Source organism: Onychomys torridus, chromosome 19 (genome assembly GCF_903995425.1).
Source record: "Onychomys torridus chromosome 19, mOncTor1.1, whole genome shotgun sequence".
Classification (NCBI taxonomy): domain Eukaryota; kingdom Metazoa; phylum Chordata; class Mammalia; order Rodentia; family Cricetidae; genus Onychomys; species Onychomys torridus.
This window is the reverse complement of record NC_050461.1, coordinates 62,988,526-63,056,721: the sequence shown is the minus strand read 5'-3', so window position 1 is coordinate 63,056,721 and position 68,196 is coordinate 62,988,526. Positions and strand designations below refer to the sequence as shown.

Below are 68,196 nucleotides of genomic sequence, written 5' to 3'. Positions count from 1 at the left end.
TTAATTAAAATCTATAAAATAAATTTTAAATAAAAATTTGGCTTGAGGAATAGCATAGCAATTAAGAGTACTGATTATTGCCACAAGCAATGGTTGCTAACCATCTCCTCTAACTCCAGTTCCAAGGGATCTGATTCCCTCACCTGGTCTCTGCAGGCACTGCACAGAGACACATGCAAGAAAATACCCATAGACATAAAATAAAACTTAAAAACTGAAGTACTGTACAGTAATATCTCAGACTTAAGATAGACAGCAGACAGGGCTGGTTAAAACAAACTCTTTCTGGTCCTTCATAGAAGCATTTGTGGCAGTCCTCTGAGCCAGCTTGGTTGGAGGCAAAAGAAACCTTGTTGTGGGGTTAGAATAGCTGTTTATTTAAGAAATTTAGACGGGGGATATGTGTTCTATGTCTTTTGTATATGTGAGGACTGTGGCATTGATACATCTTTTAAATGTATCTTTTAGACCATACATTATGATCTATTTATCATTTAAATTATGCATTATGATATATTTAGATTGTAATGCATGATCAAAAACACAAAAACAACCCCTACAAACCTAACAACCACTGAAACCATAAGCCCACCCTGCACCAACTGGGAACAACTGCTCCCTGAGACAGAACCCACTAACATTGATTGAACTAAGCTGCTCCCAAAGAAACAGAGCCCAACAGCACTGATTTAACCAAGAACTCCTAGTGGACCAAGACTAACAATTAGAACAAGAGAGGCACCTTCAGACACAGACACCACCTGCACCAAGCAGAGGAAGAAATGAACAGACACCAGTGCAAAAATACAGGCAACAACATAAAGATGTATATGACAACAGAAGAACCTAGCAATTCTACACCTGTGAGACCTGAACATACCAAGGCAGAAGAAGCAGAAGAAATCAATCCTAAAAATGACTTTAAGAAGATGATAGAGACGCTTAAAGAGGAGATGAAAAGCTCCATTAAAGAGGGAATGGAAAACTCCATTAAAGAGGAAATAAAAAATCCCCTTAAAGAAATGGAAGAAAAACAAACAAAAAATTGGAAGAAATCAAAGAAAGCCAAGAAAAAATAATTAAACAGATGAAGGAAACAATTCAAGATTTGAAAATTGAAACTGAGACAATAAAGAAAACACAAACTGAGGGAATGCTGGAAACAGAAATCCTGATTAAATGAACAGGAACTACAGAAGCAAGCATAACCAACTGAAGGCGAGAGATAGAACAGAGAATCTCTGACACCGAAGACACAATAGAGAAAATACATGTATCAGTCAAAGAAAACACTAAAGTAAAAAATGTCATAACACAAAACGTCCTAGAAATTTGGGACACCATGAAAAGACCAAACCTAAGAATAATAGGGATAGAAGGAGAAGAATACCAACTCAAAGGCACAGAAAATATATTCAACAAAATCATAGAAGAAAGCTTTCCTAACCTAAAGAAAGAAATGCCTATGAAGATACAAGAAGCTTACAGAACACTGAATAGGCTGGATAAAAAAAAAAAAAGTCCCCTCACCACATAATAATCAAAACACTAAACATACAGTACAAAGAAAAAATATTAAGAGCTGCAAAGGAAAAAGACCAAGTAACATATAAAGGCAGACCCATCAGAATAACACCAGACTTCTCAATAGAAACTATGAAAGCTGGAAGGTCCTGGACAAATGTAATGCAGACACAAGAGACCACAGAGGCCAACCCAGACTATTTTACCCAGCAAAACTCTCAATCACCATAGATGGAGTAAACAAAATATTCCATGATAAAACCAGATTTAAACAATACCTGTCTACAAACCCAGCCCTACAGAAAGCACTAGAAGGAAAAATCCAACCTAAAGAAGCTAAACATACCTATGAAAACTCAGGCAATAGATAATCCCACACCAAAAAACACCAAAGAAGGACAACACAACATGACCACAAGAATAACAGGAACCAACAATCAATGGTCATTAATATCCACCAATATCAATGGTCTCAACTCACCTATAAAAAGACACAGACTAACAGAATGGATAAGAAAACAAGATCCATCCTTCTGCTGCATACAAGAAACACACCTTAACTTCAAAGACAGACACTACCTCAGAGTAAAGGGCTGGGAAAAGGCTTTCCAAGCAAATGGACCTAAGAAACAAGCTGGTATAGCTATCCTAATAACCAATAAAATAGACTTCAAACTAAAATCAAACAGAGAAGATCAGGATGGACATCACATATTTATCACAGGAAAAGTCCACCAAGATGAAATCTCGATTCTGAACATTCATGCCCCAAATACAAAGGCACCCACATTCATAAAAGAAACATTACTAAAGCTTAAATCATACATCAAACCCCACACAGTAGTAGTGGGAGATTTCAACACACCACTCTCACCAAAAGACAGATCAATCAGACTGAAAATTGACAAAGAAATAAAGGACCTAACAGATGCTATGACTCAAATGGACTTAATAGATATCTATATAACATTCCATCCTAACACAAAAGAATATACCTTCTTCTCAGCACCCCATGGAACCTTCTCAAAAATTGATCGCATGCTTGGTCACAAAGCATCTCAACAGATACAAAAACATTGGAATAACCTCCTGTATCTTATCAGACCACCATACCTTAAAGTTAGATTTCAAAAACAAAAAATAGAGAAAGCCTACAATATCATGGAAACTGAATAATGCCCACCTGAAACACGAATGGGTCAAGGAAGAAATAAAGAAAGAAATTAAAGATTTCTTAGAATTCAATGAAAATGAAATTACAATATACCCAAACTTATGGGACACCATGAAAGCAGTGCTAAAAGGGAAATTCATAGCTCTAAATGCCCACATAAAGAAGCCGGAGAAATCTCACACTAGTGACAACAGCACAACTGAAAGCTCTAGAACAAGAAGAAGCAAACTCACCCAGGAGAAATAGACATCAGGAAATAATCAAATTGAGAGCTGAAATCAATGAAATAGAAACCAAGAGAACAATACAAAAAAAAAAAATCAATGAAAAAAAGAATTAGTTCTTTGAAAAAATCAGCAAGCTAGACAAACCCCTAGCCAAATTAACCAAAAGGCAAAGAGAGAGCATCCAAATTAACAAAATCAGAAATGAAAAGGGGGACATAACAACAGACAACAAGGAAATCGAGAGAATCATCAGGTCATACTTCAAAAACCTATACTGCACAAAATTGGAAAATCTGGAAGAAATGGACAATTTTCTGGATAGATATCACATACCAAAGTTAAATCAAGACCAGAGAAACAATTCAAATAGACCAATAACCCCTAAAGAAAAAGAAACAGTCATCAAAATCTCCCAACCAAAAAAAGCCCAGGACCAGATGGTTTCAGTGCAGAAATCTACCAGACTTTCAAAGAACTAATTCCAATACTCTTCAAATTGTTCCACACAATAGAAACAGAAGGAACATTATTAAACTCCTTTTATAAGGCTATAATTACCCTGATACCCAAACCAAACAAAGATGCAACAAAAAAAGAATTACAGACAAATCTTCCTCATGAACATTGATGCAAAAATACTCAACAAAATCTTGGCAAACTGAATCCAAAAACACATCAAAAAATCATCCTCCGTGACCAAGCAAGTTTCATCCCAGGGATGCAAGGATGGTTTAAAATATGAAAATCTGTAATGTAATACACTATATAAGCAAACTGAAAGAAAAAAAAAACACATGATCATCTCATTAGATGCTGAAAAAGCCTTTGACAAAATCCAACACCCCTTCATGATAAAGGTCTTGGAGAGATCAGGAATACAAGGAACATTCCTAAACATAATAAAGGCAATTTAGAATAAGCCAGCAGCCACTATCAAATTAAATGGAGAGAAACTCAAACTGATACCACTAAAATCAGGAACAAGACAAGGCTATCCACTCTCCCCATATTTATTCAATATAGTACTTGAAGTTCTAGCTAGAGCAATGGGACAGCAAACGGAGATCAAAGGGATACAAACCAGAAAGGAAAAATTCAAACTCTCACTATTTGCAGATGATATGATAGTATACATAAGTGACCCCAAAAATTCTACCAGGGAACTCCTACAGCCGATAAACTCCTTCAGTAAAGTGGCAGGATACAAGATCAACTCAAAAAAAAAAAAAATCAGTAGCCCTCCTATATACAAATGATAAAAGGGCTGAGAAAGAAGTCAGAGAAACATCACGCTTTACAATAGCCACAAATAACGTAAAATACCTTGGGATAACACTAACTAAACAAGTGAAGGAACTTTTTGATAAGAACTTTAAACCTCTAAAGAAAGAAGTTAAAGAAGATACTGGAAAATGGAAGGATCTCCCATGCTCATGGATAGGTAGGATTAGCACAGTAAAAATGGCAATCTTACCAAAAGCAATCTACAGATTCAATGCAATCCCCATCAAAATCTCAACACAATTCTTCAAAAACTTGGAAAAAAATACTCAACTTCATATGGGAAAACAAAAGACCCAGGATAGCTAAAAGAATCCTGTATGATAAAGCAACCTCTGGAGGCATCACCATCCCTGACCTCAAGCTCTGCTATAGAGTTATAGTAATAAAAACAGCTTGGTACTGGTATAAAAACCAACATATGGACCAATGGAATTGAATTGAAGACCCTGACATTAATCCATGCACATATGAACAACTGATATTTGACAAAGAAGCCAAAACTATACAATGGAAAAAAGAAAGTATCTTCAACAAATGGTGCTGGCATAACTGGATGTCAATATTTAAAAGATTACAAATAGATCTATATCTGTCTCCATGCACAAAACTCAAGTCCAAGTGGATCAAAGACCTCAACATAAATCCAGTTACACTAAACTTAATAGAAAAGAAAGTAGGAAGTACTCTTGAACACATTGGCACAGGAGATCACTTCCTAAATATAACACTAGCAGCACAGACACTGAGCACAACAATTAATAAATTGGACCCCTTGAAACTGAGAAGCTTTTGTAGGGCAAAAGACATGGTCAATAAGACAAAAAGACAGCCTACAGAATGGGAAAAGACCTTCACCAACCCCACATATGATAGAGGACTGATCTCCAAAGTATATAAAGAACTCAAGTAACTAGATATCAAAATACCGTACAATCCAATTTAAAAATGGGCTAAGGAGCTAAACAGAGAATTCTCAAAAGAAGAATCACAAATGGCTGAAAGACATTAAAGAAATCCTCAACATCCTTAATCATCAGAGAAATGCAAATCAAAATGACTCTGAGATACCACCTTACACCAATGTCAATGTTGGAGAGGATGTGGAGCAGAGGGAACACTCCTCCACTGTTGGTGGGAATGCAAACTTGTACAAGCACTGTGGAAATCAATATGGCAAAAATTGGGAATCAATCAAGACCAGCCATACCACTCTTGGGCATATACCCAAGGAATGCTCAATCAGACCACAAAGATACATGCTCATCTATGTTCATAGCAGCACTATTTGTAATAGCCTGAACCTGGAAACAACCTAGATGCCTATCAACTGAAGAATGGATTAAGAAAATGTGATACATGTATACAATGGAGTACTACTCAGCAGAGAAAAACAATGACAGCATGAAATTTGCAGGCAAATGGATGGAACTAGAAAATATCATCCTGAGTGAGGTAAACCAACCCCAGAAGGACAAACATGGTATGTACTCACTCATAAGTGGATTCTAGGTATAAAGCAAAGAAAAGTCAGACTGCAACCCACAGAACCAAGGAGGGTATATAGCCGAGGGGACCCTAGGATGACTGTGGCTTATAATAAGTTTTGGTTTTACTCAATTACTGGGCAAGCCTCAATGAAACATTTCACAATTAGGATAAGAATTTATACTGTATCAAGCTGATAATAGATAAACAAACAAATAAATGAATAAACAAACAAACAAACAAATAGTAAACAGGCAGAAAGAGGGGAAAAACAGGGGAAAGAGGAAGTTATTCAAGGCAAAAAAAAATGGACCACAAACAAGGAACATTCAGGAGGTTCTCAGTACTACCGTATGTACAGTATTTTTTTTTAAAACAGGGTTGCACTATGTAGGCCAGGCTGACCCTGAACTCCTGGCCATCTCCCTGTTTTAGCCACTTGAGTATTAGAATGATAAGTGTGTACCACCACACTCAGCTTTACAAGAAGTCTGTGTTTTCCATTGCAAAATTAATCTTAAGGGCGGAGAGACAGGGCTCAGTAGGTGTCTGCTTAGTTTTGCTGTCAACTTTTTTGTGTCAGGACATCTGAAAAGAGGAGCCTCCATCACACTGGCCTATAGGGCTCACTGCAGGTGGGGCCACCTCTGGGCAGGTGGTTCTGGGTGTATAAGAAAGTCAACTGAGCAGGCTGGTAAGAATTAATCAACTGGGAAGCAAGCCAGTGGAATTCCTCCATGGTCTCTGCTTCACTTCCTGCCCTGTCTTCCCTTGATGACAGACTACAACCTGTGAAGACGAATAAATCCTTTTCTCTCCCCTCCAAAAAATAATAATTACAAGTCCATTCTTTTTTCAGTATTATGATAGCTACACCAGCCTGCTTTTTAAATCCATTTGACTGGAATATCTGGAAAGAATTTTCTTTTTAGGACTCCCATTTGTTCAAGAATTAAGGAAAACAATGTATTTTTCTTATTAATTATAATTGTTTTAGATGATTTTATATGTATACACACACACACACACACACACACACACACACACACACACATCTCCAGCCCAGAAAGTTTTTATTTTCTGTCTCATCATACCTTATATCCCTTTCTTTGCCAAGCATTAAGGGTGTGTTTGCTTCCCAAGTACTGGGATTAAAGGTGTGTACCACTACTGCCAGTCTCTGTTTCTCTCCTAGACTGAATCTATATCATATATTCCAGGGTGACTTTGAACTCACAGAGGTTCATATGTATCTCTGCCTGGTGAGTGCTAGGATAAAATGTAGGGTCTTCATTTATTGCCTTCCATTACTCCCCCCACCCTACGTCCAGTTTGCTCATGTAGATCTCATCCATTTCTTTGTCATTGGGTGATCCCTGTGTCTTTCTTAGGGTCCTCTTCACTAGGTAGCCTCCATGGAGTTGTGAGTTGCAGTCTGGTTATCCTTTGCTTTACATCTAGTATCCACTTATGAGTGAATACATACCATGGTGTCTTTCTGAGTCTGGGTTGCCTCACTCAGGATGATTTTTTTCTAGTTCCATCCATTTTCCTGCAAACCTCATGATGTCATTGTTTTTTCTCTGCTGAGTAGAACTCCATTGTGTATATGTACCACATTTTATTTTTCCATTCTTCAGTCGAAGGGCATCTAGCTTGTTTCCCTAACTATCATGATAGAACTATCATCCAGTGACTGAAGGAAAATCTGAGTAAACAAACAGAAACTACAGAGGCAAGCTAACTAACAGAATACAAGAAATGGAATCTTAGGCATTGAGGATATAATAGAAGAAATAGATTCATCAGTGAAAGAAAATGTTAAATCCACCAAATTTTTAACAAAAAAACAACCAGGAAGTTTGAGACACCATGAAAAGACCAAACCTAAAAATAGTAAGGATAGAAAAAGGAGCAGAATTCTAGCTCAGAGGCACAGAAAATATATTCAACAAAATCATATAAGACTTAAAGAAAGACATGACTATGAAGGAAGAAGAATCATACAGAACACCAAATAGACTGGACTACACCAAAAAAAAAAATCACCTCACCACATAATAGTCAAAACACTAGACATACAGAATAAAGAAAGAATATTAAGAGCAGCAAAGGAAAAAGACCAAGTAACAGCCAGTGGTGGCACAAGACTCTAATCCCAGCACTCGGAAGGCAGAGGCAGGTGGATCTGTGTGAGTTCGAGGACAGCCTGGTCTACAAAGCAAGTTCCAGGACAGCCTCCAAAGCTACAGAGAAACCCTGTCTCAGAAAAAAAAAAAAAAAACCCAAGTAACATACAAAGGCAGACCTATCAGTATTACACCCAACTTTTCAATGGAAACTCTGAAAGCCAGAAGGTCCTGGACAGTTGTTCTGCAGATCCTAAGAGATCATGGATTCCAGCACAGTCTACTATACCAGGAAAGCTTTCAATCACCACAGATGGAGAAAACAAGATATTCCATGACAGAACCAGATTTAAATATTACATGTTCACAAATCCAGCCCTACAGAAAGTACTAGAAGGAAAACTCCAACCCAAGGAAGTTAGCTACAACCATCAAAACACAGGCAATAGATAACCTTATACCAGCAAATCCTGAAGAAAGAAAACACACATACTACCACCAAAAACATAACAGAAATTAACAAACACTGGTTATTAATTTACTTTAATTACCAATGGACTCACTTCTACTATAAAAAGATACTTGCTAACAGAATGGATGAGAAACCAGGATCTGTCCTTCTGTTGCATACAAGAAGCACACCTCAACTTCAAACACAGAGAGCAATGATAGAGCTTGACCGATCATACCACTAAGGGGATGGGAAGAAATCTGCAGCTAGAGAAAACTCCATAAAATAACAAGATTGTCCCCAGCTAATACTCATAGCAATGTGGAGAGGGTGCTTGAAATAGCCTTCCCCTGCCCTCAAATTGGTGTCTACCCTAATTGTCATCATAGCATCTACATCCTTTGACTGATTGAAGCAGATGCAGAGACCCACAACCAAGCACTTGGCTAAGATCATAGAATTTAGTTGAAGAGAGAGGGAGGCTTATAGGAGTAAAGGGGTTCAGGATCATGATGGGAAAAACCAGAGATAGATGACACAAGCTAGTGGCAGCTCATGGACAGTAGACTGACAGCTGGGGAGCCTGCATGGTACCAAACTACACCCTCTGAATATGGGAGACAGTTATGTGGCTTGATATATTTCTTGGTCTGTTTCTGCAACTCTAAGTTTTGCTGGCCTAGAAGTTTTGGTTCAGAAGAAGGTGTTCTACTGTCAGGGGGCCCAACAAACGTTCCATTGAAATGAAAACTCAGACTTCCCCCTGGTCATTTTGGGATTCAGATGCCCTTAAAACAACAAACTAAGAAAGGCATAACATCATCAGGAAGGGTGATATATCCAGATTACCATATGGAAATTGGATTGCTTCTCCACAATGGAGGTAAAAAGGACTATTTCTGAAATGCAGGGGATCCTTTAGGGCATCTCTTATTGCTACTGTGCCCCATGATTAAAGTTAATGAGAAACTACTGTTGTGACTACATTGCAAGAGCCCCCAAGCAAGACCACCACCACAGAGCTGGGGTTTATTTCAAAACACACTAGGGTTTATTGATAACAAGGAAGCCTGGGCTTGGTCCATGTGCAATACTCTGACAGCAGATCTGAGCTCTCATAATGAGGGGTTTTGAAAGGGTGTATAACCTTTGAATGCACTGGTTGGGGGTTATAGTTATCAGTTTTGGGCAGGCCTGGACAAGTCCAAGGCTGTGTCCTAGAGCTGCTTGGAGGCTGGCTAGCCTATCACATACTGACTGTGGGGACTGACTCAGTGACCCAGGCTCTGTCCTTGAGCTGCCATGGAGGCTGGCTGGCCTCACACATTCACATTGACCCACACACATAGCTCTTAGTTGGTGAGAAGTCCCAGGCAGTACACAACTAGCTGAACTTTGAACAGTCAGAGTATGTGCAGAAAGGGAGCTACTGCAAGGACTACCTCATAGCCTTCCCAGAAACTGCTTGCTCAAGTCTCAGGAAACTAAAATTGAGGCCTAATCTCTGAGAGAAGACTGAGCAGCCTGTTATGGCATTTGTTTGGTCCTTTCACTACAACAATCTAACCCAAGAAGGATGACAAAGGGCACAGACCAATCAGGAATGAAGGTTTGGGTCACTTCTTCAGGGAAAGAACCAAGACCTGCCGAAGTGCTTTCAGAGGGTAGAAGAAATACAGAATGTGTAGTAGAGGAATGTAGTTCTAAATACCATCTAAGGCCATGTGACCAGTTGCAGAAATGAGGATTATAACTGACATGACTGTGTCTGTTGCATTTTGTTAATAATTCATTAGTACAGATATTTGTATGTTCGGTCAATTTCTTTATCATATGTTGCAACATCAATTAAGAGAATATCATTTCAAATCAGATATAAGTTTGAGACACTAGAAAGATATCCCTCATGGGACATTGCCACTATTCTAAATATATAATGCATTTGCAATTTTATGTGGAATAGTTATGTTTGGTTTAGGCATAACTATGACCTGGTTATTGATTTTCATTTGGAAATTAATCATGACATAAGGAGATATGATTGTGTGTTAAGTTGACAAAGGGTGGATTGTGATCACTATTCTTGGTTGTCAATTTGACTATATCTAGAATGTGCTGTTGGCCGCAGGAATATATCATAAGAACTCAGATGGTTATGGCAAAGTCACTGCCTGGAGGGATCAAAGAATTTCTCCAGAGGAAGTCAAATTCCAAGGAACTTTAGGTAGTACTTGGCTTGTTATATATCAGCTGTCTTTTGTTATGAAAATCATGTGTGCCTTCATAGTTTTCCCAATTGACTTTTCCCTAAGAAGGGCTAACACTGTGGACTGATCACTCTCTGGACATACACATTCCAGGTATTTGGAGAACAGCCTCAGCAAAGGCTTTCTCTGCAATCAGATATCTCCCTTAGCCACTTTCCAGGACTAGCAGTAATAACAGTCCACATGCAAGTCTCCTGATTTAAGATAAATTCCACAAGGAGACACCACCTAGGTCAGGTGGACATTAAGTAATAGCTTTACACAATTTATCTCAGACCCTCCTTTCTTACGGCCTTACTAACTTTATAGACCTTTAACTCCTTTCCTAACCACTTCTAGGGATATTTAGATAACCTTCTGTACTGACAGGTATGCTCAGCCAGAACCCCAGTTCAAGTCTCCTGTAATTATTATTATTAGCAGCATCCAGCCAGGTCCATCCCCAGATACCTCTGTATTCTCTAAGAACAGACTTAAGTGTCTAGACTCCCTGTTTGAGAAGACCTGGAAGATGTGCCAATTAAGTTTTACTTCCTCCTTTTCCAAACCTTACCTCTATCTAGTTCCAGATCTCTCTTTAACTATCACCAGAAGCATCTAGCTGTACACAGGTTGCCTAGCGACTGAGCACACTCTCCTCCACCCTGCAGAAAAACAGCAGATAGCTTGGACAGATAGGAGCCACAGGAAAAAAGAAGACAGTTTTGTTTTCTTTCTTTGACCTAGCAACTTGTAGATTCTTAACATTTTCTACCAATCATGTTTAAGATTATAGTTGAGCACATAAGATATTACCTGAATTTAGCCTTTAGTTAATTCATTTCCCCATTGGTCACTTCCCTTTGGGGATGCAAATGATAATTAATGGATATTGCCCCTCTATGTGATTCTTATCACCCCTCCATTTAACCCTGGAAGCCTGGCTTTGACTGCCAAGGGATTACTCCTTGTAAGTGTATATATACCAGGATTCCCAGGGCACAGAGAGACAGAGAAAAGAAAAGAGAATGGAAGATCTAGAAGGGTAAGAACTTGAGAGGAACAAACTGAGATGGGGAAGAACTAAATTGAAGGGCTAGAAGAGAGCACTAGAGGAACAAGATGGAAGATGAGGACGAGCTAGATGGGGAAGAATAAGATGAGGAAGAAACAGATGAGAGAGAAGGAAATGTGAAAGGAGCTAATATGGGAAAGAACTAGATGGATGAGAACCTAAGAGGGGTAGAACTAGATGAAGGAATTAAGGTAAAACCTAGAGGGGGGAACGCAGATAAGTGTAGAGAGAAATCAGGCAAGAAAGGAACTAGGCATGAGAACAGAACTGAAGCTATGTATATGTATATGTGTGTGTATGTATGTATGTGTGTATGTGTGTATGTATGTATGTATGTATGTATGTATGTATGTATGTATCTATAGGATGTTATGCCAGAGGAATTAAAGCAAGTGGACTATGGAGCTCGGTGTGCTGAGATTCTATTTCCCGAAAATAGTCCTCACCATTAGTAGTTCTCTCTCCTGAGCCCCTGGGATGTATACTGTTAAGGCTGGTCCTGCTAATATTATACAAGAGGAATGAACTATAATTCAGAAATGGAGGGCACAATTGTGATTTGGACATTGAGGCAAGAAGACAACATGCCTTTGATCCAGATCTTGAGGCTAGATGACATATACCTTTAATCTAGACGTTGTGGATGGAAGAAACACCTTTAATCTGGGTCACACCTTCTGCTGAAAGGAGAAGGGAAAACGGAAGGTTATGTATTACGTCTTTTTCTGTTTTCACTGGCCTTGTCAGTACGTGCATTCTTGTCCTGGCATTGAAGCATCTTTCCTTGGGATTCCAGCATATAAAAAAATAGCTTGCCTTTAATCCCAGCACTCGGGAGGCAGAGGCAGGCAGATCTCTGTGAGTTCGAGGCCAGCCTGGTCTACAAAGCGAGTTCCAGGAAAGGCGCAAAGCTACACAGAGAAACCCTGTCTCGAAAAACAAAAACAAACAAAATAAAACAAAGCAAACAAAAAAAAAATAGCTGAGACACCCATCCTAGTGGGACTGAGCAGGTACTACATTCATCAACTTTCCATTCATACCTTGCCATTTTAGGCACTCCAATAAATTCCCATACTCCCTTCTCATACCTTCTTATCCTCCCTCATATACCACTGTATATATACATATGTATGTGTGTGTGTGTCTGTGTGTCTGTGTGTGTCTGTGTCTGTGTATACACACACATATGTGTACACACAGATATTGATAGATATTTAATACATAGATAAATAGATTTATAGAGAGATTTATTCCATAAGTTCTATGACTCTAGAGAACCCTGACTAATAAGCAGGGATTCCCAGTCAATTAAATTTCTATACTTTTCATTTCTAATTTTTAATTTATACTCTAACTACACATCTCAAACACTCTTAGCAAATACTTCAGTATCAGTTTATGTACATTTGCAGAAAATACCTTTCCTATTGTATAAAGTTAAAGAATATGGAAAACAGTGAAGCATAGGGTTAGAAGTTATTTCTGATGAAAAATTTATAAAATAGCATGAGCCCTTAGCTACATTGTAAGATTAGGTTATTTGTTTTTATCAAGTTGATAGGCACTTGCTACTTAGTGGAAAGTTATTTGTTAATTTAATCTAATAGGCATTCATTCTTTAATCTATTAAAATTGAAATATTAAGTAAAATGATGCTTAAAAGGGAAATATTCCAATCACCAAGGAGAGAGAAGTAAAATCTGTCTCCAGTTCTAAAGCCATCATTTAAAATTAGAGTTAACCGACTGAATGACAGAGCTGGGAAGATGGCTCAGTGGTTACAAACACTGACTGTCCTTCCAGAAGATGTGGATTAATTTTTTAGCACCCTCATGGTGGCTCACCACTATCTGTAGCTACAGTTCTAGGGGACCTGACACCTCACACAGACATTTGGTGATCTTGATTTTATCTTTCTTATGTAATGGTTGAAAAGTTTGGAATGTCAGATACTTTCCCTTAGTTGCAGGCCCATCCTTGGGTGGATCCCTGAATGGTGTCAGTTTATGGATCCAGGTGATGCCTACCAGTAAGCCTGTCACAGAAGCTATATCTGGGCCTGTCACAGAAGCTGTGTCAAGAAAAAGTTATAGCTAACACCACACAGGGATGGGGAAATACCTAACAGCTGAAACATTCCAGCCATTAGATAAGGTGGCCAGAGTACACACCTATTTCCCCTTCTTACCAAGCACCCCTAGACAGTTGTCAGACAGTCGGGGTCTTAAACCCTGGAAATCCCCTGACCCCAACCTCTGTTATGATTAAAAAAAAAAAACAACCCATCCCAGTTGACCTCAGGGCTCTCTGCTCTCACCGCTGCATTAGACAGACAGAGGGACCAAGCCCCAGAGCCTGAAAAAAAAAAAAGGCTCTTTGCTTTTACATGCAGGGTTCAGTCTTCATGGTGGTCCTTTGGGGGTTCCCATGATCTGGGCATAACAATTCACCCACACTTAACAAGGAAGAATTTAGAAGGGATTTTGGAAGAGAGTGAATGAAGAGATAAAAGGGGAAATGGATGTAATATCTTTTAATTAATAATTTATGGAAGTAAAATTTAAATAAAAAGATGGGCTAGTGAGATGGCTCAGCAATTAAGAGCACTGGCTGTTCTTACAGTGGACCCAGGTTCCATTTCTAGAATTGCCATAGTAGTTAACAATTTGCTGTAACTCCAGTCCCAGGCATCTCCAGTCTTCTTCTGGCATCTATAAGTACTGTGTACTAACACGTGCATGTAAAACACCCATATAATTTAATTTCTTTTAAAAGTTAGAAAAAGGGAAGAATGGAATTTTTTATGGTGATGTCAGTCCTGAGACAGATAACAGCCAGGGTTAGTTAAAATGACATCCCTATGGTCTTGCATGGAAGGAGCTGTGGCCTTTCACTGAGCCAGTCTATTCAGAGGTAAAAGCAGCTTCATTCTGAGGTTAATATAGCTCACTGTAACCATTCATCTAAAAGCAGAGTATACAGTATTGTTAAGTGACATTTCCTTGAACTTTTTTGCATTTGTGTTCTCTATCTTTTCTATCTGTGAGAATGGAATTGGTTCAGATATCTTTTAGATTGGACATCAAGATTGACAGGTTGCATAGGCTCCAAAGCAATATTTTTTCACTGTGTCCTTTAGTGATTTTTCAGCTAAGACCTTGTGGTACAAGATGAGCATGCCAGAGGCATTTCTTTCTATCATTTTATAATATATATAAATATATATATATATATATATATATATATATATATATATATATATATATATGTTTCAGCATGACATTGCAGTAAGAATACCCCTAAATGTCTCTGCTTTTATATTGTGATCATGTTCAGAAGGGAATTTGTTTACTTGTCTGTTTAGGAATACGGAGAATTCTACATGAACATGCCCAAACTTTCTAAGTAAAATCCACATACTTCCTTTGTTTAGGAAAAGCATGTTTTCCCTGACTCCTGCAGGTAAGAAAATTTTCTCATTTCTTCTTTCTTGGCTGTTATAATGGCTATTCTTGGTAGTCAAACTGACTACTTCTAGAATTAAACAAAACCCAAAGAGATGGGTGTACCTGTGAGGGATTTTTTTAAAAAATGTTTTGAAATTAAAGACCCATCATTAATCCTGATCATTTGAGGTGAAATCCACCTTCAGCTGCTTGGTGACTTTGTACACCTTTAACCCAAGCACTCAGGAGGCAGAAACAGTTGGATTTTCCTGAGTTTGAGGCTGGCCTTGTCTACAGAGTGAGTTCCATGGCTACACAGATAAACCCTATCTTGAGAACATGCAAAAAAAATCAAAGGAAGTTTAAGATACACATTTAATCTAGATTCCACCTTTGGTGGCAGACTACATATATAAAGTATATTGAAAGAGGAAGTTCTCTCTCTCTCTCTCTTTGCCTCCTTGCCCTAGCACTGGCTACCAAGTTAATTCCTTTACCAGCATTAGAACCCACTTCCTTGGTATTTTGGTGTATACTGAAGACCAACTGAAATATCTAGCCTCATGAACTGAACAACTATTGGACTCTTCAAATTTCTATTGGTAGGGAGCCATTGTTCAACTACCAGATCCACAGCTTGTAAGACAGTCTATTAAATCAACTGTGTACATACATGGAGAGATTCATTCTACCAATCCTGTTCATGTAGCGAAACTTGAATAATATAGTTGTGTTTTCTTTTTAATTTGCCCACTGAGGAATATGTGCTGGCTAACAATGGTGCTCATAAACGCATTCTTCCTAGCTCCATTACTCACTAAGTATTCAACTTTCCATGAAGACTCCTCTTTATTATTATTTATTGCCAACACTTTGCTCTGAATTTCAGGAATAAAACTCCTTAGGCAATGGAGCCATCATCCACCTTTCTAATGGGAGAAAGACCTATTATCTTGTTTGTGATCTAGTTCCTGCTTTTCTTTCCTGGTTGTCTGAAGTCCCTGTGACAAGCGGGTTATAAAGTACATTCAATTCACCTGACATCAGCATGAAGCCACCTAACAAACATCTCCTTTTGTGTGCTTAAATCTCTCTTAAGTTGTTAATATTACGGGTAACCATCCATCTCTGTAAGAGGGAATCACTCCACTCCACATAGTATAGTGTGCTGTAAAAGCTACCTAGCCACACTGTGTCTAGGAGGATGAACAGGAAGGTCCTATGGAGGGCAGGAAGAGAGCAGGGTCTGCTGTTAGAGCCAGGGGCAGGTGCTGTTAAAATGCACCTCTCTGCTGGTTCAAAAAAGATCTGGGGCTGGGGTGGAAAGCGGGGTCAGGAATCACTGTGCTGTGTCTTTAAGCTCGGTGTAACCCTGTGGGAGGTGCTCTTGTCACTCAGGCCTCACTAGCCAATCAGGCCCTCCAAGCGACCTGCCAGTCAGAACTTGTGCTGGGTCCTTCCTGTTACCAGCTTCAGTCCTTCCGGTTACCAGCTTCAGGCTCGGCTTTGAAGCGAAGCTGGCGCCAGTGTTTCTGTGTGCTGTGCTGCGAGTGCTGTTGCGGGGAGCTGAGCAGGAAGCTTGGGCAAACTGGAAAACCACAACATGGTAAGCTACGGGCCTATCCCCAGACTGGGAGGAACAGCCAGTTGAGCCATGGGAGCCAGTGTGGAGGGTTCTGCCTTGGCTGGGTGTGAGCCAGGGGCCAGATGCAGAGTTCCGCATGTTCTTGCCTGGTACTACGTGGTGTGGTTCTGCATGGTCCTTCGTGGTCTTTGCAATTCCTGGGCCAGCTGGTAGCCTCTGTAACTCCACTCTGCCGGCTGCATCTGTGCAGAGCACTGGGAGTGGGGCTGTGCTTTGAAATAACCTTGGTATAGACATCACTGTGAAATGCCAGCATCCTTAGTGCTTATGTTGTTGTTGCTATGGAATACAGATTTGCCGAACTCAGAAAGCCCTGGGCCCTCTCGTACCTTTCAGAAGTACTGCTCTTAGAACTTTCCACATTTAGTTTTAGAATCCATCGGGGGTTAATTCTGTAAAGCTTTTAAACAGTATCTCCTTTGCAAAGTGGCACTCCACTGCTAAACTATGAAGTGGAAAAGTAGAGTTGATGGAAGTAGAATTGATACAAGGTCATACCAGTTCTTAGGAGACTTAAGCTTCCAAAGCTCTCTAGCCAGTGTCATTTGTAACCCAAAAGGGGAGTGAATAGAGGAGGTGGGGTCAGATAGGCCCAGGAATTTATGTGCTCAAAATATATTCTTATAAGTGATTAGGTGAAACATTACAAGTCTATTAATAAATTGTGCTCAAACTACAAACTTACAGGTGGTTAGGTAAACAAATATGTAAGTTACTCAAATAAAACAGCCTATGTTACACTTTCAACATTCTTAAGTTAAACGACTGTACCACCTCAGAGTTTTAAAATTGCCCATTTAAGTCATATAATCACTCTCCATTGCAGTCACAGGAAAAGGATTTGCATGTGGAACTAGGCTTCTGCCTTCAGATCAGACTAGGAGGAATCGTTTATGTTGTGCACTGCAGGGGAAACAGGGCAGGCAATCAACTGCTGGATCACCGTTATGAAAAAGTCCTGATTGTGGGAGGAGGAGTGATTTTATCATTTCCCAGCATCTTTTAATCAATGTCATGTGAATGAACACCAGATTAGTGGGATACAGTTTGTGATTGTTAACTTGAGCCAAAGAATATTGAATTTCCAATTAGGGAACTCCAATGCAGATATGTTCAATCCTGCTTGACACAGTTAAGTTACCAAAAAAAAAAAAAAACAAAAAAAAAAACGAGCAAGAAGCATTCCATTCAACTGTAAGTTTTCTTGTGTGCCTGGTTACTAATGTCAGCAGCCAACATGTGCCTATGAGAAAGTTAGATTCATCTCTTAATTAATGGCATTTCCTCTACTATGATAGGCCTAGTCTTTTCCAATGACAATATAGTTAAGTTTTTTATTTTAAGAATAAATTATATTTATCATTTTATAAAGTCAATTATTGGTATCATTTTTTTTAAATTTCATTTTCTTTAAATGTGTTGTTGCTCTATTTTCTGTTCGTTTCTGTTCTCCAATATTTCTCAGTCATTAATAATATCATTGCTTCTTATCTCAAGTGCTATTGATTATTTATATCTGTGTAGAGTAATGTCTCCTGTAGCTTCGGCTTGCCTCCTGGTATAAAGTTGAGAATTGTTTTGAACACCTAATCCTGCCTCTGCTGCCCGGTGCTGAGAAGACAGTCATGTGACTTCAAGTCTGGGATTTGATGAGTTAATGGGTGTTCTCCAATCACTCTGGCTTTTATTGGGCTCATACAAAAGAAGAGGGACCTTTGCAAAAATTGAATTCCATCAAACAACTTTGAATCTGGTATAGTGTGACAGTGCAGAAATGGAGAGGCAGAAAGAAGGATGAAAGAACTCTTCATTGCTGGGCCTTGACTAGTCCATGAGAAGGAAAATTAGACCAGTGAACGAGTGTCCTCCTATACCTCTGGCTTTTATTGGGGAGTTAGTTACAAATGAAGAGGGACTTGTGTAAGGATTGAGTTCTCTGACAACTTTGAAGCTGGTGCAGCGACAGTGCAGACAGGGAGGGGCAGACAGGAGGGTGAGGGCTTTCCTGATGTGACAGCAGTTGAGATTAGCCATGTGGAGTCAGGTGATTAACTTTAGGTGATCCATAAATGTCCTGACTGGTCATGTGTTGGGATCCACAGACCAGGGCAATAAAGCATCTAAATGAAGGACTGGCCTTATTGTGAAACCAAATTATTGCCCGTACACTAGTTCAACCAAAATTGAAGATCTGGGTAAAATGTGGCCCTGACTAACAGGACTGGATTTTCCTGATTTAAGATGTCCAGCCTGAGATGAAAGGTATGAGAAATCCTTGGAGTGTTCTCATACAAATCCCTGGAGCACATGACCATGCAGCCTGTTTCAACTTTTCAAAAGGATTCTTTGAGATTATAACTACATCATATCCGAAGTCTCTTTCCTGCCTGCAAGCCCTTTCTTGATCCCTCATTGTTTTCTAATTGATGGCCTCTTTTTGCTTTAGCAACAGTTACTGTTTGAATGTGACCTATGTTTGGCTACAGGACTTCCTAGCTATGAGGCAGTGGGTGGCTGCCCTGGACATTGAGTGTGTAATGGGGTGTTCACCTAAAGACCCTGTTTCTTGCAAGAGAAACAGAAAGTCCTCTGGGAGACTGGAACAATTTCTACAAAAATATAAATTCCCCAGATTAGGACTCTGTCTGTACTTAGGGTGGAAAGGCAGAGCTGGGAAGGCCTGTGCTATCTGAGTCCTTTGATCACCTAGTAGGGGAGCTGCTAATGTCCTGAGGCCCAGCTGGGTGAGTTTAGCTAATGTGGGGCTCTGGGAAAGCCTTGCAATTAGCAGTAGCAGTGGGAGATAGGTTGCATGTCCATTCCAGGATTCTCCTCTGGTTCTGATTTAAGTAGCTGTGACGGAAACCACAAGCCTTGTCACAGGAAATGTGGGGTTCACTGACCCCAAACCTGGAAGAGCACTTCTACTGAGCTGTCAGTGCTGGGACTGGGATATACTATGAGTCAGAACATGGTTCTCTTGGTCCATTTGGTGACCTAGACAGTGATCCTTCTCTTCTGAGCCTCCTTGGATGTGGATTCCCTGGGGAGGAGGGACTCTGTCACCTAGCTATGGAAGAACATAATGCTTGTAATATATGTGTCCAGTGTGCACACACAGACTTTTTTTTTTTTTGAGACAGGGTTTCTCTGTGTAGCTTTGAGCCTTTCCTGGAACTCGCTTTGTAGACCAGGCTGGCCTCGAACTCACAGAGATTCGCCTGCCTCTGCCTCCCGAGTGCTGGGATTAAAGGTGTGCACCACCACCGCCTGGCACAGGCATTTATTTTGATGTGTAATGGGAAGACAGATTTGAAAACTGATGGTCTGGTTTCTAGAAGTCCTGAGCATTGTTTTCCACTTTCAGATTTGTCTTATAAATGTTACAAATAATTTAGGAACTGGTAGAAAGGAAATGATTGGGGATCATCTTTCAGAAATATGTGATTGGAATGTTTTTAAATTTCTGATATAAGGTTGACCTAGTTCAGGGAAGTTTAGTTCCAGGAGAGAAAAGTTCTTAGCTGCCGAGATAATTCAGGTGTGCATGGTGTTGGGCAGACCCATTTTCTCTGACAGTTAGACATTCTATTTCTTATCTGTAAGAAACTTGTTCCCTCTAACAGTTATGGTATATAATCTATCATATCCTTTAATTTATATATAGTAGGAAATATCTGGAACTTATTTTTTATGTTGCTCTCAATTGTCTGGGTCTAGGGACAACACATCCTCAGATTGGTTTCCCAGGGCCTAGGGTGGAGGGACAGCACATCCTCTGGTGGTTTTCCCAGGGCCTGCTGTCCTCAGTCTGACCATCCTCTAAGATGGCTACAATTCTGTCATTCTTTCAGAGAAGTGTCCCAAGACCAAGGAAAAGAGTCATAGACATCCCCTCACACATACTGTTAGGAGTCCTACACAAACACCAAGCTAAACAACCATAACATATATGCACAAGAGCTGCCACAGACCCATGGAGGCACCATGATTGCTGCTTCAAGCTCTGTGAGCCACTATGGTCCCCACTTAGTTGGGCTATGTTCTCCTTGTGTCCTTGACCGTTCTGGCTCCTACAATGCCTCCCGTTCTGATGTTCAGCAGGGTTTCCAGAGCTCTAGCTACTGTTTTATGAGCTCCTCAGCTGCTGGAAGAAGCCCCTCTGATGACAGTTGGGTTAGACAGCATTCTCTGATTATAGTAGAATATAGTTAGGAATCATTTCATTGACTTTTTTCTTTTTGGTAAGTTGTATTTGGTTCTTCCCTAATTCTCTGAGCTTTCTTCAGTTCCTGCTCATCCAGGCAGTGCTTGGCAAAGGCTCCCTCTTGTGGCCTGGGCTTCAAGTTACACCAGTCACTGGTTGGCCTTTACAGGCTTTGAGCTGCTATCGCCCCAGCATATCTTGCAAATAGGACCAGTGTGGGTTAGAGATTTTGTGTCTGGATTAGTGTCCCAGTCCCACCACTGGGATCCTGGTGTGGTTACAGAAGCTGGCCACTTCAGGTTCTGTACTCTCACTTTCCTGGAGTACTCACACTCAGGGCTTCCAGGAAGTTTCTACTTCACCAGTTTTCCACATCCCCTCCCCCCCAAAATCTCTACTCTTCCAGTCAGGTCTCCCTGCCTTTTCTCCCTCTCTTCTTCCTTCCTCATCTGAGGATTCCTGGTCTTGCCCCCCATTCACCCACAAAATCAATTTAATTTCCTCTTTCTCTTTCTGTGTAACCCAGCCTACAGCTGTCCGTGTTACATACTCTTTGTAGGTTTGTGGATTATACTGTGACTGTTGCCTCAGGCTGTGGATCTGAATAGTAGGCAGTTCGTCCTTGGGATCAGGTGTGCCTAGTAAATCTCTAACTTTCCAGTTCTTGGTGTAATTAGGAGGGCATAATGGAATTGCTGTATCCATTGTGACAAGGTTTTTTTTCCAAAGAATTATTTTCTTTACAGAGTACACCATTGTATACATTTTATCCTTTACCAAAACCTGCACAAAATTTCCCTAAGGGAAAGGCATTAATAGTGAGAATCATTAAAAATAAAAGTAAAATGGTGCTGGAAAAGGTGTGATCAGTCTGCAATATTGAAATGCTGGAAATGTGTCAAGCAGCAGTGATTGCCATGTGGTCCACACTAATATTTCACACCATAGAGTGACATTCTGTGGATATGTATATATTATTTGAAGTTCATGCTTCTTCATGTCCCCTTTAATTTCCCGTTTGGCACTTCATCTTGAAGTACTGCCTTCCAGGGGATTATCTAAAGATGCTAGATGATGTAATGGCAGTGAGATTTATTAATAACAAAAGGAAATAAAACAAAAAACATCCCTGGTGTGTGTAAAGTGCTCATGGGTTTTTAGGCCATGACAGGTATGCGGAGACAAGAAGGCAACTTTGTGGGGTCTACTTGTGGTTATCGAGGTCAGGTCCCAGCCTTGTACAGATATTTCTCACTTAGCTGTCTCACTGGGCTTCAAATAAAATTAGTTGAAATACTACATCAGTAAAATATTGCCTTCTTTTCAGATTGTAAACATATTGTCATCTAATAATAGAGGAAAACAGGACAATTGGAATAATAGATCCTATTTGCAAATGGAAATGATATACTGCTATCTCTTTTTTTGCTTTTTCCTACCTCTGGGTTATATTAGTTTATTCTGAGGATAAAACTTTTTTTTTTTTAAGATTTATTTATTTATTATGTAGTGTTCTGTCTGCACATATCCCTGCAGGCCAGAAGAGGGCACCAGATCTCATTACAGATGGTTGTGAGCTACCACGTGGTTGCTGGGAATTGAACACAGGACCTTTGGAAGAGCAAGCAGCGCTCTTAACCTCTGAGCCATCTCTCCAGCCTAAAACTCTTGTTTGTAACACTTTCTCAGAACCACAATCTAATGATATAGAATTGTTTTGGTGGGTAAAGTTGGTTGCTGCTGAGCCTAATGACCTGAGTTCAATCTCTGGGAGAATAAAATACTCCTACAAATATTTCACTTATTTCTACACTCAGTATGCACATGCATACTCCCACCCCAGCACATACATAGATAATTTTAAACCCAAATAAGCTGGATGGTGGTGGCACACGCCTTTACCTAGCACTCAGGAGGCAGAGCCAGGCGGATCTCTGTAAGTTCAAGGCCAGCCTGGGCTACCAAGTGAGTCCCAGGAAAGGCGCAAAGCTACACAGAGAAACCCTGTCTCGAAAAAACAAAAACAAAAAAAACCAAATAAGTGTCACTGAGGTCACTTGAAGCCAGATGACTCTCTGGGTGTTATCTCTAGAACTCAAATAAGGGAAGTAGATAAGAGACACCTTTAAGTTCTCCTCTCATTGCCACATATGCATGATGGCTCAGGTGTATACACACAAACAGGTCAAGTAATTTTAAATGGACGAAATTAACAAAGTAAATAACCCAGTTATTGAGACTATATGAAATGATCTGCCACTTTACATTATTACAGAATTTCAAGAGGTATTACTGTTCATTAGAACATTGATAGTTTCTTTTTTTTTTGAGCTGAGGATCGAACCCGGGAGTGCTCTACCACTGAGCTAAATCCCCAACCTTTATGGTTTCTTTTAAAATTTTATTTTATCCTTTAATTCTGTTTTACAGATAGATACTTTAAAAAAACACATCTCAGCTGGACTTAGAGGTGCATGCCTGTAATACCAAGTCTTGCAAGATAGTGGGAGTCCAATCTCTTTGAGTTTGAGTTTTGAGGTCAGGTTGGTTCAAATAGTGAGTTCCAGGACAGCCATGGCTATGTAGAGGTAGCCTCAAAAAATTCCAAAATGAAATGGCATATCTCAAGTTATGGAACTTTTCTCATATAATCTGACTGGACCATGACTGGATTCAACAATTCAGGTTTGTTATCTTTTGTTATTTTTACTCACATCAAGAGACTTGTGTTAATAATGGAAATAAGCAAAGGAGAGAGTCCATTTACAGAGTGATAGAAAGCCATTGAATCCTTTGACAGCCATCTGGAGAGGACTTTCATCACCTTCAAGTGATAGGAGACAGGAGTAATCTGGCATCTTCATCTACATTTTATTGCCCTTTTAGGGAGCTGAGGAGTTGACTGAATAGTCATGCTCTTATTACATACCCTCGTACCCAAGACTGATTCCTAGCGGCTACATCAGATGGCTAAGAACTAACTGTATTTCTAGGTCAGGAGATCTGATGCATCTTGGGCATCCTAAGGTACCCGATATACAAATGGTGAATAGACAGATATATATATTAAAATATGAAATCATGTTATATATACATATAACATGATTTCATATTTTAATAAAGGTTCTTTTCGTGTATGTTAATTTCAAAAGGAATGAAATTTAGGTGTATAAGTTTAGCCAGTATATATGTCAAGTGCATGCCAGGTACCAGTGGAGGTCATAAGAGAGTGTGTGATCTCTAGTGCCTGTAATACAGACAGTTGTGAGCTGTCTTGGGTACTGGGAATCAAAGTCAGGCCCTGTGAATGAGCATCCAGTGCTCCCAGGCATTGAACAATCTATTCAGCCTCATGAACATGTCATTATAGCAGTAAGGTACGAATGGATGATCTTTACCTCAGCCTTGATCACCCAAAAGAAACACTAGATGGACAGCATCCAAAACTAACTTGGACGTGATTCTTAAAGAAGTTTCCAAGCCCAAATCTCCACAAAAATGAGGGAAGAGTTTTAAAAAAAAATGATCAGAGTGTAATTGACAATATAAATCTTAAAGTGTCGGACTACTGGACCAAAGCCACAAGACCGAGTTTATTTCCAATGTCATAAATGAGCAGGAATGCAAGCCCACAAGAGAATATGCCAGGTGTACCCGTGCTGGAGTTTATACCTCCTATAAGGAGAGAAGAGGGGAACTTGAAGGCGTTAAGGCTGACTTGTCTGAATAGGATCCTACTCTGTTTCCTTGCTACCTGTAATTAGTTTTACAGGTGATAAACTTGCTTCCTTGAATTGTGGTGACTCCAGATGACATCCAGCTTATAAGGAGATCCTGAGACTTAAATAGAAGTCACTCTAAAGCTAACTGTAGAGTATGGAGGAATTGTTAGGGAGGGAGCTTTGGTTGTGAAAGCCCAGGGTCAACTGACCAACAGCAATGCTTGGGGTGTACCTGTGGACAAGCTGTCTCTGTTGTACACTCTATCCTCTCAGCTGTGGTGGATCACTGCCCCCCAGGTCTCCCACTCTTTCCTGTTTCTGACAACCACATGTAGCCATCAGTGACAGGTTTTTGCAGGCCCCCACTTTGTGGTCCCAACTTGGGCCTTAAAGTTCTTCAATCTCCACCCTGTCAATCCCTGTAACCTACCTTCCTGGTAGGAATGAGGATATTCGAAGGAGACACTTATATGTCTCCCTTTGAGTAACAACTAGTGAAACAGTAGACCCCTTGAAATTTCCCTGGGAATCTCAGTGTGCCAAAAGACTGAGTACTCTAAATGAGAATGTCTCTACTGAAGAGACATTTACTCCTTATCTGACCACCTTACAGGAGAGACAGGCTCTCAGCATGTGGGAGGGTTTTAGAGATGGGAAAAATTTATTATATGGCTTTATAGATTACTTTTGCATATATTGGCTTTCTGTCTAAACCTGTTAGACCCCAAGGATGGATTATTTATCTGTAGTATGAATCTTAAAGGTACTTGTTAATAAAACTCAAACCCGAGGCCAGTTATTGGGGTGAATGCTGGAAGATCAGAGAAGCAGAACAAGCCAAGGCTATCTCACCTTGCTAATTCCTCAGGTGATCCTGTTTCCTCAGGCTGGAAGCTTCTGAGTCCTCCTCCACATGAATCTCAGCTGAACTGTGTTGCTCCAAAGCCTGAACGCTTAATCAACCAGATGCTTAACTAACTACATGCTTTACTCTTCCTTTAGTTCCTGGTCCTCATGCTTTATTTGCTTTTCTCTTTCTGCCCCCACTCCCTGGGATTAAAGGCGTGGGTCACCATGCTTAGCTGTTTCTAAAGTGGCCTTGAACTCAGAGATCTGATAGCTCTGCCTCCTAAGTGCTGGGATTAAAGGCGTGCACCACCACCACCCAACTTCTGCTATAGTTTACTCTTCCCATTTTCTAGCCACCATTTTTGGCTTTGTTCTAGTGGCTGTCTGTTCTCTGACCCCAGATTTGTTTATTTCGGGGAACACACAATATTTCAGGGGACACAATACCCACCACATTTATCTTATATTTTGATGATTGTTCCAAATTAGTTTAACTGAATTAATATGTTTTAAATTTTCATTACTAATTTTGCTTTTTTCCCTTCTCTACTCATTTTTTTTTTCTTTTTTCTTTTTAAAAAGAATAGTATATTATGACTCCTTTTCTGGCCTGGAACACACCCACTATAGACTAGATTGTCCTAGGACATCAGAGAGATATGTCTCCCTTGCCTCCAGAGTGCCTGCAATAGAGGTGGGCATGTGATTCACTGTATAACAGAGGATGAGCGGCTGAGCCTGACTGGTAGGGTAGCCAGGGGTCCAGTAACAGAAGAAGGTTCCAATCCAGTGCAGCCCCCCTGCCTTCAAGTCCACTGTCTTCCAACTGTGAGCGGTATTAATTTTCTTTACCATTGATTCTCTTACCTCATCAAAGGACCTGGGAAGAGTTCTCTCCTTATTCGGCAGACGGTGAAACCCAGGCTCCCAGAGATAAGTAGTCTTTTGCACATAGTTAAGTGTAACTCATCATGTTACTCATCCCATTAATCTAATGCCTCACAAAATGAAGTTGAAGCTACCTAAGTTAGGTTGATAGCACAAGCATGTAATCATGATACTTAGAAAGTAGAGGTAGGAATTTAAGGATTTCAAAATCATCTAAGAGGAAAGTGGTCAATGTGTATGGTGGGAGGACCACAGAGCCAAGGGATGCTATGATTGGTTCAGGACAGTGTCCATAGTCTTTGGTGTAGCACCAGAACTTCAGGGCTATGACACCATCAATTGTTAGCTGAAGTGTTTACCACCCCAAGTTTTCTATTCTTGGTAATGTTTTCTATTCTTTATTATTATTATTATTATTATTATTATTATTATTATTATTATTTTATTTATTTATTTATTTTTTGTATTGTTTTTTTTCGAGACAGGGTTTCTCTGTATAGTTTTGGTGCCTATCCTGGATCTCGCTCTGTAGACCAGGCTGGCCTCAAACTCACAGAGATCCGCCTGCCTCTGCATCCTGAGTGCTGGGATTAAAGGCCTGCGCCACCACTGCCCGGCCAATGTTTTCTGTTCTTGATAATGTTCCCTGTCCAAGGCAGTCTAGATCTCTTTGGTGTCAGCTCTTTAAAGAGTGGCATTCTCCTTAGGTAGGAGAATTAATGTTAGACAGGGATGAGCTCCCTAATTGTATATCTAATTTAATGTGTTCAGCCCTGAAACCATATACACACAACCAACACAAATGGACTCAACAGGTTTCATTTATACATTTGTGCATACATATTCACATATGCTTAAGAAATTGAAAGAAAGAAATTGAAGAAGAATTTGAGAAGGGATGGGCAGAAGACAAGGAAGGGGGACATTTTGTGTAATACATTTTAATTAAAATGTATGAAAATACATTTTAAGTAAAGAATAGCTTAGCAGCAGTTAGGAGCACTGGGTGTTGTTACAGAGAACACAGATTCCATTCACAGAAACCATGGTAACTCCAGTTGCAAGGGATCTGATACCCTCTTCTGGCCTCTACAGGTACTGCACACAGATGCCTGGAGGCAAACACCTATATACATAAAATCAAATAAAGCTTGAAAAATGGAATTCTCAGGGCCTGGAGAGATGGCTCAAAAGTTAAGAGCACTGACTGCTCTTCCAGAGGTCCTGAGTTCAGTTCCCAGCAACCACATGGTGGCTCACAGCCATCTATAATGAGATCTGGTGTCCTCTTCTAATGTGCAGACATACATGCAGGCAGGACACTGTGTACATAATAAACAAATAAATCTTTCAAAAACCTGGAATTCTCTACAGGGTTGTCAGATCCCTGAGACAGAAAACTGGCAGGGCCAGTTAAAATGAAGTCCTTCTGGTCCTTCATGGAAGCAACTGTGGCCTTGGTCTAAGTCAGCATGCTCAGAGGCAAAAAGCAGGCTTATTCTGAGGTTAAAATAGTTCAGCAGGACTGTTCACCTAAGAACAGCATACACAGTCCTGAGAGCTGACTTTTTTTTTTTTAATGTTTCTTATATTTGTGTTCTCTGCCCCTTGTATTGGTGAGAATTAAAGGCAATGATATATCTTTTAAATGTATTGACACATCTTTTAACTATAGATCATAATGAATTATCTAAAAGATAGATTTTTCTCTGTAAGTCTTCATCTGCCTAGTGGCTGGACTTGCAGTCTCCTGTCCCTCTTTAAATTGTTCAAAGTATAATCTGGGTCCTGATCCTAAAAGAGACTTAAGGATGTTATCATTATATGGGATGCAAAATTTGTTCTAGGCTGGCTGCTCCTTTAGCATTAGCCAGAGTTGATGCATGCAGTTATTAAAGAGATTTTTGTTTATTAATCATTTAAGTGTGTGGAGTGAATTCTGGGAAGGCATGTTAATTCTAGAACATCTGTCCCTCCAGCACTTTAGGAAATGTTTCTGAGACAAGTTCTCCTATGTTGACTCAAGTGTCCCTGATCCCAGCCTATTGCTCCCCAGGGCAGGGAGCTTCCTTTCCTCTTGATTTAACTAACTAAATTCTTGTTGGCAGTGTTGGCACATGCCTTTAATCCCAGCACTTGGGAGGCAGAGGCAGGCGAATCTCTGTGAGTTTGAGGTCAGCCTGGGCTACAGAGTGAGTTCCAGGACAGGCTCCAAAGCTACACAGAGAAACCCTGTCCCAAAAAACCAAAATAAATAAATAAATAATAAACTAAATTCTTAAAATTAATGGGCTAAAGCACCACTGTTTGTTTGTTTTTTGTTTTTTTCTAGAGAGGGTTTCTCTGTGTAGTTTTGTGTATTTTCCTGGAACTCACTTTCGAGACCAGTCTGGCCTCAAACTCACAGAGATCTGCCTGGCTCTGCCTCCTAAGTGCTGGGATTAAAGGCGTGTACCACCACCTCCCGGCGCACCACTGAGTTTTAAAATTACCCCTTTGAGTCCTGTAGTCAAATCTCTATTGCAGTCACAAGAAAAGGATTTGCATGTGGAGTATGGCTTCTGTCTTCAGATCAAATCTGGGGAAATAGTTTATTGTGTAGACTGCAGGGAGAAACAGAGTAGGCAATCAGCTGCTGGCCATAACATTAAGGAAAAGGACCTGATTGTGGCAGGGTTAGTGATTTTTTTTCATTTCACAGCATATATTAATTCATGTCATGTGAATGAAGGCAGACCAGATTGATGGGTGTGCAATTTGGGGAGGTTAACATCTAATTTCCAAGTAGGTGGCAGATATGTGCAATCCTGGTTGCTACAGTTAAGTCAGCTCAGAGTGTTAAGGTGCAGGCCAGTGGCTCTAGCTGTGTGTCAGGTTACATACAGATTTCAGTAGCTAACATTGTACATAGGGGCAAGCTCAAACAGTATTTTATTAATGCCATTTGCTCTACCAGGAAATGTAATTATTGGTTTCACTTTTAAAATTTGATTTTGTTTAAATGCATCACTGCTCTAATCTCTTACTTGTTTTATTCTGCACTGTTTCCCATACATTAAGAGTTTCTTTCCAGGTTCTCACAAGCTGTTGGTCATTTATTTCTGTTTAGAGCAGGTTCTCCTATAGCTTCATCATGCCTCATACTATGTAATTGGAAATTGCTTTGGTCATTTAATCCTGCCTCTGCTGCCCAGTGCTGGGAATACAGTCCTGCCACTCCTTCTAGTCTGGGCCTTGATTGGTCAGTGTGAAGGAAAAATATACCAGTGAGTGAGAATCCTCCAATCTCTCTGGCTTTTATTTAAAATGAACAAATGAAGAGAGACCTGTGCAATAATTGAGTTCACTGACCAATTCAAAGCAGGTGTAGTCAAAGCACAGGAAGAGATGGTCAAGAAAGAGGATGAACACTTTCCTGATGTGACAGTAGTTGACATTAGCAATGAGTACTGAATTAATCAATCTTACATGATCAATATGTGTCCTGAGTGGCCACAGAGCAGACAATCAAGAATCTGGATAAGGAACTGAACTTTTTTTTTTTTTTTTTTTTTTTTTTTTGTGGAGCTGAGGATTGAACCCAAGACCTTGCGCTTGGTAGGCAAGAGCTCTACCACTGAGCTAAATCCCCAACCTGGAACTGAACTTTTATGGGACCAAATTGCTGGAGTCACTCTAGTTCAGCCAAAACAGAAGATATGTATAAAATGGTGTGGCCTTGCCTGACAGGACTGTTATTTTCTAGGTTTAAGATTTGTACAGCCTGAATGAAATGGTCTGTGTATTCCTTGGTGTGCTCAAATACAAATCCCTAGTCTTTGGATCACATGGTCCTAAAGCCTGTTTCAACTTTTGACATTATGTTGGGGGAATTATAATTGCATCATTTCCACCTTCTCTTTCCTGCCTCCAAGTCCAAGTGTGTCAGTAATTCCAGGCTGGGCCTTGACTGGTCATTGAGAAAGAAAAAGAGACAGAGGAATGAGTGTCCTAATTCAGCCCAGGATTGTGTTATCCTATGTTCCTCTTATGCATCATTGTCCAATTAGCCTTCTTGTGAATTTGTAGATGTCCTTTTAAAACAAAATCCATTGGTTTACATTAGTAAGAGACTTACTGTTGATTTTGGCACATATCTTCAGCCTATCTTTGATAGACCTATGCTTCTGGTGCTTCAGGCCTTGGAACCAATGTGCTGTGTCCCTTCAGTTCACCAGATCTTGTCATTTTATCTCAATAGCCAATCAAGGACTCAAGTAGACCCATCAGTCAGATGGGAGGATTCTTCTAGTAACAGGGCTTCGGGCTCAGCTTCTCTGCTGAGGAAGTTGGAAGGGTGCTTGTGTTCACTTGGCCATGGGCTCTGCTGTTGGTAGAGAATGTGCCGCTCATGGTAAGCAAGGGGCTGCTGTCCCCAGATGCGAAGCGCTGAATGGCCATGGTGAGTGAGCTAAGGTGGCCAGTGTTGGGTCCTTGCCAGGCTGGGTGGGAGTGAGTAGCCAAATGAAGACCTCTGAAATCTTAAATAATTGTATCATCTCAGAGTTTCAAAATTATCCATTTGAGTCATGGGATTGAATATCCATTGCAGTAAAAGAAAAGGATTTGCATGTGAAGCATGGTTTTTACCTTAAGACCAGAATAGAAGGAACAGTTTATTGTGTACACTGCTTGAAGAAATATGGTAGGCAATGAGCTGCTGGAGTCACCACTATGAAAATGAACCTGACTGTAGCAGGGTAATGGTTTTGTAATTTCCCAGTATGTACCAATTGATGACTTGTGTATGATGACAGATGAGACTGTTTAGTGTACAATTTGGGAAGGTGAACTTGCATCAAGAGATACTGAGTTTTCAGTTAGACAACTCCTATGCAGATATGCTCAATCCTGCTTGACACAGTTATGTCAGCTCAGAGGTTGAGAAAAGGGCCATTGACTGTAATTCTTGTATGTCAGATTATAGATCTCAGAAGCCAACATATGGGCAGATCATTCTATCTCTTATAAATGATATTCCTTCTACTAGAGAAGGTCCTACTTATTTTGAAGTCAATATAACTAAGTTTTTAATCTTAAAAATACATTATTTTTATCATTTAAAATATCACTTACTGGTATTATTTTTAACATTTTCTTCAAGTGCATTACTGCTCTTATCTGTACTTGTTTCTGTTCTCTAATGTTTCCAGGTCATTAATAGTTTCATTTCTTTTAAGTGCTGTTGATTATTGATTTCTGTGTAGAAGAAAGTAGTGTCGGCTTGACTCATGCTACTTAATTGTGGATCTCATTGAACACTTACTCCTCCCTCTACTGCTCACTTCTGGAAGGACCATCCTGCAACTCTTTCCAGGCTGGGTCTTGTCTGTCCAGTGAGAAGTAAAAGTGGAGCAGTTAATGAATGTCCACTGGTCTCTCTGGCTTTTTGGGGGACATACAAATGTGCAAGAATTGAGTTCACTCATCAACTTTTAAAGGTGATGTAGTGAAAGTGCAGAAAGGGAGGGGCAGGCCAGAGAGTGAGAGCTTTCATGCTTCAACAGTAGTTGCGATTAGCAATATGGAGTCATGTAATCAATTTTAGATGATCCATAAATGTCCATTAACCAGAGCATTCAATTATCTGAGTAAAGGATTGACCTTATTGTGAAACAAAATTACTGTAGTTCTAGTAGTTCAACCAATGTAGAAGATCTGGATAAAATGTTGTGGCCCTGCCTACAGACTGTTATTTTTCTTGTTTAAGGTATAAAGCCTCATTTAAAAAAATGTGTACTCTTTTTTTGGATCTCATAAAAATACCTGGTCTCTGGAACACATAGCCATCAATTCTGTTTCAAGTTTTCAAAATAATTCTTTGAGTTTATGACTATATCATGCTGACCTTTCTTCCTACAAGCCCTACCATTGATGACTCATTGTTTTTTGTTTTCTGGACTGTTTTTCTTTTTCTTTTTCTTTTTTCGAGTCTTTTTAATTAATTTTTTATTTACACTCTTGATATTCATTAATTACACTCATGATATTAATTACATTTATGGTATTCATTGATTACATTCACAGTATTCATTCAATAATTGTATTTATGATATTCATTAATTGTATTGATTTATTACATTCATGATATTATGTCCCGATACTACTTGGACTGTTTTTCTTTAACAATAGTTATACATTAAGATGGTTACTGTTTGAATGTGACCTGTGTTTGGCCGTAGGACTTCCCAGCTATGAAGCAAAGAGTTGGCTCCACTGGACCATCAGTGTGTATTGAATTTGTGCATAAAGGGCTGTGTGCCTTGGAAGAGGAATAGGAAGTGCTCTGAAAGACTGGAAGAATTTCTACTAAAAGACAAATTTTCCAGATTAGGGTCCTGTCTGTCCCTAGGTGGAAGGGCAGAGCTGAGAGGGCCTCTTATGTCTGTATCATTTGATCTCTGATTACCCAATTGGGGAGCTGCTACTTTTCTGAGTCCAAGCTAGGTGGCCTTAGCTAATGTGGGAACCTGGGAAGGCTTAGCAATTAGGAGTACCAGTGGGAGGCAGCTTGCAATTTCTTTCTAGGATTCTCTACTGATCTGCTGTAAGGGAGCTCTCAGGGAGACCACAAGCCATGTCATGGTGATTGTGGGGAACACTGACCCCAGACCAAGAGCAGCAGTTCTGCTGAGCAGTCAGAGCTTCTATGACTGGGATGGGCCATGAGCCAGATTGTGATTCTGTTGGTCCATATGGTGACCTGGGCAGTGGCCCTTCTCTGAGACTCCCTGAAGGTAGATTCTGTGGGGAGGGGAGGCTCTACCACCCTGCCTCTGGGAAACTGTGATACTTGTGATATGTGTCTGGTGTGCACACATCGGCTTTGCTTTTAGTGTGTAGTGGGAAGTCAGATTGGAAAACTGAAGGTCTTGTTTTCTAGAAGTTCTGAGCCTTGCACTCAACTTTCATGTTTTTTTTTTTTATAATAGTTACAGATAGTTTAACAACTGGTAGAAAGAAGTGTTGGGGATCATCCTTCAGCAGTATGTGATTAGATTTTTTGTTTGTTTGTTTTGTTTGTTTTTTTCAAGACAGGGTTTCTCTGTGTAGCTTTGGAGCCTGTCCTGGAACTCACTCTGTAGCCCAGGCTGGCCTTGAACTCACAGAGATCAGCCTGCCCCTGCCTCCCGAGTGCTGAGATTAAAGGCGTGCGCCACCACCATCCAGTTTAATCAGCTATTCTTAAGGGACTAGGAATATGGGAGTGTTGAAAGTAATGCCGACAGTGGAGCTTGCAGTCATAGTATGTCAGTGGAAAATAGACTCCAGGAAAAGTTTAGCTAGAGGTCATGTGTATAAGATCTTGTCCACAAGTAATTTCTATTTTTTTTCATTCCCTGAGAAATTGAATAAGACAGAATTAAAACATAATTGTCTGATTTCTTGGACAAAGTATTGATTCTGTTGGGTGTTTATTGCTGAAACTTATTCAGGTCTACAGTAGAAAAGAAACAAGTGGTGCAGAAAGAAATGAAAAGTCATTTTTGTAGAGAAAAACAACACTAGATAGTTTCAACTGGCCATGCTGTGGTGAAGCAGAGGCAGAAAATTTCGAGAAGTTTACTACTGTTAAGGGGAGGCCTTTCTTGGCATTTGAATCCTAGGAAGGTACCCTAGGCTAAGGTTCAATCCATCTGTGCCTTCAGAATATGGAAAAAATGGGCAACTTGTTTCCTAATCCAAAGACACACCTTCATACAAGCCTGCTCTAACTCTCGTCCAAGCATGGTAGTATCCATCACAACTTAGAAGCCCACTTTGGAGAGATAACCCATATTGTACTGTTATGGAAAGAAGAAAAATGTAAAACTTAATAGGTCATAGATTCTTCCTCTGTGGTTTCAGTTCAACACTGTGGCACCCATTTATGTTTGTCAGATTTGGAAACCCTGTGAAGATGAAGCCAGTATTGTATTTTGAGATGACAGGATGTTGAGATGCCCAAGCTAGAAGACATCTGCTATGAAGAGCTGCATACAGGGAATAGAAGTAGCAAGAAGTAGCAATTTTCATGGGTACAGCTGCCTAAACCCTTGGAAAATGAAGCTTTACCTGTCTGAAACAGAGCTACAAGATTTGTTGTCTTCCCTCACTGTATCCACATTTCATTCTTCCTTTTTTAAAAAATTTTTTTTCTTTTCTCGTACAATACCTCCCAACTTCAGTTAGTCCTTCCACTCTTCCCAATTCTCGCCACTGCTCCCCTCTTCACCAGATCCACTGCTCCTCCATTTCCCTTCAGAAGAGAGACGACATCTCAGGGATACCAAAAGAACCCTGTATAACAAGTTACAATAACACTAGGTACAAACCATCATATCAAGGCTGGATGAGGCAACCTAGTGGGAAGAAAGTGTTTCAAGAGCAGGCAAAAGAGTCAGAGACACTCCCACTCACCCCCACTTTTAGGAGTTGCACAAAAACACCAAGCTACACAATGATAACATATATGCAAAGAACCTGGTGTAGGCTCCAGTGATTGCTGTTTTCATCTCTGTGAGCCACCCTTAGTGATTTTGTAGGCTGCATTCTCCTGTGATCTTTTCTTAAGTAGGAAAATTTTTTACTATAAATTTTTTTGATGGTATTTTCTGGAATTTGAGCTGAGATTTTTCTATTTCTGTTTCTATTATTCTTAGGTTTGTTCTTTTAACAGTGTTCCAAATTTCCTGGATGTTATGTTTCAAGAAATTTTTAGATTTAACATTTTTTCATCAATATTCCATCTCTTCTATCAGACCTTCAAAGCCTGAAATTCTCTGTTCCATGTCTTGTATTTTTTTGTTTGTTTGTTTGTGTGTGAAGCTTGCCACTGTAGTTCCTTTTCATTTCTAGAATTCCTTGAGTTACCATTGTTTTTCACTGATGATATTTCCATTTTCAGGTCTTGAACAAATTAATTCATTCCCATCAACTGTTTGCTTGTTTGTTTGTTTTTTGTTTTCTTTAAGGGATTTGTTAATTTTCTTCTTTTTTCATTAATCCTTTTCCTGTTTCCTTTAAGGGATTCATTCCCTTCCTGTTTAAGGACTTCTAACAACTTTATGAAGTTGGTCTTAACTTAATTGTGCTTCAACTGTGTTGGAATATCCAGGGCTTGCTGTAGTAGGATAGGTGGAATCTGGTAGTAATATATTGCTCTTGCTGATGTTGATTGTGTTCTTAGGATGCTGTCGAGGTATCTGGGTTTGAAGTGAATGTGAGTTTAGGTGCCAATTTCTCAGTTTGTCTTTGTGAGATGGGTGTTTTGTTCCTTGATATCTATTTGTCCTTTGTTCTTCTGGTCTATGTGGCCTATGGATGAATAGGGGTTCTCAACCCAAGGTGGGAGCTGACATCTTGCAGTAGGTGTGGCCCTTTTTTCTTTGCAGGAGTATCTGCCCAAGTTTGAGGTTTACAAAGGGAAGAGGGGGAGAGTTTGTTGGTTGTGTAGAGGGGCTGCTGAGCGAGTGGGGAGGTCTGTGGACAGGTGGCCTACATGGGCATCTGTCAGATGGTGTGTCTTTTGTTTGAGCAAGTAGTCTCCACCCAGGATGAAGGATCCAAAGCATAGATTTGGAGGGAAGTGGGATTGGGCATAGTGTTGGGAGTTTTTTGAAAGAATGGAGGAGATCCACAGGTGAGCAGCCTATGTGGAATTCTGATGGCTGGCTTTGCCTCAGTTTGCCTACCTATTTTCCTGGATGATTGTCTTGTACTTGAGCAGAGGATATCCATCTAATTTGGGGGTGAGTACATGGCTTTAGGGGTGACAGTTGAAGGGTTGGCAGAGGATTATGTCTGTGGGAATGTAGGGAGTGTAGAAATTTCATGGGCTAGTGGCCTGCCTACCTGTTCTTCTGGCTGGTGTGACATGCACATGAGCAAGGAATGTCTGCCTGAGTTGTGAGCTGGAATACAACATGTTTCTCTTTTTCTGAATGAATGTATCCTGTGACTTTGTATTTTAGAAAGCCTCAATTTATTTCTTGATTTGACAAGATGTGACAGTCAAAAGTGTGCAGAGACTTTGGACATTTGTACTATTTGGGCTGTTTCAGATTGTGAAGATCATTGAAGTTAGACTTAATGAATTCTCATTTTTTTTTTCTCTTTTTTTGTATTAATTCTTCTCTCATCAGTAGATCCTGATTCCCACGTCACCTTCCTCTACTCCCTCCTGTCCCCCGCCAAATCTCCATTTCCTCAGATCCACTGCTACTCTATTGCCCTTCAGAAAAGAACAAACTTCACAGAGATTAAACAAACACATCAGAACAAGGTACGATAAGATTATGCACAAAGCCTCCTATCAAGGCTGGACAAGTAACCCAATAAAAGGAAAAGTCCCAAGAACAGAAAAAAGAGCCAGACACCATGTCTTCTACAGTTAGGAGTCCTATAAACATGCCAAGCTAAAGAACGATAGCACGTAAGTAGAGGACCTGAGACAGAGCCATGTATGTTCCATGATTGCCACTTAAGTTTCTCTGAGCCCCAATGAATCCTGCTTAGTTGGTTCTGTGGATCATATTCTCCTGGTTTCCTTAACCACTCTGGATCCTACAATATTCACTCACTCCTTGCACAGGATTTTCAGAGCTCAGGGTAATGTTTGAGTAGGGATCTCTGCATGTGCTCTCATCAGCCACTGGAGGAAACCTCCTCAATGACATTTGTGATAGGCACCAGTCTATGATTATAGCAGAAATATGAATCATTTCATTGATTTTTTTTTTTTTTTCTTGATCGGATGTATTTGGTACTACCCTGGTTCTCTGAGCCATCCAAGTTTTGGTTGCTGGCCATCCATGCAGTGTCACACATGAGCTTCCTCCAGAGCATGGGCTTCAAGTTAGATCAGTCATTGGTTGGCCACTACAGAATCTCTCAGCCATCATTGCCCCAGCATATGTAGCAGGCAGGAAAATTATGGATCTAATGTTTTGTGGCTGGCTTGGTTGGTGTCCCAGTCCCACCACTGGGAGCCTAATGTGTTTACAGAAGATGGCTGGTTCAGCCTTCATATTTTTAATTACTAGAAATCCTCACTGGGTTCATCCTAATAGCTTCCAGGAAGTTTTTTTTTTTAATATATATTTATTTATTAATTTTTTAAAAATTTTACACACCAACCCCAGTTCTCCTTACCTCCCTTTCTCCCACTTCCTCACCTCCCTCCCACTCTACCTCCATCCACTCCTCAGAGTGGGTAAGGCCTCCCATGGTAGTCAACAAAGTCTGTCATACCAAATTGAAGGAGAGCCTGGCCCCTCCCTATTGTATCAAGGCTGAGCAAGGTATCCCACCACAGGGAACGGGCTCCAGAAAGCCAGTTCATGCACCTGGGATAAGTCCTGGTCCTATTGCCTGGGATCCCACAAACAGATCAAGCCACACAACTGTCACCCACATTCAGCAGGCCTAGTTCCGTCCCATGTAGGTTCCTGAGCTGTCAGTCCAGAGTCAGTGAGCTCCAACTAGCACCAGTCAGCTGTCTCTGTGGGTTTCCCCATCATGATCTTGACCCCATCTTCTTCTTCTTCTTTTTTTTTTTTTTAATTGAAGGAGGGAGGAGGTCTTAAATACAGGCTTACAGCAGAATGGGAAAACCCTGGAGGGCAGAATTTTGCTTCTGATGTTTGTTGGTTTTTTGGGTTTTTTTTTTTTTTTTTGAGCTGAGGATCGAACCCTGGGCCTTTCACTTGCTAGGCAAGCACTCTACCACTGTCCAGGAAGTTTTTACTTCACTGTTTCCATGTCTCCTGCTAAGAGCTCCTCTATTCCAGTCATCTCTCATTGTCTTCTCCCACTCTGTCCATTCCTTACTCACCTGATCCCATCCCAACCTGCCTCCAGTGCACACAGTCTATTTCCTCTATTTCCTTCCTAGGGGAGAGCCATGCATCTTCCCTAGAGATGTTTTTGTTACTTAGCCTCTCTGCATCTATGGATTGTACTGTGGTTACTGTGATTGTACTTTATTTAACTACTAATATCCACTTATAAGTGAGTATACATACTATGTTTGTCTATGTGCTTCTGGGTTACCTCACTTAAGATGATAAAGAACTCAAGAAACTAGACAACAACAAACCGAATAATCCAATTATTCTGGGCTACAGCTCTAAACAGAATTCTCAGTAGAGGAATCTAAAGTGGCTGAGAAGCACTTGAAAAAATGTTGAGCTGAGCGGTAGTGCCACAGGCCTTTAATCCCAGCACTCGGGAGGCAGAGCCAGGGGGATCTCTGTGAGTTTAAGGCCAGCCTGGTCTCCAAAGTGAGTTCCAGGAGAGGCGCAAAGCTACACAGAGAAACCCTGTCTCGAAAAACCAGAAAAAAAAAGTTTAATATCCTTAGCCATCAGGGAAATGCATATCAAAACTATTTTGAGATTTCATCTTATATCTGTCAAAATGCTTAAGATCAAAAAGACAAGTGACAGCTAATGCTGTCAAGGATATAGAGAAAGGAGATTTATTGCTGTTGCAAGATCAAACTTGTACAGCCACTGTGGAAGTCATTGTGCAATCATCAAAATATAAGAAGTCAATCTCCCTCAACACCCAGCTATAATCACTCTTGGACATATACCCAAACGCTATGTCTCCATCCTACAACAAAGACACTTCCTCATCTATGTTCACAGTGGCTGTATCCATAATAGCCCAATACTGTCATGTCTGTTAGAGATTGTTTTGATTGATGATTGATGTTAGAAAGCTTTTCCATTTAGACTAGGAAGGGAAGGCTTCTCTACCTAAGGTGACAATATCCCTACGAAAGTGTGCCTGGGCTAAAAAGTGGAGCTAACTGAGCATGAGACACTGAATAGGCAAGAAAGAAAGCCAGGAACAATCTTGGCCCATGGGTTTTGCCTTGCATTGTTAGCTTCAATTTCTATCGTAATCTCGCAAAATGATGGAGTGTGATCTGATTCTATCAGTCAAATAAATACATTCATTGCCTGAGGTGTTTTTGTTAGAGGATTCAATCACAGCAGGATAAAAGCAAGTTATAACAAGAAATGAACCAACGAAAGTTATTTTGTTGCTAGGTATAAACTGGGAGTGTTGTCTTTTGGGAGAATGTGGAAGATACCAAGATTAGGTGGCAAAAAACATAGAAAGTTGTACACAGAACTTAATTGGCTGCTCTTTTAGGATCAGGAAATGGGAATATTAAGAGGAATGGCAGTAAGTGTAGTTTGAGATCATAGGATTTCAGTTGGAAATAGATAGACACTATAGAAAATTAGGCAAAAGATCATTTATGTGATATTTTGGCTCCAAAGTCTTTCTTATTTTGCCTATGCCCTGGAAATTTGGTAAGGCAGAAATAAAAATTAATGGGCTAATTCCTGAAATGGAATATTGAGTCTGTTGGATGTTTATTAGTGATGACTCATTCATGTCCACAGTGCAAAGGCAGGAAATGGAACAGAAATAAATGAAAATGAAAACATAGTTTCAGAGGGCAGTCAAGTACTGAAACAGGCAGGAATTTTCAAGGAGTTTATCACCATTATAGAGAAGTCCCTTGCTAAGGAATGGAAGCCCTAAGTGTAATGGAAGGTGCCTTAATGGTAAGACTCCATGCAGCTAAACATTCAGTTGTAGAAGGAGTATGCAAAGTGATTCTTAGTCCTAGGAAGCAACTTCATACAAAACCTGCTGCACATATAGTCCAAGCATGTTAGTGTCCATCCCAATTAAGAAGTCAAACTTTGCAGGATCACTCATCATGTGCTGGTCCTGGAAACAAGAAAAGGTCAAAATTTACAGTCATGGATTCTTAGTCTGGTTACTGTCCCACACTGTTATCAGCATTCTTGCAGGCATCTATGCCAGAGTCAGAAAAACCAATGAGCATACTGTAAGAGTTCACTGTATGAAGCTGTGAGGTTTGAAGCCTGGTGTTGTCAGGGTTTTTTATTCTTTACTCTTTTGGACGCCTGCCACTCAGCTCTCAAATAAATCAAATACAGAGGCTTATTGTTTTTTATAATTGCCTGACCTTAACTTGACATTTGCCTCTGTGCTTTTATCTCCCTCTATTGTATATACCTTTCTTTACTTCTTACTCTGTGGCTTGCTGTGTAGCTGGGTGGTTGGCCCCTGGTGTCTTTTTCTTTTCTTGCTCCTCCTTCCTTTATCTTACCAGATTTTCTTCCCATTCATTCTCTCTGCCTGCTAGCCTTACGTATCCTTTACTGCCAAGCTTTTTGCCATTCATCTCTTTATTAGACCAATCAAGTATTTTAGACAGGCCTTAGAAGCTCCACAGAGTTTTAAAAAAATGCAACATAAAAGAATGCAACATACCTTTGCATCATTAAAACCAAAGTTCCACAGCACAAAGAAGTATGACACATCTTAAAATATTCCACAACAGCCTGGGTTGCATTTTGAGACCTGAAGACATTGGAACACCTAACCTATAAGACATCTTCTCTGAAGACCTAACTGCATATAGGGAGTAGCAGTAACCAAAGAAAGAGGTGTATACGAAGATTCAGGGATAGGCTTGCCTAAGCACTTTGAAACTGAAGCCCCATGCATGTGAGACATTGATACAGGATTTGATGTTTGTCCTACAGTGCTTCACTCTTGTCTTTCTCCAATCTTCCCCCATAATACGATGTCTCCATTTATTCCCTTTGGAATATGAATGGTATTCTGTGCCATTGTATGTTGGAAAGATGGAATTTGTTTTCTTATTTTACAAAAGGTCCCTATCCTGAGATTGTCTTGAGTGACAAAAGACACTTTGGTTATTTGAACAGTGTAAACACTATTGCAGAGTATGATGATCAAGGAAGTGACTAAATGCATTTTCTTCATGGATGACCATGAGCCTATCGTGACCTGAGTCAGAATGTAGTTGATTGAATGATAAACCTCCCAGATAGGATGATGTACTTAAATATGTGTCTCTCTTTGGTGACTTTCTTTCTATTGCTTGTAAAATCTTTAGTGGGAGGAACATTTCTAGATGAAATTCATCATGGTTGTTGTGATATGAGTCTCTGTAGCCTCAACCCATTTCCCGTGCTTTCTGTCTAATCAGCTTCCTTCTGTTGTCATACCTTCATTTTCATATTGACTCTAACGCTAAGTCAATAAGATACAGTAGAAACATTTAGTATTGAGCAGTAAGGCAGTTTGTTAGCCTGCTGTTTTAAATATTTTGTTTGTTTTTGAAGACAAGGTTTGTCTGTGTAGCCCTGACTGTCCTGGAAATACACCTGTGTACTCCAGGCTGTCCTCAAATTCAGAGATCCTCTTCTCTCTGGCTCTGAAGACCTGGGATTAACAGTTGATCGGCTTTTCTGGCTTTTTTTTTTTTTTTTCTGTTATTGGATTATGGGCCTGGAATTTAGGTTTTTGTAGATGTCAGACATATGATGTTTTAGTGAGCTTTACCCATATTTTGAATTTTAAAATGTGGCAGAGGGTTTATTCTGTTTCCCAGGATCACATGTATTCATGACGTTAATAGTGCCTGAGCCTTCTGAGACATTGGATTGTAGGTGCATGAACTTCTTCATGCCTGTTGTGTTTGTTTTATATTTTTTAAATGAATGAGTGTTTTACCTGTAAGCATGGTTATGCACCTTGTGGGTACCTGGTCGTCATAGTGATCCAAAGATGGTCTCAAAAATGTTGAACTTGGAACAGTGGATAGTTTTGATTCTCCCGTGTAAGTACTGGCAATTGAGCTCATGTATATGTAAGGACATGGAGACCTCTTTACTACTGAGTTATCTCCTGTCTTGTGTTGATTATTAGTGATCAACATTTATATTGCTAATGTTTTCATCTGTCCTCTTGTAACTGCTCAAACACAACAGTGCCTTTGTAGTAAAATATTATTGATGGTACAGTTTTACTTGAGACACTTCAGGTTTCTGAAGAGGAATACAGAACTGGAAGGAATACATAACTCTTTGTAAGAACTTCAGTGAAAACCTCTGAGTTCTTTTTTGTTATTTTCTGACTTTTGCATGGGAGACAGGGTCTTAATATATATATATACTTCTGGCTGTTCTGGACCTGACTACATAGACTAGGATGGCATTCTACTCAGAAGCAGATATACATGTCCCTGTCTTCTGAGTGCCAGAGTTAAAGACATGAGGCCATATGCCCAGTTTGTCCATCTTATTATTCTTTATTATTGTAGTTGGCATCTTAAAAGTTCTTATTAATAAAAACAAACCTGAGGCCAGTTATTGGGGTGAATGCTAGAAGATCAGAGACACAGAACAAGCCACAGTTACCTTACCTCGCCAGTTCCTCAGCTGCTCTTGTTTCCTCAGACTGGGTGCCTCTGTGTCCTCATCCAGAATGGGTCTCAGCTGAACTACTGCTAGAAGCCTAAAAGTTTAACCAGGCAAAATGCTTCTAGCCAAAAGCTTCTAGTTTCTGGTCTTCATGCCTTATATAATCTTTCCCTTTCTGCCTCCACTCCCTGGGATTAAAGGTTCGATTTCTGGGATTAAAGGCATGTGTCACCATGCCTGGCTGTCCAATGTGGCCTTGAACTCACAGAGATCCACCTGGCTCTGCCTCCCAAGTGCTGGGATTAAAGGCGTGCACCACCACCGCCCAACTTCTGCTATGGCTTACTCTTCTAGCCACTATTTGTGGCTCTGTATCTAGTGCCTGTCTGTTCTCTGACCCTAGATAAGTTTATTTTGGGGAACACACAATATTTTGGGGGAACACAGTACCACATTTCCCCTTTTTTTGTCTAAAATTTTAAAAAGGTTATAACTAATACAAGAAAAATCATATCCAATAAGTATATACAATATACACAGTCAAGATTACATTAATGATGTCTAGTCCATTAACATTTAACAGATTCAGGCGAAAAACTCCATTATATATAACAATGTCCAGTCCAGTAACATTTGATAAACTCAGGCAAAAAAATTTTTTATTACTTATCCTATTTAAAACAAGTAGTTTCTTTTTAAAAAGTAGATTCAAAAATTGATCTTTTTTTCTTATTATATTCATATTCTCTCTTTTTTCTTTTCATAAGTTTCAATAATCTACCTTTTGTCATTTTTATATCTTTCCCTTTTTCTTGTTAGTGTAGATTCAATGATCCCATTTATCCTATTATTTCTTTATCTTTTTTCTCAGGGTAGATTTAGTGATCTACCTCATACCTCATATCTATATTCTCCTTTTTCTTTTTTAAACAAAAACTCTATTTTTGGGTTAATTGTCAAGTCCTGTATCATTTGTCCAGCCACTGCATAATGAGAAAGTGCAGGGCTTGTTTTAAATCTTTGTTCAAGTAATCTGTCAGGTTGTATCCTCTCAGCCAGTCATCTTGAAATTGTCCTGAGCAGTTTGTAGTCCAAAGTCGATCTTCACAGCAATTTCTCCCCACCATTTGTCTTGCCAAACTTTCCCAAACTGACCTTTGCCTGCTTTCTTGTAGCAAGATGGTCCTGGCAATTCTTCTCTGAACAATCAGTAGTAAACCCTTTGTCCCAGGTAGCAGCATCACCGCAATCACCAACACAATGAGAAGAAGCCGCCAACTCGGAGCAGCAACCGCTGCCTCCATGGTCCCACTGCAAACGTTTGTGGCTGGTCTGGCTGCAGCTTCTCCTTAGCAAGCCTCCTAGGCTGGCCTCAAACTTGGGATCCTCCTGCCTCTGCCTCCTTCAGTAAATCCAACCAGTGTCCATCACCACAACTAGCTGAGTGTAGCTCGGGCCTGAGCTGGGGCTCACAAGGCCACAGACAAGAGGCTTTTTCATGAATTCGTACCACGAACGTTGGGCGCCAGCTGTAGATGAATCTTAAAAGTTCTTATTAATAAAAATCAAACCTGAAGCCAGTTATTGGGGTGAATGTTTGGGGGGAACACAATACCACATATTATAGTTAGTAATTGCTCATACAATTTCTCTCATGTGTACTCTGTATTATCTGTTTACTTGTCTCTCTATGTTTGTTAATAGGCATTTCTCTTGCAAAGGGTACAGAAATGACACAGGTGAACCTCTGTCATTTTTTATGTCACAGTAGTCACTGAAAACACAAAAGAACCCATACTGCAGTTTCCTTCTAAAGTGACTTGGTGATTACATTATAATATCTATGCCATGAAATAAGTGTGGGGAGTCCCAGAATTTTATGGCTATAATGTCAAAGAAATATACATTTACAATGTTGTCAAGTATCATGCTTTCTGTTGCATATATGTATGGGATATTTTAGAATACAGTGACCTATGATGATGTGCGTATTGACTTCACTTGGGAAGAGTGGACCTTGCTGGATCCTTCCCAGAAGAATCTCTACAAAGATGTGATGCTGGAGACCTACAGGAACCTCACTGCTGTAGGTAAGAATAAATTTTCCTTTATATTTTATAATAAGGGGACACTTTCTTGTTATTGATGTTCTTCTATAATTTGATTGAGAAAGAAGAATGATATGAATAAATCAGTCGTGGTTCTAGGGTTCCTTGATGATAGTAACTAAAATTTTGCACAATGTTCAATAATATACATTTTCTGGTACTATATTTTAGGATACATTTGGGAAGACCATAATATTGAAGAACATTGTCAAAGTTCTAGAAGACATGAAAGGTAATTTTCACATGCAAGCTGATACAAATGTGCCCCTAAAGTAGTTGTAATATATTCTCAAGGTTTTAAATAAAAGCAACAGTGTAAAAAAAGCACCACGTAAAGTCCATTAATAATTATTAAATTCTCACAAAACCACATACCTCAGTTTTAGGTAGGTGTATTTGTAAGGCATTCTTTTAAGAAAGAAGTCAAGGAAACAATGCCTTTAGTGACATCACAATTTGAATCATAGTAACTTTAGAGCTATGCTGCAGAGTTTACAGTCCAGTTTTTTTCATGCCACTCATATTACAAAATGTATAAACATTGAAGATGTGATAAGTATATCTCCAAAACTTTCTAATAAGCAAACAGTCCATGGTAAAGCTTGTGTTACTCTAATACTTGTTGTGAGTCTGGTGTTCAGTGAGAGGGGCAGTTGTGGAGAAATCATAATCCCTCTACCATAAGTCTATGAGTACAGACAGTCACACTTAATTCAATGTGGAAATCTTTTATTTGTTTCTGTTTTACTAGGTATATCATATGTGACTCTGGATACAAGCCCTATGAGCATAGGGATATGGAAAGACATAACATGCATCTCCCTCAGAACAATTATATTTAGCAGTTCCCAGTTTGAGTACACTTGTTGAATTTGATTCAAATATATCAGTAATTAGTTTTCCAGTTTCATTGTTAATACATCATCAAACTGCACAAAAGTCCTGTGAGTACTAGGACTATGTAAATATTTCTGTTTGTCCTAGTTCACTTAGCAAATGTACTAAGACTCACAGTACAAGAAAATTGGTGGAATGCAATAAGGGTGGTAAGGCTCTAAGTTTTTCCATTTCTCTTCAAATATGTGAAATATCTCATAGAAAAAAGATTCTGTAAATGTGAGTCATGTAATAAAGAATCTAACCATCAAAGGTACAAAACAACTCTTAATGAAGGGAAAAACACAGTAATAAGAAAATTATTTAAGTCCTCCTTACATTTGGACCAAATTGTAAAATTAATTCATACAATAAAGATTCAACAGGTTATTGAATGTGGTAAAGCTTTGACGTGTTTCATTATCCTTGTAGGCAAGAAAGAAATCAAACCGGAGAGATGCCTTCTGTATATACTCAGTGTGATAATGCCTTTGCATATCCCAGTACTATTCAGTTGCATGAAAGAACAAATACTAGTGAGAATCCTTATGAATGCAATCCATGTGTTAAAGCCTTTGAATATCACAGTCATCTTCAAAAGCGTGAAAGAGCACATACTGGACAGAAACCCTATGAATGTAATCAGTGTGATAAAGCCTTTGCACAACACAGTCATCTTCAAAGACATAAAAGAACCCATACTGGAGAGAAACCCTATGTATGTAATCAGTGTGGTAAAGCCTTTGTGTGCCGTAGTGCTCTTCAAGTGCATAAAAGAACACATAGTGGAGAGAAACCTTATGAATGTGCTCAGTGTGGTAAAGCCTTTTTATGTCATAGTCATCTTCAAATGCATAAAAGAACACACACTGGAGAGAAACCCTATGAATGCAATCAATGTGGTAAAGCTTTTGCACGATATAGTCATCTTCAAAGGCATAAAAGAACACACACTGGAGAGAAACCCTATGAATGCAATCAGTGTAGTAAAACCTTTGCAGATAATACTGGTCTCCGAATACATTCAATAACGCATACTGGAGAGAAACCCCATGAGTGTAATCAGTGTGATAAGGCGTTTGCATATTACAGTCATCTTCAATTACACAAAAGACTACATACTGGAGAGAAACCCTATGTGTGTAATCAATGTGGTAAAGCCTTTGTATTTCAAAGTACTCTTCAGGTGCATAAAAGAACACATACTGGAGAGAAACCCTACAAATGTACTCAGTGTGGTAAAGCCTTTGCATGGCCAAAAAGTCTTCAAATGCACAAAAGAACACACACTGGAGAGAAACCCTATGAATGCACTCAATGTGGTAAAGCCTTTGCACAACACAGTAATCTTCAAGGGCATGAAAGAACACATACTGGAGAGAAACTCTATGAATGTAAGCAATGTGGTAAAACCTTTGCACATTACAGTCGTCTTCAAAGGCATGAAAGAACACACACTGGAGAGAAGCCCTATGAATGTAATCAGTGTGGTAAAGCCTTTGCACAACACAGTCATCTTCAAAGCCACAAAAGAATCCATACTGGGGAGAAGCCGTATGAATGTAATCAGTGTGGTAAAGCCTTGGCAGATCACAATAGTCTCCGAATACATGAAAGAACCCATACTGGAGAGAAACCCTATGTATGTAATCAATGTGGTAAAGCCTTTGTATGTCATAGTACTCTTCAAGTGCATAAAAGAACACATAGTGGAGAAAAACCTTATGAATGTGCTCAGTGTGGTAAAGCCTTTGTATGTCATAGTCATCTTCAAGTGCATAAAAGAACACACACTGGAGAGAAACCCTATGAATGCACTCAATGTGGTAAAGCCTTTGCACGACTCAGTCATCTTCAAAGGCATAAAAGAACACATACTGGAGAGAAACCTTATGAATGTAATCAATGTGGTAAAGCCTATGCAGATCACAATAGTCTCCGAATACATGAAAGAACCCATACTGGAGAGAAACCGTATGAATGTAATCAGTGTGGTGAAGCCTTTGTACGTCCCAGTCATTTTCAAAGACATAAAAGAACACATACTTGATAAGGTTTATGAGTGTAATCGTTGTGGTAAATCCTTTTTATGTCACTATGCTCTTCAACTGCATAAAAGTACACATACTGGAAAGAAGTGCTATGTTTGTAATCAATATTGTTAAGCCTTGGCATGTCAAAGTAGTCTTCAAAGGCATAAAAGAATACTTAGTAGAGAGGAAACCTATTAATGTAATCAGTATGTTCAAGCTTTTTTTATGTAACAATAGTCACTGAAAACATAAAAGAACCCATACTGCAGATTAAACCTGTTTATGTGATCAGTGTGGTAAATCCTTTGAATGACATACTACTGTTAAAATGCATGGGCATATTGCAATAGTCTTTGACCACCTGAAAACGCTACTGAGGGCTTTTTTTTTTTTAATAATTTTTTATTTAAAATATGTTTCTTTATATACCAAGCCATGATCTCCCTCCCTCCCCTCCTCATACTCCTCCATCTTCCCCATCCCATTTTCATCCCCTTTTCATAGAGAGTAAGCCTTCCTCTGGGTAGTCAACACAGGCTGGCATAACAAATTGAGGCTGGACCTAGCCCCTCCCCTGAATGAAGGCTGAATAAGGTATCCCACAAGAGGGAATGGGCTCTAAAAATCCAGTTTGTGTACCCAAAAAAAATCCAGATCACATTGCCAGGGCACCCACAAGCATATCAAGCCACATAATTGTCAACCACATTCACAAGACACAGTGTGGTCCCATCAGGCTTCCCAGCTGTCAGTCCAGAGTTCATGAGCTCCCATTCACCAGATTGGGTCAGTTATTTTTGTGGTTTTCCCATTTTTGATCCTGCTATGCCCCTCAAGCTCAACACCCCCTATAATCCATCCTCCTTCTCTTGAACTAAACTCCAGTATCTGGGCCAAGTAGTCTGTAGATCTCTGCATCTGTTTCCATCAGTCATTGGATATAGGTTCTATGATCACAATTAGGATAGACACCAATCCTAGTGCAGGGGATGGCTAGTTTGAGCACCTTCTCCACCATTGCTTTGAGTCTTAGCTGGGGACAATCTCGTGAGTTCCTGGGGTTTTCCCAGCTGCAGATTTCTCCCCAATCCCTTAGTGGTACACTCAGTCAAAATATCTCTTTCATTGCTCTCTGTGTTTGAAGTTGAGGTGTGCTTCTTGTATGCAGCAGAAGGACAGATCCTGGATTCATATCCATTCTGTTAGCAAGTGTCTTTTTATAGTAGAAGTGAGTCCATTGGTAACTAAGGTATATTAATGACCAGTGTTTGTTAATTTCTGTTATGTTTTTGGTGGTAGTATGTGTGTGTTTTCTTTCTTCAAGATTTGCTGGTATAAGGTTATCTATTGCCTGTGTTTTGATGGTTGTAGCTAACTTCCTTGCGTTGGAGTTTTCCTTCTAGTACTTTCTGTAGGGCTGGATTCGTGAATATATAGTGTTTAAGTCTGGTCTTGTCATGGCGTATCATGTTGTCTCCACCTATGGTGATTGAAAGCTTTGCTGGTATAGTAGACTGTGCTGGAATCCATGGTCTCTTAGGATCTGCAGAACAACTGTCCAGGACCTTCTGGCTTTCAGAGTTTCCATTGAAAAGTTGGGTGTAATACTGATAGGTCTGCCTTTGTATGTTACTTGATCTTTTTCATTTGCTGCTCTTAAACTTCTTTCTTTATTATGTCTAGTGCTTTGACTATTCTGTGGTGAGGTGATTTGTGTGTGGGGGGGGTCCAGTCTATTTGGTGTTCTGTATGATTCTTCTCCCTTCATAGTCATGCCTTTCTTTAAGTTGGGGAAGTTTTCTTCTGTTATTTTGTTAAATATATTTTCTGTGCCTCTGAGCTAGAATTCTCCTTTTTCTATCTTTATTATTTTTAGGTTTGGTCTTTTTATGGTGTCTCAGATTTCCTGGGTTTTTTGTTAAAAATTTGGTGGATTTAACATTTTCTTTCACTGATGAATCTATTTTTTCTATTGTATCCTCAATGCCTAAGATTCTCTTTTCCATTTCTTGTATTCTGTTGGTTAGCTTGCCTCTGTAGTTTCTGTTTGTTTACTCAGATTTTCCTTTTCCTTAAAAGTCCCCCCCCCCCCCCCCCCGGTTTTTCAAGACAGGGTTTCTCTATGTAGCTTTGCGCTTTTTCCTGGAACTCACTTGGTAGCCCAGGCTGGCCTCAAACTCACAGAGACCCGCCTGGCTCTGCCTCCCGAGTGCTGAGATTAAAGGTGTGCTCTACCACCACCCGGCTAAGTTTTATTTTCTTTATTGCATCTCATTCAATTTTCAACTCTTGATCTGTTTTGTTCACCTGTTTAAATCTTTTTTTTCTTTGGATTCTTGACTTTTTTAAAGAGATTTCTTATTTCCTCTTGTTTGTCTTTTTTTTTTTTTCATTTCTTTTAGGGAACTTTTTATTTCTTTTTTTAGGACCTCTATTGTCTTCATAAAGCTGTTTTTAAGGTCTCTTTCTTTCAGATTATCTGCTTTGGGATATTCAGGTCTTGCTGCTGTCGGATCACTAAGATCTGGTGGTGCCTTATTGCTCTTTATGTTGTCTAATGTGTTCTTACACTGCCATCTATCTATATCCATTTCTTCCTTTTATCCATAAAGGTGCTGCTCCAGGTCACTTTTCTTCCACTTGGTGCAGGAAGGGTCTGTGGCTCCTGTGGTTGCTCTTCTTCCCAATTAGTGCAGGAGAGGTATATGGCTCTGATGTTCACTCTTCCCAATTAAAGCAGGGGGACCTTGCTCCAGTGGTCTCTTGTGCCACAGGGAATGTATGGCAAGGGGGTGGGAGGGAGAAGACTGCTGGCCATTCTCTGGTGCTACACTGGCTGAGGGGAGGGGCTAGAGAACTGGCCTGACCATTCTGGAGATTGGGCGTTTCCTGTTCCCAATTGCTGCATGTAGGAGGGCATATGACTCTGATGGTTGATGGTGCCATTGGCGATGGTTACCTTGACTAGAGAGGGCTTCTTAATATCAAGTATTTGATAAGATTGTTAGCCAACACACTTATAATCAGTTTCACAAGAGCATTCTGTAGAGAAAAACTTGACAATGTGAACAATCTGTTCAAGCTTTATATTGTTTGAACCAACAATCTCATGGGAAAAAATGAATTTATAACTATATGAAGCCGTATGTGTAGTATTAAAGGGCCAGCCAAAGAAATGCACCCTGACCCTGAAACCAGAGCCAGTGAAAGACACACACTTTGTCCCTGAAGCTGGAGACAAAGAAATACACACTGACCCTGAAACCAGCACAAAAGCAACACACTTCATCCCTAAATCAAGAGCCAGTGAAGCAAACACCTGACCCTGAAAAAAGACCCAAACAGTTAGAAAGGACCAGTGAAAGAAACACACTTTGGCCCTGAAACCAGAGCCAATGAAACACAGTCTATCCTTGACCAAGTGAGCACAAACCAACCAATTTCTGAGCTTGAATCCAACAAATCCATGAGTACAAAATCCAGCCAATATGTGAACATGTACAATCTCAGGGATTGAAATCTGACCAATTCCCACCCTGGAAAATATCCCTGGAAAAATTCTGCCCCTAAGAAGCCCTATATAAGGGCTTTGCCTGTTCAGGTGGCAGCTGCCCTTCTCCATTCTGGCAGAGGCAGCTACTATCCTGGATTCTGCCCTCCTAAGTAAATCTCTTGAATGAGTTTTAGGTGAAGACTTTCACTTGTGGATTGGAGCAGAGAAGCAATGGTACCTCTGCTGGAAAACTCCCTTAACTGAGTGGAGTAGAAGTAACAACTTCCCTGGGGACCACTATGTTTCTGCAGCAGTTTCCCCCTTAATTGACTGAAGCAGAGAAGTAACAATTTGGTCTAGAGAAGAGAAGGGGACATCTCTGCTGGAAAACTCCATTAGGAGAGTAGAGCAGAGCCCAAATGCAATGGCTCTCTTTTAGAGAGGAGCAGCATTGCTACATTCTGCAGAGAGCATTCCCCAATGAAACACAGCTTTAGGTGTAGCCTGACATCTGACACTTCTGGGTACCTTTTTCTTCAGAGCCCTGGCTATCCAGGATACTTTCCTCCCACTGCTTCAGGCAGTGCTGAACTTTCCAACAGTCAGGACTCCTTTCTCCTCACAGTTGTAAGTAGTGAGTATACAGTCCCTTCACAGCTGTAGGTATGGCCTAACTTCTGACAGTCTGGGTACCTTTCTCTTCAGAGCTGTAGGTATCTAGGATACTTTTCCTCCAGGTATAGCCTGACTTCCCAACAGTCAGGTCACCTTTCCACTCATAGCTGTAGGTATCTAGGATACCTTTCCTTTACAGTTGTAGGGATAGCCTGACTTCTTTTTGACATCAGGATACCTTTGCCCCCAGACCTGTAACACTTGCAGTATGAATATAAATGATAAAATATAAATAGATTTTATACTTCTCTTCAATTACATGAAATAACTAATTCAGATGGGTAGATGAATTCCTAAATGGTCTTATTAAATAAAAAACATAGAGCCAGTTATAGGGGTGAAAGCCCTATAACTGGGGAAATACAGAAAGCCACAAGCCAACCTTTGCTCACCACTGCAGCTTCCAAATATATGCGACTTCCTGTCTACCCAGGTTTTATATGCCTTGCTTTTCAGCCCTCATTGGCTCTCTTAGCCCAGCTACCTCACTTCCTCTTCCTATACAGCTCTGTCACTTTCTGTCTGTCTATACAGATTTCCAGGTCTCTATGCTTGGTACTGGGATTACAGGTGTGTGTTACTATGCTTGGCTGTGTTCCCTGTTGTGGCCTAAAAAACACAGATCTTGCCTGCTAAGGGATCAAGGGCGTGTGCTGCCCGACTTCTTTGTTTACTTAAAATGGCTGGCCTTTTCCCCAGGATCTCCAGGCAAGCTTTATTTATTAACACACATATAAAATATCACCACACAGATTTGTATGAATTTATTTTCTGTTACTGTGATATAATATCTAGGTATAGCCTGACTTCTGACAGTCAGGGTACCTTTTTCTTCAGAGCCCTTATGTGGGAGTCATCTTATAAAACAATTTAATTTGGCCCTGGGTTCCAGAGGGATACAGGATCATCGTAAAAGTGCCATGGCAACAGTGTCAGACATGACAGCTATATCAGGAAGCTAAGAACTCACATCCTTAACCTGCAGCATGAGCAGAGAATGGGAACTGGAGATGGGGTGTGGATGTAAATTCTAAAAGCCTTCCCTCAGTGACATGCTTCCTCCATCAGGTCAGTGTCTCCTAAATCTTCCAAATGATACCACCAACTTTGTAGGATTGACTTCTCGGACTTCAAGACTTTGTGCTTGCTTTCTGTTACATGAACCAATTCATGGTGAAGAAAACTGTTTGTAAGCTGTTAGGTGCCTTAACACTTTTGTTACAGAAATGAGTTCTTACAAAAGAAAAATCTCTCGTGAGTGAGAATTGTCTGTTTAAAAAGCAGTTTTAATTGTAATTTTGTGATGTTTATGTGTGTGTCTGTGGGTGTGTGAATGGGCATGCTGTTTCATGAGAACTTTAGACCCTTGGATCTTATAGCAGAAATTATAGGAAGTTGTCAAAAATCAGACCTTGATCCTGGGAATGAACATTTTATCACTGCTCAACTATGTGTCTATTGCTGTAAATATTTTAAAGCCTACTTATATCACTTTGAAGTCAGGAAGTAAAGACAAACTCATAGAAGAGAAAACCCCTATTTATGTACACAATTTGGTAAGACTCTGGGTTTCAGAGTTGTCTTTTGCTTCAGGAAAAACAATCATGTTTCATTAATTTTTCATTGTAATCTTGAAGGAAGTAAATTACTTACCATGTTCACTCAAGACAGATGGTGGAGATCAGTGCATTGTGTTTCCATTTCCAAAATGCATTTCCATTTTGAAACATTTGTGGTAGATAGAAAAGTGTGCTATATAAGTCCATTTAGTGAAGTTTAGTTTGTGTTCCTTATTTATAGTCCTTGTGTGACATTTGTTCATCTTCTGTTGTCCTTTTCTTAGTGATAGGGATATTTCTGCTGTAATTTATGGAATGGTATGCCCATAATCTAAGTGGTCCATTGTCATTTAAATATCAATCAGTGTGTGAGCATACTTTTCAATTAAGGGTTGTCTGTAAAATGCTGGTGGGTTGTTGTTCCCAGTATTGTTTTTCATATTTTCACAAATTCCCTTGAGATTTTGTTATGGCAATATTTTGTTTAAACTCCAACAAATAAAATTTCCCTGAAGATCAGAGGACAGAGGCAGCCAGCCACTAGGTTAAACATAGAGGCCAGGCAGTGGTGGCACACACCTTTAATCCTAGCACTAGGGAGGCAGAGATCCATATGAATCTCTGTGAGTTGAAGGCAACCCTAGACTACACAAGATTAATCCAAGTACCTGGGAGTCACACACCTTTAATGCCAGCACTAGGAACGTTGAGACAAGAAATGGTATAGCTGGTGGAGAAAGGCATATATGGCAGGAGAAGGCAGGAACTCAATCCTTTCCACTAGGGACCCAGAGGCATTGAGTCTGGGGATTCATGGAGACAGGATCTTCCCCTTTCAGCTGAGGAGTTGGCAAGGTGAGACTTGGCTGTGGCTTGATTCCTCTATCTTTCAACATTTACCCCAATAGCTGGCTCTGGGCTTTTATTAAGACCAATTAGGATTTGTGCAACACTTTGTTGTTTGTTATTCAGCTTGACTAGGATATCAGTAATGATTCAGGGATATATTTGAACTCATGGTCCTCTTGTGTCCACATCCTCGGTGCAAGTCTGAGGGTAGATAATATACTCCTAATGTGTGCTGTTTTGTCAACACAATTTGACAATACTAATGTTAAGCTGGTGGTGGTGGTACACACCTTTAATACCAGCAATCGAGAGGCAGAGGCAGGTGGATCTCTCTGAGTTCGAGGCTAGCCTAGGCTATAGAGTAATTTCCAGGACAGCCAGGACTGTTTCACAAAGAAACCTTGTCTCGAAAAACTGGAAAAACAAACAAACCCCTAATGTTAAGATGCTTAATAGAAGAGAATATAAAAAGATTAAATACTTCATTTGTGTATTCAAAGCAGTATTTTCACTTATGTGGTAAAGATGTAATAAAGTAAGATAATCAGCAATCACCTATGTATCACATACCATAGCTTGATGTTCAATTGTGTGTGTGTGTGTGTGTGTGTGTGTGTAATTTGAGATTCCATCCTTCTCCCTGTCACCATTAGTTAAACCACTTGGCATTTTCTCTTGAAGTACTGCCTTCTAAGGAAATTATCCAGAGATGCCAGATAATTTAATGGCACTAAGATGTTTTTGTAACAAATATTTATGGGGTGTGTGTGTGTGTAATTTGATTATGAGTTTGTAGGCCCATGACAGATAAGTGGAGACCAAAGTTAACTTTGTAGTTTCTACTTTTGATCCTCTTAATATGGTAATCAAGATCAGGTTTTCAGCCATAGACCATTCCCACTGAACCATCTCACTGGTGCTGAAATAAGATTAGTAGAAATACTACAATGGCAAACTGTTGTCTTATTTTAAGATTGCAAACTTAATTTCATACAATGATAGAGGAACACAGTACAGTTTGAATAATAAATTTGCATATGAAACTATTTATATGACAATACATTTTTAAAATTTGTTTCTTCTGAAGAGTAAACATTTGTTTATAACACTTTCTCAGAACCACTACTGAATGCCAGAGAAATGCTTCATTCATGAAAGTTGGTTGCTACTAAGCCTGATGATCTGAGTTCTAGGTCTAGATGACTGATATTACTCCTACAAGATTTTGTCTAATTTATATACTTGCATATGGACACTCCTACACATCAGCACATACATAAATAATTTTTAAACCTGAATAAGTACCATTGAGGTCACTTGCAGCCAAATGATTCCCTAGGTTTCATCAGTAGGACTCATGTTGGGGAATTAGATAATACACACCTGTAAGTTGTCTTCACAGTGCTACATACACATCATGGCCCAGGTATATACCCACAAATGCAGTTCATACATTTTTTAAAATAGATGAAATTAGCAAAGCAATGAAAATAAACCTGTTATTGAGAACATATTAAATGATTTCCCCATTTGAATTATAAAATTTCAAGAAATTTGCTGTTCATCAAAACAATGATGCACCCCTTTTAAATGTTATTGTATCCTTTTCTTCTCTGATTCAGTGATAGTTCATTGAATACAAACATCAGCTGGACTTAAGGTGCATAGATGTAATCAGCACTTTGGAGACTGTGCTAGGTCTGCTCTGAGTTTGAGGCCAGCTTGGTACCTATAGTTGTAGCATGAATCTTAAAAGGTCTTAGTAATAATCAAACCTGACGCCAGTTATTGGGATGAATGCTGGAAGATCAGAGAAGCAGAACAAGCTACAGATTCCTTTCCTCCACAGTTCCTCAGCTGATCCTGTTTCCTCAGACTGAAAGCCTCTGAGTCCTCATTTAGAGTGAATTTCAGCTGAACTGATGCTAGAAGCCTAAACGCTTAACCAAACTCTAGTTCCTCTTCTTTATGCTTTAAATACCTTTGTACTTCCTGCCATCACTATCTGGGATTAAAGGCTCTTGTTACCACGCCTAGCTATTTCCAGTGTGGTTTTGAACTCACAGAGATCCAAGTGGATCTCTGCCTCTAGAATGCTAGGATTAAAGGCATGTGTGTCACCATTTTCTGGCCTCTATATCTAGTGGCTGTTCTGTTCTCTGACCCCAGATAAGTTTATTAGGGTGCACAATATTTTGGGGAACACAATATCACCACATATAGTGAACTCCAGGGTAGCCATGGCTATGTGGACATACCTTGTCCCAAAATATTCCAAAAAGAAGAGCATATTTCAAATTTTGAAACTTTTTTAAATGTAATCTGGCTGAACTCTGACTGGTTTCAATAAAAGCTTTTATCATGTTTCTTGTGTTAAGAGAACTTTGTTACTGGGTAGTGGTGGTGCATGCTTTTAGTCCCAGCACTCAGGTGGCAGAGGCAGGCTGATCTCTGTGAGTTAAGTTCCAGGATAGGCTCTAAAGCTACACACAGAGACCCTGTCTCAAAAAAACCAAACAAATAAAACAAAATAAAAGGTGACCATTGTTAACAATCAAAATAAGTAATATAAAGAGTCCATTCAAAGAGGTATAGAAATACATTGAATCCCTTGACAACCATCTACTGGGAACTTTCTTTACCTTCAAGTAATAGGAGACAGAAGGACCAGTGGGACACCATCGTCAGCATTATAATGACATATATGGGGCCTGGAATGTTGGCTCAGTAGTACTGTCCCTCTTTGATTCCCAAGTTTGATTCCTAACACTTACATCCAATTGGTCAGATTAGTATTTCCAGGTCCAGGAGATCTGGTGCATTCTTCTGACCTGTTAGGGCACCAGATATGCAAATGGTGAAAAGACAGATATGTTTGTGAGTCCATATTGTAAAAAAGGCTTTCTTAATATGCCTGTTATCTTGTAAAAGAATTAAAAATGAATGAGTTTTAAGTGCATAGGTTTTGCCAGTGAGTATACCAAGTGCATGCCAGGTCCCAGTGGCGATCAGAAGATGGCATCTGATTTCCTGTGACTGGAGGTACAAACAATGGTGAGCTGTCTTGTGGATTCTGAGAATCAAAGTCAGGCCCTATGTATGAGCAGCCAGTGTTCTAAGTGCTGAGCATTCTATTCAACCACATGAATATGTCATTAATAACCTTAAGGTGTGAATAGCTGATATAAGATCATCTGTACCTCATACCCTTTGACCCAGAAGAAATGTAAGATTGAAAACATCAGAAAATAACTTAAACATGTCACCTAAAGCATTCTCCAAGCCTAAATCTCCACAAAAATGAGAGGAAATACAAACTGAAAATGAAAGTCTTTAAAAGATGGTTGACCATTTAACTGAAGCCCCAAGGGCTGTTTCATTTCCATTGTGGTAAATGGGTGCAATTGGAGTGCAGAAGCTCACATGTTAGGTGTAGCATTGCTTGAGTTTATAACTCCTGTAAAGAGAGAAAAGAAACTTGCAGGTATGAAGTCTGACTTGTCTGAACGTGATCATATTCTGCTTTCCTGATGCCTGTAAAACTTTCAGTCAAGAGCCCTGAATGGTGACTAGATGACATTCAGGTTATGAGGAGATCCTGAGACTTGAACTAAAGTCTCTCCAAGCTTAAGGTAATCAAGCATTTGCAATGAGATGTTAGTTTTGGGTGTGAAAGCCTGAGGTTCTAATACCAGAGTGCAGTGCTTGGGGCATACTTGAGGACAAGTTGACATGCACTGTATTCTTCTTACAGAGATCAACCTGCCTCTGTCTCCCATTTGTTAGGATTAAAGGCATGCACCACTACCACCTAGTGTAACTTGGTTCATTTAGTTGACTTAATAAGAGTGAATGGTCAGAGCCTGGATGGTTAGGTTAATCCAGACACAGGCTCTGATCCTAACTCCTGTAGCAAAAGAAGGCTTCCATCAAATGCAGCCTTCCTGGCTTAACATCCACTGTCTTCCAACTATGAGCAGTATTATTTTTTTTTTTATCTTTGAGTCTATTATAATTCATCAAGGGACTGGGGCAGAGTACTGTTCTTATTCTACAGATTGTGAAACCCAAGCTAATGGAGATCAGCAGTTTTTTAATATACTGAATTGTCACTGCTCATTTTACTCATCCTATCATTCTAATGACAAATTAAAATGAAGCCACCAAGATACTTAACGGAGGTAGGAATGTTAGGATTTCAAAATCATCTGATTTCATGATTTTAATCTTAATGCACTTCATTTGTAATATGAATGTGAGAACTGCAGCCATCTTGTCTACAGGTAGCAAGAGAAAATGAAGGGCAGAAAAAACACAATATAATGATAGCAATCACCTTCAGAGGGTTTTTATAATGTTTGTTTAGTTGGTATGTGGAGAATGATTAAATATCAAGCTTTTGTAGCAAGAGTAGTTATAGACATCAGGTGCAAATGTGCTATCATTCTCTGTATTTTCTCAGAGTCTGTTATTATGTCCCCATTTTAGTCTCTAATTTTGTTGATTTTTCTTGAAGAACCAACTCTTATTGCTTCTTTGTATTGTTCTCTTTGTTTCTATTCTATTGATTTCAGCTCTCAGTTTATTTCCTGCCATCTACTTTTCTTAGATGTGTCTGCTTCTTTTTGTTCTAGAGCTTTCAGGTATGCTGTTCAGTCATTACTATGGGATCTCTACAAATTTTTCATGAAGGCGCTATGAACTATCCTCTTAGCACTGCTTTTATTGTGCCCTATACTTTTGGGTATGTTGAACATCATTTTCATTGAATTCTTGGAAGTCTTTAACTTTTTTATTTCTTCACTGACCCAGTGGTAACTCAGTAGTGAGTTCTTAAGTGTTTGTTATCAGTTCCAAATGTTCTGTAGATATCTGTTAGGTACATTTAAGTCATGTTTGTTAGTTTTGTTGTCTGTTAGTTTCTGTCTGCACAATAGGTCCATTGGTGAGAGTTGGGTGTTGAAGTCACCCACTGTTATTTGTGGAGCTCTATGAGTGATTTAAGCTTTAGTAATGTTTCTTTTTACAAATGTGGTACCCTTACATTTTGTTCATAGTTGTTCAGAATTGAGACATCATCTTGGTGGAGTTTTCCCTTGATGAATTTTCAATGCCTTTTTCCATCTATTTTGATTAATTTTCATAGAAAGCCTATTTTGTTAGATATTAGGATAGGTAAACCAGCTTCCTTCTTTGGTCCATTTGATTGGAAAACTTTTTTCCAACCCCTTTCTCTGAGGTAATGCCTTTTCTTTGATGTTGAGGTGTGTTTCTTGTATGCATCAGAATGTTGTATCCAATTCATTAGACTGTTTTCTTATTGGTGAATTGAGTCCATTGATATTGAGGGACATTAATGAATAATGTTTGCTAATTCCTGTTATTTTGTTATTATTGATTGATTGTAGTGTATGTGTGTCTGTGTATTTGTCTTTCTGTGTCTGTGCGTTTTACTTCTTTAGCTTTTGCTGGTGTGAGATTACCTATTCCCCTGTTGTCTGTGTTTTTATCAGTGTAGTTAACTTCCTAGAGTTGGTGTTTTTCTTCTAGTATCTTCTACTCCTATTATTCTTATGTTTCATCTTTTCATGGTGTTCCAGATTTCCTGGATATTTTGTGGTAGGAATATTTTAGATTTAACATTGTCTTTGACTTATGAATCTTTTCTCTATTGTCTCTTCAATGCCTGCAATTCTCTCTTCCATCTCCTTTCTTCTGTTGGTGGTATTTGAGTCAGTAGTTACTGATCACTTACCCAAATTTTCCATTTCCAGGAGTTCCTCTATTTGTGTTTTCTTCATTGCTTCTATTTTTGCTTTTAGGTCTTGAAATGTGTGTTTGATTTTTGGGGGGAGGGTTTCTTTTAGGGATTTACTGATTTCCAATTTTTTGTTTGTCTTTCCTCACTCTCCTTAAGGGATTTGTTCATATGTTCTTTAAGACCTCTGTCATCTTCATAAAATTATTTTAAGGCCATTTTCTTGTACTTCAGCTGTGTTGGATTGCTCATGTCTTGCTGTTGTAGAATAGACTCTGGTGATGCCATATTCCATTTTCTATTGTGTTCTTACTTTGGTGTTTAGCTATCTGGACTTAGAGTAATTTTTAGGCCTACGTGTTGATTCCTGCATTTGTGTTTGTTAGATGGGCATTTTTTTCCTTTGGTTTGTCTTTCCTCTCATCTTCTGCCCAAAATGACTAAGAGTTCTGGTGACTAGCTTGTCTTTGGGTTCATTAGATTTTTGGGGGATAAGGAAAGATTCCTAGATCCATCCTGGCTATTGCTAAAGCTGAAGTCCTCTGACAAAGTTTTAGATAAGGATATGGAGCCCAGGTGAGGGGTGCAGTCCAGGGTCCCCACATCTGGTTCGGCCTCTGAGTTCCCTAGGATGAGCTGCCATTCCTGGGGACCCTAGATCCAGCATGTGCTTCAGGAAGGCTGATTTCTTCTGACATTGTTGATCTGGGACTCCTAGATCTGGCCTGGCTTCTGGTAAAGCTTCCAAAGTTGTAGACCAGCATTTGGTGCCAGGGGTGCAAGGTGGCTGTATATGTGTGGTGTGTGCAGTCTGGGATATTTAGGCAAGCTTAAAGGGGCTTGGGGGCAGTGTGCAGTGTCTTGCCAGCATACCCAACTAATGCATCAGATTCCTAGGAATTGTTTATTTGCTCTTCTTTATTTACTTTGGTTGCTTTTGTTGTTGGCATTATGGTTAATCTGTGAAAGACTTTTAACTTGTATAAAAACTATTATGAGGGCTGGGCAGGTCATTTAGCAAGCATTCTTGGGGATGACCTGAATTAAGATAACACCTAAATTAGAAGGGTCATAACTCCACATCTGGGGATCCTCAGCCAAAGAGACCTACGTCCTGTATACTCACACCTATATGCCCTTATGTTCTGCATCTCACTTTCTCTATCCACCAAGCTACATCACTTCCTGTCTGTCTGTACAGACCTCCAGACCTGGATGGTTAATACTGGGATTAAAGGCAAGTACAACCATTCAGGGATTTGTTCCCAGTGTGGCCTTGAACTCACAGATATCCAGATGGGCCCCTGCCTCCTGAGTAATAGGATTAAAGGCATGTGCTACAATTGCCTGACTTCTATGTTTAATATAGTAGCTGACTTTTTCTTCTGATTCTCAGTTAAACATTACTAGGGTGCACAATATTTTGGAGGACACAGTACATTACATTTCCCCTTTTTTGTCTAAAAGAAAAAATTATAACTAATATAAGAAAAAATATATACAATAAGTACAATAACTAGGGCTGGAGAGATGGCTCAGAGGTTAAGAGCACTGGCTGCTCTTCCAAAGGTCCTGAGTTCAATTCCCAGCAACCACATGGTGGCTCACAGCCATCTATCATGAGATCTGGTGCCCTCTCTGGCCTGCAGGGACACATGGAGGCAGAATACTGTGCACATAATAAATAAAATCTTTACAAAAAAAGTTATGAAAAGTATAATAACTATATACAATATATACAAGGAATAAATACATCAACAATGTCTAGTACATTTGCATTTGACAAATTCAGAGAAAATATCCCATTGTCCTATTTTTGTGAATCAAAAGGGGTGTATCTAATTTACCTTCTATCCTAATATGCATCAGTAAAACTATCTTTTGATGTCTTTAAGTCTTATGTACTTTACATCTCTTAGTGAGTTTTTTTTCTGAATTTCTTAACAAGGAAAACAATAACTATTTAATCTTCATCTCCCTTAAAGACCTGAGAAAGAAATAATATTAACTAGTAGAACAGGATGTATAAACAAACAAGCAATTTCAAAAAAAAAATGTGGTTTATTACAGAAACAGCCAGCTGCCTGGACAGTCACCTGAAGTTTCTCTGCAACATTGGAGCATCATCTTCAGCCTACAGGCTTAGCATATCTGACAGACCCATCTGTGAAGCAGGATTTTCTAAAGAGCCTTCCTATCTTGTCTTGGCAAGGATCAGCAGTCATTTCTTTTGTGTCCTGCTTGTCCATTTTGGACAGCATACTGTCAGCAGTCAATGTGAGGGCACTTTCCTGTCCAGTGGCTATCTTTTGCCCCAGTGAAAGTAAACTCCGTATTTAGTTTCTTCAATGCTTATATCTTCTCTGAAGTAGATTGATGCTGCCAGGAATAGACAAGTCTCATAGTCATTAAAAAAAAGAAAAAAAATCTATGTTATTAAAACATCTTAAACACCATGTTCTATAGATCTCTGAAGGGTTTGAAGACGATGTGTCTAACATATATCTCTATTTGACCTTGAAAACATACCTAATATGACTACAAATTCAATTTTAATGACTTAATTTACATTTCTTTATATTCTAATTAGTTGGTAATAATAACTTTCAAGGATTAGCAAATTGCATTATATTGTTAAATGAACAAACAGTATAAGTACAATATCTTGAACAAGATTAGAAATATATGTGCAGTATTGTCTAACAAAATCAATCTGGAATTTGTATCAATATATATAATTTGTATACAATATACAAAAATCCAATCCAATGTGAAATCTATATTATATCTATATTCTCCCTTTTTTCTTTTCAGAGTAGATTCAATAATCTACCTCTTATCAATATCCTCCTTTTTCTTTTTTTTTTTTAATTTTCAAACAAGAACCTTACATCTAATCTCCTTTGTTTATTCTTTTTCCAGAACATTAACAATAACTTGTAACCAACCTTTCTAAACAATGATAATTATCCAAAACCCATAGAATGACCAAAAACCAACCACCCCACGTCTTGGGAATGTGAACATCATGTTCTTCAAATTATTTCCCGCTGTTTGGGGTTGAAGGCATCTTTGAGGATCCTGAAAAAAAAATTTGTGTTAATTGTCAATTCCTGGGAGGGGTAGCTGTATCATTTGTTGTCCAGTCTCTGCATAATGTGAAATTTCAGGGATTATCTCAAGCCCTTGTTCCAATAGTCTGTGAGGCTGGATCATTTCAGCTAGCCATCTTGGAAATCATCCTGAGCAATTCATAGTCCAAAGCTGATCTTTGGGTGATGTTTGTCTGCTTAGTGGTATTATTATTGCCCATGTGGAATTGGCATTGTGGGGTCCAATCATCTTTTTGGAGACTTCAAATTTGCTAGTAGGCCTCATGATGATTTCCTGCAGAAAACTGATAAAAGATTCAAACATGAAAACATGTACAGGCAGCTAAATGAAGCTGTTTTTCTAGAATTAGTTAGTACTCTATATGATCATTAATATCATAACAGAAGTTTTAAATACAAATATAAATCTTATAAATTTTGATATAAAATTCATATCTTAAGAAAAGTTTTAAAGACTCAAAAATAGAACCAAAGAATCATGAGACTAGTGACAATAGAATAGTCCCTTAATTTTGGTTTTTCTTCTGTCTCATATCAGGTGGCTCTTCTGACATGATAGAGAGATTTTTCATTTTCTTTTAACAAGCATGCTTGGGTTTAGAGAAGGAAAGAGCCACACTCCAGCTCCAAAGTCACCTTTAATTTTTAATTGAACTGGGACTACATAAAGACCATTTGTGTTAAGTGTCTGTAGAAAAGAGCAGAAACAAATATTTAGGAAGACATGAAATTTTGTGAGATAATACCAATAGGCCAACTTACTATTTTTCTTCCCCGCCCCCCAACTTTTTTTTATTAAGAAAAGATTTTTATTCATTTTACACACCAAAGATCCTTCTCTTCCCTCCTCCCACCCCCCGCCAGCCTTCCCCTCCCAATCTAACCCTCACTCCCACCCACGAGAAGGCAAGTCCTCCTATAGAGAGGCACATCCAGTAGAGGCAAGTCGAAGCCCTTCCCAATGCCTCAATGCTGCATGAGGTGTCCCATCATAGGTAGTGGGCTCCAAAAAGGCCACTCATACACCAGAGATGGATTCTGATCCTACTGCCAAGGGGACCCCCAAGAAGATCAAGCTATACAATTGTCTCTCCATACAGAGGGCCTAGTCCAGTCCCATAGAAGCTCCATGGCCATTGATTTAATTTTCATGAGTTCCCACTAGTTCGGTTTGGTCATCTCTGTAGGTTTCCCTATCATGATCCTGATGCACTTGCTCATAGAATCCCTCTTCTCTCTCTTCCACTGGACTCCTGGAGCTCTGCCTATTGTTTGGCTGAGGATCTCTGCATCTGCTTCCATCAGTCATTGGAGAAAAGCTCTTTGATGACAGGGTGTTCACTGGTCTGATCACTGGGGTAAACCAGGTCAGTTCAGGCACTCTCTCCACCATTTCTAGTAGTCCAAGCTGGGGTCATCCTTGGGGATTCCTGGGAACTTCCCTAGCACTAGGTTTCTCTCTAACCCCATGATATCTCCCTTTTTCATTGTATCTCTCTCATTGCTTTCCCCCTCCAGCTCTGTTCCAGCTCAGCCATCCCATTCCCTTATGTCCTCATGCCCTATCCCCTATTCCCTATCCTCCATTGCCCACTCCTCATCCTCAGTTTACTCATGGAGATCTTATCTATTTCCCTTTGTAACTAACTTCCTTGTTAGTTAGCTTCTCTAGAGTTGTGGGTTGATGTCTGGTTATCCTTTGCTTTACATCTAGTATCCACTTATGAGTGGGAACATATCATGTTTGCTGTTCTGAGTCTGGGTTACCTCACTCAGGATATTTTCTAGTTCCATCCACTTGCCTGCAAATTTCATGATGCCATTGTTTTTCTCTGCTGAGTAGTACTCCATTGTGTATATGTACCACATTTTCTTAATCCATTATTCAATTGAGGGACATCTAGTTTGTTTCCAGGTTCTGGCTATTACAAATAATGCTGCTGTGAACATAGTTGAGCATGTGTCCTTGTGGTATGGTTGAACATTCCTTGGATATATGCCCAAGAGTGTTATAGCTGGGTCTCGAGGTAGATTGATTCCCAATTTTCTGAGAAACCACCATACTGATTTCCAAAGTGGCTGTACCAGTTTGCACTCCCACCAACAGTGGAGAAGTGTTCCCTTTGCTCCACATCCTCTCCAACATAAGCTGTCTGCAGTGTTTTTGATCTTAGCCATTCTGACAGGTGTAAGATTGTATCTCAGAATCATTTTGATTTGCAACCCTGTGATGACTGGGGATGCTGAACAATTCCTTAAATGTCTTGCAGCCATTTGAGATTCTTTGGTTGAGAATTCTCTGGTTAGTTCTATAGCCCATTTTATAATTGGATTGTTTGTTATTTTGATGTCTAATTTCTTGAGTTCTTTATATAATTTGGAGATCAGCCCTCTGTCAGATGTGGGGTTGTTAAAAATCTTTTCCCATTCTGTAGGCTGTTGTTTTGTCTCATTTACTGTGTCCTTTGCCTTGCAGAAGCTTCTCAGTTGCAGGAGGTCCCATTTATTAATTATTGTTCTTGGTGTCTGTGCTACTACTGTTGTATGTAGGAAGTGTTTGCTTGTGTCAAATACATTCAAGACTATTTCCTACTTTCTCTTCTATCAGGGTCAGTGTAACTGGTTTTATATTGAGGTCATTCATCCACTTTGACTTGAGTTTTGTGCATGGCAATAGATATGGATCTATTTGCAATCTTCTACATGTTGGCATCCAGTTATTTCAGCACCATTTGTTGAAGATACTTTCTTTTTTTTTCCATTGTACTTCTTTGGCTTTTTTCTCCAAAATCAGGTTTTCATATGTGTGTGGATTAATGTCAGGATCTTCAGTTCAATTCCATTGGTCCACCTGTTGGTTTTTATGCCCATACCAAGCTGTTTTTATTACTATAGCTCTGTAGTAGAGCTTGATGTCAGGGATGGTGATGCTTCCAGAGGTGGCTTTGTTGTACAGTGTTCTTTGAGCTATCCTTGGTTTTCTGTTTTTCCATATGAAGTTGAGTATTGTTCTTACTAGGTCTGTGAAGAATTGTGTTGGGATTCTGATGGGGATTGCATTGAATCTGTAGATTGCTTTTGGTAAGATTGTCATTTTCACTATGTTAATCCTACCTATCCATGAGTGTGGGAGACCTTTCTATTTTCTGATATCTTCTTCAATTTTCTTTTTCAGAGATTTAAAGTTCTTTCATACATGTCTTTCACTTGCTTAGTCATCCCAAACTATTTTATAATATTTGTGGCTATTGTAAGGGTGGTGCTTCTCTGATTTCTTTCTCGGTCTGTTCATCATTTGTATATAGGAGAGCTACTGATTTTTGTTTTTTAGTTATTCTTGTATCCTACCACATTACTGAAGGTGTTTATCAACTGTAGGAGGCCCTGCTAGGATTTTGGGGGTCACTTAATGTATACTATCCCATCATCTGCAAAGAGTGAAAGTTTGACTTTTTCCTTTCCAATTTGTATTCCCTTGATCTCCTTTTCTTGTCTTATTACTCTAGCTAGAACTTCAAGTACTATATTGAATAAATATGTCTTCTTCCTGATTTTAGTGGAATTGCTTTGAGTTTCTCTCCAGTTAATTTGATGTTAGCTGTTGGCTTGCTATAAATAGCCTTTATTATGTTTAGGGATGTTCCTTGTATTCCTGATCTCTCTAAGACTTTTATCACAAAGGGGTGTTGGATTTTGTCAAAGGCCTTTTCAGCATCTAGTGAAATGATCACATGGGTTTTTTTTTTTCAGTTTGTTTATATAGTATGTGGGGCATTTACCTACCAACCCCACAGCTCCCCAGAGTTTTCTTGAGTGTGAGCAGCAGGAAAAATTTAGATAGAAGGATTTATATTGCAGAGATAAACAGATAGAAAATAAAGGATAGCCTCGAGAGGGCCTGGAACCTTTTCCAATGGGCCCCGACTGTCTCTGCCCCAGGGTATTTATAGAGATGCCAAGGGATGGAGCAAAAGACCTCCTCCCCCAGCACAGCCAAGTACAGACCACTTCAGACACCTGCACTCAGGCCCTTGGCCCTAGTCATCCTCTATGCAGACCTGCTGGGTAAGCATAGGGAGGATATCAAGGTCAAGGTCAGCAAGCAAGGCAACAGTTATCTAAAACGGGGACCAGGAACCTACAGCCCCCCGCTTTTACTAAAAAATGAGCTTTTGACTTAGGTTGCATGGGACATCAGCAGGTTACCTACCCGTCATGGAGACACCTGTTCAGGCCACACAGGCATTCTGTCTTAGGTTGGTGAGTGCCCCCCAAGCATTACCCATCTCTGAATACTCATTATCATATTTATATATTTTTTAAATTTTTACAACTTTATTATTTGATTACACTTACATTTTTAAAAAGTAGAGAAAAAGATTAAAAGAAAATATGAATTATTCAGTATCTTTTCACAAATACAGTAACAGGGTTATGTATATTCCCTTCTAGTCTTTTTTTTTTGTACATTTACACACCATTTAAAACAAAAAACCAGAATGATAAATGCTTATACCTTTTTTTCCTCATTTCATAGCATGAAGTGATCATTTCTTCATGAGAAAACATGATTACCACTTGATTGCTCCATAGCTTAAGTATAACGGAAACATGTTACATCCATCTAACTTCTCGATATTCAGAAGGTTTTGAGTATTTTGTGATGACAGGTAACAGCCATTACATGTGATTCTTTGAATCTCCCCTAACTTCTTAGAGAAAGTCCTAGCGTACCAAAGTGCATTAAGTATTTTTAAGCCTCAGATGCATTGTACCGAAGTGTACCTTCAGTAAGATGGCGCCAATTTACAACCATACAGTCCCGTTTCCAGCTCCTGTTCCTGTGTCAGCCGTGCAGGGAAATGGGTGTTCTCACCAGATTTCACTGTTGTCAGTTTAACAGGAGAAATGACAGACAAGGTTTGGGGCTTTGTCCTCTTACATTTCTGCAGGCCATTGTTTTCCTTCTGGGTTCTGGAGGTGTGAGTATCTTGGACTGCAATGTTTCTCTTTCTATGCTCTTCTTTCCAGGCAAAGGCATGAAGACAACATAGCTGCCCTGTTTTTGTT

The 68,196-nt window shown here is 39.5% G+C and overlaps 1 protein-coding gene across 2 annotated transcripts; it reads left to right on the top strand.

The window, feature by feature from the left end:
- The first annotated feature begins 16,530 nt into the window (after positions 1 to 16,530).
- Positions 16,531 to 47,771, top strand: LOC118570264 (zinc finger protein 431-like). Of its 2 annotated transcripts, XM_036168662.1 has the most exons (5): positions 16,531 to 16,650; positions 44,626 to 44,752; positions 44,942 to 45,002; positions 46,079 to 46,149; positions 46,219 to 47,771. In XM_036168662.1, exons 1-5 carry the CDS (start codon positions 16,648 to 16,650, stop codon positions 47,694 to 47,696), a joined length of 1,740 nt encoding a protein of 579 aa, XP_036024555.1. In that variant the 5' UTR covers positions 16,531 to 16,647; the 3' UTR covers positions 47,697 to 47,771. The 2 variants fall into 2 exon arrangements, with proteins under 2 accessions (XP_036024555.1, XP_036024554.1); XM_036168661.1 differs by having other exon boundaries at positions 46,079 to 47,771.
- The last annotated feature ends 20,425 nt before the right edge of the window (positions 47,772 to 68,196 follow it).

What these genes read in the sequence shown, in the direction of transcription:
- LOC118570264 (XM_036168661.1), top strand. An exon ending in CAGGAACCTCACTGCTGTAG is followed by an intron (nt 44,753 to 44,941) that starts GTAAGAATAAAT and finishes ACTATATTTTAG; the next exon opens with GATACATTTGGGAAGACCAT. An exon ending in AGTTCTAGAAGACATGAAAG is followed by an intron (nt 45,003 to 46,078) that starts GTAATTTTCACA and finishes TTATCCTTGTAG; the next exon opens with GCAAGAAAGAAATCAAACCG.